This window comes from Zalophus californianus, chromosome 5, assembly GCF_009762305.2.
Source record: "Zalophus californianus isolate mZalCal1 chromosome 5, mZalCal1.pri.v2, whole genome shotgun sequence".
Classification (NCBI taxonomy): domain Eukaryota; kingdom Metazoa; phylum Chordata; class Mammalia; order Carnivora; family Otariidae; genus Zalophus; species Zalophus californianus.
In genome coordinates, this window is record NC_045599.1 from 63564617 (window position 1) to 63636705 (window position 72089).

General features: G+C 37.4%; 1 protein-coding gene and 1 pseudogene across 1 annotated transcript; one reads left to right on the forward strand and one right to left on the reverse strand.

Moving 5' to 3' along the window:
- The first annotated feature begins 1458 nt into the window (after positions 1-1458).
- Positions 1459-1660, forward strand: LOC113930111 (annotated as a pseudogene).
- A 17925-nt stretch (positions 1661-19585) lies between these two features.
- LOC113928380 (40S ribosomal protein S14-like) lies at positions 19586-20131 on the reverse strand. The gene has a single exon (XM_035727442.1). It carries the CDS (start codon positions 20091-20093, stop codon positions 19638-19640), a length of 456 nt encoding a protein of 151 aa, XP_035583335.1. The 5' UTR covers positions 20094-20131; the 3' UTR covers positions 19586-19637.
- Positions 20132-72089: the final 51958 nt, after the last annotated feature.

Genomic DNA, 72089 nt, shown 5'->3' on the forward strand with positions numbered 1-72089 from the left:
GTGGTGGGAGTGCAGCTGGGACCTTTGAGTGGGTGTGAATAATCTTTCTGTGGGTTGAGTTGCACCCAAGAATAAAGTAAGACCTGAGCTTCAGAATGCAGCCTCTGTACTCTCTTCTAAAGACTTTCATTTATCTTTAGGTTAAATAACATTCTAGAATATGTAAGCAAAGTCCCCAAGGTACATGGTGTAGTAGTTAGAACAGATTGCATAAAAGCAAAGCTTGTATGAGGTATGTTGTATGCCCGGTGTTCTATGGACATTCCGGTATCATGTGCATTTTCAAAAAAAAAAAAAATTGGGTGTTCCAGCCATAAGCTCATTTTTTTAGGGGCCATAAATGTTATGCATCTGGAAGTATAAAGGCAAATTCATATCAAACATAGCTGGTCTGTTAAAAGGTCAAGAGAATTACTATTCCTCCGGCTCCCCACCCACAACCCCTTTGGCCTTATAATCAAAGCTCACTGTGTATTGACATTTCAAAAATGAATGTGACAAAAATTTATTTCTTTACTCTCCTGAGTTTCTATTCTACAGGGAAAACTCATTGTCTAGGGTTTCTATCTTTTGATTCATGATACAACATTCACATTACAATCGTGTGTGCATTTTTTTCTATTTATTCAGTCAGTGAGGAAATTGAGATATATAACCTCAGAAATAGCAGATTCAGTATAAAATGCACTCAATCAAGGTTAAACTATTTCATTGTTATTTGTGGAGAACAAGGCACATGGTATCAAATTTCAAAATATGTGTATAAAATTGAAAATATAATGCGTTTTTTTCATTAAACTGAAAATATATGGCTTTTCAGTTCTAGGTTATAATATTTTTGGAAATCACTTAAGATATTTTAAGAGCTTTAACAAAACCAAGCCTGACATAGTTGCCAGAATAAGCATAGTTTAAGTCTTACATATGATAAGTTTTGTTACTGACTTCCTTAGGAAAAATAGTTTTAAAATCAAACGCATTGTTTTTATGGTGTGAGAGAAAGAATCCTAAGGAGAGAAGAAGGTACTGAGGAGATAAGGGAGGACGACAGAAACAGAATTTCCAAGGTGCTGTATCCAGCATTTGTTCATTTCCTATTGTCAATTGTCAATACTTTTCAGGGAGCCTCTTCCCTTTTTATTTGTCCCCTTTTGGGGTTGCAACTTTCTTTCTGGCCTGACAAATTAACAAACCCATACCTGAAACAAACTTCTCTATATTTATTCCTCCCCTATTTCATTTCAAGTATTTAAATATTTAGTGCAAGACACTGCATTAGGCCTTGTGGGGATAGCAGATATGTGGGCCATGTACTTGTTCCAAAGAGAACTCAGCACATCTGCAAAACTGGCTGACTAGCAATTAGAAAGGAGCTAAAAGATAGATCTCCCTTACAATCCCATCTTCACCAGCACACTGCCCTCTCTTTTTAGCTTGACTTTATATTTCCACCATGAGATTGCTTCTCGGCCTTTTGGCTAAGATCAAGTGTAGTATATTTCCACTATGAGAATCCCTATTATTCAGGGTTGCAAATTTCCCGAAGCCTAGATAGCTGTTTAGCAAATGTCAGGTGTTTTTTGGTACATGTCAGAGAGTTAGGGGTAGGTACTGATTTTCTGCTACCATCTCTATGAACTAATGACCAGATGGCTAGTTACAATAAAAACAAATCTGAAGCCAAAGTCTGCCAAAGTTACCTGCATTTATTCATGAGCTGTCGCTAAAACTGTCAGACTGTTCTTGTAGCTGGGGGAATGTCAGACTTATCCTTAAACCCTCTGACTAGCATGATACATGGAAAGTTCAGGGGTGTCTGCATGGTTTAGTTGGTTAAGCATCTCCCTTTGGCTCAGGTCATGATCCTGAGGTCCTGGGATTGAGCCCTGTGTCGGGCTCCCTGCTCAGCAGGGAACCTGCTTCTCCTTCTGTCTCTAACCCCTGTTCATGCTCTCTCTCTCTCTCTCTCTCTCTCTCTCAAATAAATCTCTCAAAAAAAGGAAAGTTCACTTTGAGGAGGATGCAATGATACTTTTTTTTTATTGTTAAGATATAGTGAAAATATAATCATGTTAGTTTGTTGAGTTTTGATGGTCTTATATACCCATGTAACCACTATCCCAAATAAGATGCAGGATATTTTCATTCCCTGTTTCCCAGAAAATAACCTGATGGTGTTTTGCAATCAAATCCCCACCCCCCAACAACTGCCTGGTTTCTATCTCCATAAATTAGTTTGCCTGAATTTAGATTTCATGGATGCAACTATATTCTTTATTTTCATTTAAATTCTATTAACCAACATATAGAACATCATTAGTTTCAGATGTAGAGTTCAGTAATTCATCAGTTGCATATATAACATATCACGTGCCCTCCATTATGTCCATCACCCAGTTACCCTATCCCCTGACCCGCCTCCCTTCCAGCAACTCTCAGAGTTAAAAGTCTCTTATGGTTTGTCTCCCTCTCTGATTTCTTCCCATTCCCTCTTTCCCTCCCTTCCTCTATGCAGCTGTATTCTAAAGCAAGTTTGTAGTTGAATCTGGACAGACTCCCTGTGAAGTAAAGGGATGCATGGCTGGATGGGGCTGGGTTCTTAATCTTCTTCCATCATGTCAGGGAAGTGGGTCTGTAAAGTCCTTCTAACCAACTACATATCTTAATTATCTTAAACATCATGAAAGAAGAATTATTTCTTACATTCATTATGCTACTTAACAAACCCTCTGGCACTGATTTCAATAACAATATCTGAGGCAGCTATCTTGGGGAGTGCATTAAATTTGTCAAACCCACCTCACATATTGACAGAGAAAATTGTCTTCTGAAGATCTTGCTCCCTTAAATGTACAGCTCAATAGACTTGGCTCATCACCATAGCAGGGTTTATTGGTTCTTCTATTTCCTATGATTCTTTGTAGTATTAACCTTCATCATGGCACATATAAACTGAATTTACCACAGAATGTGCTATATCTTTCCTGGCATGTAGATTTTTTCCTCAGAGATTGGATCTTAGACATCTCTGTGTTTTCCATGTAAATCACTGTACCCTCCAGCACAGAGTGCTAAATAAATATTTGTTGCTATGATATATAGATGTATGGATGGATAGATGAATAGTTAAAATACTTATATATTATCTGAGGCTTTTTCAAAGAGTAGTTTATCAAGAATTCACGACATCATCTAGTTGTTATCTAGCTGAAATTCCATGGATAGATGAATAGTTAAAATACTCATATATTATCTGCGGCTTTTTCAAAGAGTAGTTTATCAAGAATTCACGACATCATCTAGTTGTTATCTAGCTGAAATTCCACGTTCAGTGAAAAGAGGGGATTTCAACTACAAATGCTCTCTGGCTGGGTGGGCCAGAACGATGCCATCCGCTTAGGAAATATACCTCCCTAGGGAGCTAAGAAGGGATGGATGATGGTGAAGTCTATGAAAGGAGATTTGTCTTCCCTGATTTTACCCAGGGTAAAAAGACATTGCTTCCTTGCTATGATCATTTTCCTTATTTCCTCCCTTAATTTTTATATGAGGTTTATTATATTATAAGGAGGATGTAGGAGGTTAATTAACTCAGTGAATCACCTAGAATTCATTGCCAAATTTGAGATGACTGGCTTAGAAAGAAAATATTCCTAGAAAGTAGTGATTTGGATAGCCATGACCATCTTTTTCCTAGCCATGACTTTCACTTTCTGAAATGATAGCTAAAGCCTTCCTCTGAATAAAAGGGCTTCTGTATTGCCATAGTTTACTAAAAAACAAAACACACACAAAAAAACCTGTGTCAATTTTATTTGCTTCATGCTGCATCAGAAAACATTAAAATCCTCAGTATCTATTTCAAGTTATCAATTAATTGATTCTAACTTGGTGAAATAAAAATTAATTTTTTCGTAGTTTCACATGTAGGACATGTGCTCTGTAACTAGAGAGGGAATTTTTATTGCCTAATGGATTCTTAGCACTAATTAGGGTTATACAATTATAGTTCAATGAACTAAAAAGCCTCATGAGAAAAATAGTACACTAATTGGGGTTTTAGATATGAAAAGGATAAATGCCTTTATCCAAAGAACACCAGTCTTTTGCCTCTCCTTCTAACTCAGGAACACTCCATTTCTAGCTATATACTCCTTCTGTGCCTCATCTTTCAATCTCATGACTCCCTCCTTCTGCCCTGGTCTCCTCTGAGCTATTTTCAACCCAGAAGCCAGAGTGATTCTATTAAACTGCAAATCAAATTATGTCATTCCCTTGCTGAAAACCTCCTAGTGACTTTCCATCTCACCCAGCCCTAAAGCCTATCACTATCACTATCGTTATATCCACGGCTGTAAGAAAACCTGACCTTGCTCTAGAACAAGAGACTATATTTTTCAAGTTTCTTCACTGTATAAACATCCTTGAGAAAATAGCCCAGAACAAAGGCAGTCAGTACCTCTGATCACAATATAGGTGGAAGTGTGAGAGACCCATGGAGAATTGTTTCTCAGCAGTTATGTACTTTGTCTTGTTTGTTGTCTCTCTCTCCCATTACCTTTTAAACTCCATGAAATAGGGATGAATGTTTGTCTTCTCTGCCCTCCACCAGTCTATCTCCAGCACCTAGAAGAATACCTAATAATAGATATGTAACATATACTTGCTAACCTCCTTCAGAGGTTACAAAGGAAGGGGGCTGATAGAACCATCCCTAGCTCAATGATATGAGCATAAGGCAGGCTTCTACTTCAGCTAAAGATATTTGGCTACCAATTCTGTCTCCTGCTTAGGGCACTGTCAGACTCAATGGTAGGTACTTAGCAATTATCTGTTGAATGAATATATGTAAGACTTACTATAAAGAATTGGTGTATGTGATTACAGAGGCTGAGAAGTCCAAGATCTCCAGTCAGCAAGCTGGAGAGCCAGGAGGGCTTATGATGTAAGTTCTAGTGCAAGTTCAAGGGCCTAAGAACCACAGGAGCTGGTAGTATAAGTTTCTTCTTGAGTCTGAAGGCCGGAAAAGACCAATGTCCCAACTCAAACACAGAAAGAATTCTCTTACTCAGCCTTTTATTCTATTCAAGGCTTCAACAGATTATCCTTCCCAGTGTGGGTGGGCCTCAGCCAATCTGTGCTCAGGTTGCTTAGAGCAGAAAGTGAGGGGCAAAGGTCAGGAGATGGGGTAGTTAGTAGGATTGTAAGTGTGGCCAAGAAGAAATAGGGTGAAGAGAGACTGGAATGGGCAGGGAAAATACTGTGGGGGTCCCCTTCCTGGCCTGAAAGATATGGAAGACTACTGTGGTATCTATTGGAAACTTTTGTATTCTTTCCTTCTCCTAACCTGGGGAGAGCCCTGAGAGGCGTGAGACTTCCTCTCTTAGTTTGTTCTTAACTTATCCTGGGAGATTTAGACTTGAGCCCCATCTCTCTAACCAGCTACCACTTTCTTTGTGACCAAGTTCCTTAAGCTAGGTGGGGAAGGGGGACCAGGGTTACTGTACAGGTGAGGGTGCAAACTAAATTAGCCCAAGGGTATAATTAGGATTCTCTCTTAAGTACTTGGTCCTAAATATATCATACAAAAGGACAAAGTTTTAGGTTTAGAAGTTAAAACCATATTTGGAAAAAAAACCCTCATCTTATCCAGAAATACCCAAAAACAGTGTTTAACCAAATACCTGGTTTTGGAGCACTGTGGGGAGCATGTTCAACTGAGTGTGAAGAAGAATGGACAAAACCCCAGGCCCAGTCAAGTTGACAGATAAAATGAACCATCACAATCACCTTAGTCCCACCAATTCTTAATGGGTACTAAAAAGTAAATGACACTGTTCTAAGGATCTGATGTGTTCAGACCACTCTGTTCAGGGTGTCTTTTCCATACACAAAGATTAGATGATCAAAGGTGACAGAGGATTAGTCCTCCTTGGCAGATGATGGTTGTTGATGAACAAGGTCATGCTAAACTAACTAAAAATAAAGAATTTAGAAACCCTATTGGAAACAAAACAATTATCTTTTTTTTTTTTTTTTTTTTTTTTTTAGTAATCTCTACATCTCTACAATCTCTACAAAACGGTGGGCTCAAACTCACAACCCCAAGATCAAGAGTCACATGCTCCTCAGACTGAGCCAGCCAGGCATGCCAGAATGATTATCTTTAAAAGGGGCTATAAAGATAATTTTGATGTTTCATCACCCATGGATTTGACATAGTGACAGGAACCGCACTGTACACTGAAAAACAAAATCTCCTTTATTGGAAAGTTTGAGGTAATGAGATGCCAAAACAGGTAAGTTCTGTTAAGTTGGGAGAGAAATAAAGGAGATTGCACAGAATAGAAGCATTGTGGAATGCGTGTCTGAGTGTGGAGAAGTAAGGACAAAGGCAGTAGAGACCACATATGTGGCAAGTAACACTGCTTAGGCATTATCCAGCTGTCTCCTATCTAGTCATATAACAAGTTATGAAATATCCTTTCTTTCCAACATCTTTTGTATCATGGTTGAATGAAAAATTTAAATTTCCAGTTATCTCAATCATGGAACTGAATCTTATTTTACTACTGTTGGACTTAACAAATGTAGACTATTAGGTTTAAGATCCTCATAACTAGTTATTTTGAAGAAAGTGCTATTTAATATCTGATTCTTGGGGCACCTAGGTGGTTCAGTTGGTTACATGTCTGCCTTTGATGCAAGTCATGATCCTGGGTCCTGGGACTGAGTCCTGCTTCCGGATCCCTGCTTGGTGGGGAGCCTGCTTTTCCCTCTCTCCCTTCCCCATTCCTTATTCATGCTCTCTCAAATAGATGAATGAAATCTTTAAAAAAACAAATTTATTGATTTACTTCCCATAAGGTAGTGCCAAATAAGAGTGAAGCTCTAAGCAAATTATTTGACCTATTTAATTTTTAGTGTTTTACAGATAAATTTATGGCTTTATGTATATATGTATTTTTAAAAATAACTTTAAGAATTACAGTCATTATCCAGGTTTCTTCTAATATGAAGTTTTAAAAAGTTTGTTGCTTTTTCATTCTGAAAGAATCAGAATTTCACATGTTGAAAATTGACCGAGGTTATTTTTCTTTTTGGAAAAAAAAAATGGCTTTGATTCATGGAAATCTCACAAGTCTTCAATTCATTCAAAGCTTTAGCTTCCCTTTCGGTAACTTACTCATTACTTCCTGAGAGTGGCCAGTCTCTTAGGCAGAAATGACTAGATTTCTAGAAATGGTGTCTCAGTGAGTCATCATTTTGGCCTGAAAATCCCATTTCCAGGGTATAACGTCTTGGATAGTGGCACACCCACTATGAGACATGTGTTAGCAGAACTGAAGCATTTATACATTAAAAATGTTTTTTTTCCCCTTAAGTTCTTGGACATAAAACAGAAATTTATGTTTGGGGTCATTCAGTGAATGTGGTCATGTACTGTGAGAGAAAGAGAACTACACAACTACAAACCAGCAGCGTTACAGGGCTTGGTTCTCTGGGGGGGAATGATCTAAGCTTGGAGGGAAGACCAGAGTTCAGGACTCACCATACTAGGGATCAGAAAATCCCAAGAGCCAGCTGGGCGGATTACAAATCTCTGTTTTTTTCTTAGGTTTATTTCTGGTTTCATTGTGGTTTTATTGTTGCTGTTGTTTCTATAATGGACATTATTTTTTTCATTTCTTCTAATTGATACTGTTGTATAGGAACCTTAATAATTTTGATGTTGACCTTGTATCCTGCACACCTTGCGAAATCTTCTATTTGTGAAAATCCCACAACACGTAGGTAGGCAATACATAGAATTTTGTTTCTTCATTTCCAATATGTTGCGTTGGCTAAAATTTACAATCCACTAGAGGAATTATCTACATTTGTTTTCTAAGTGTGGTTTTTTTTTCAAATCACAATGTTGAATTTTATGAAATTTTTTTCTGCATTTATTATTATGATCAAGTCTTTTTCCCTGATAGCTACTTAATACTTTTCTATTATTTAACTCTTCCTATATTCCCAGGATAGATGGAATTAGATCATGATGTGTTATTTTACATACCATTTTATTCCTAAATAATACTTCATTATCTAATATTTTGGCACTGATATTTATGTTAGATTGCTGCCTAAATTTGATTTGGTTTTAAAATGTGCTTTATATCTGTAGGTGTCTTTTTTCATTTTGAATAGTGTTTGTGTTTTGTTTTATTGATTAGTCTTCTCTTTTACCTTTTTTCAGGAAATCAGGTTTTGATTTCATTGGTTATTTTTTTGTTTCTTTGTTTTCTACTTACACCTGCTCCTAACTTTATTTTCGTGCTTCAACTTTCTTCAGATTTATTTGTTTTTTTATTTTTCCTGGTTTCTTCAGTTAAAAGCTTAACTCATTTAGCTTTGTTTTTTAAAACTGTTTTTAAAAAGTAAAGTAAATTTATTTTATTTCCATTCTTAGAACACCAATGCCTCTGTTCTATAAATTTTGCTCCATAGTACTTTCAATTGTCATTTGCTTCTAAGAGTTTCATCATTTCCATCATAGCTTCCTTTAGTAATCCCATGAATGAGCTACCTAGGAGCACATTTTAAGGTTTTAGTGCATGTGTGTGTTTTCATACATGTTTACTCTTTCCTAGTTAATATGCTTGCATTGTGGGTTAAAAGCAAAGTCTGTATGATGTTAATTATTTCAGATATTTTGCGACATCCTCTGTTCAAGTTTCTGTCTCTGTTGTTTCTACTTAGTCTCAAAATCCAGAAGGAGGTCTTATAATTATGGTTTTACTGGAGGACATAGAAAATCTGGCTACTAATCCTACAGGTCTCTCAATTTACCTGATCTAACAGTATCTATATTCATTGCCTTCATAAATCTGCGACTCTATAGAGACAGTAGCCCTAAGAAATGTTGAGAGCAGTTTGTGTTGTTGTTTTTTAGTGTGTTTCATGAGAGGGCAACTCCCTTCCTGGCTATAGTTTTAAGCAGTGGCCCCTGACTCACCTGGACTGCTTTTGGCTCCCTGCTCACAGGGACTTAGCTCTTGGCCCCTGCTTCCAGACTCACAGCTCAGATGACCAGTGGGTTTGGGACCCATTCAGCGTCTTGAGTTTTCTTTCTGTTTCTGATTCAAGAGAAGTTTTATTTCATCTTTGATCCTGTTATGCCATTTTGGTTTTTCTTTCCTATATTTTATTCCTATGTGTTGAGATCAGAGTGCATCCAAGCATAAACTTTTTGGACTCTATTGACTTAAATGCTTTTATCTTTAAAAAATTTGGAATTTTTTTGTACATGGCATGAGATGAATATCAAACTATTTTTTCTCTCACCAAGATGGAATAAAAGTATCTCATTTATGCAGCGATAAATCAGGCTGTCCTACGGGATTTAAAATACCACTAATTGGTGGACTCTGGTTGACACTGATTTGGAACTCAGAAGTATTTTACTTTTGGAATTAAAATAATTTTGAAAGGGGCACAGTCTTTTTCCTATCATCTTAAAACCTGTTTCACTCACTTGTGTAACTTGCCAGGCCTGAAAAGCATCAGGTATGCAAATTACAATGTAAAATCCAAGTCCTTCAAGTTTCAAGCTCATGGATGCCTTTAGTTTTGACTCATTAGAAGGATTTTTCAAAAATGTACTTTGCAAAATATCTTTTCTTCTGATTTTGCTTGTGTATAGCATAACTCTCTTCAGATAGCAAATGGAATATCTGCAGAGGAAATGGTTAATGTCTAGTCTAAGATTTGGCAGTAAATATTTAGAGCAATAGGTGGTTTTTTTCAAGATCACTGAACCTTTCTTGGCCTTAACTTCCCCATCAGTTATAATGAAAGAAATGGATTATCTGACCTTTGAGATTCATGTGGGAACATGGCTGTGTCTGTATCCTGGATCTGAATAAATAAAGTAATAAGCGGCACTTGGAGAAACTACCATATGATGTGTAACTAGGTGTGATGCTGTGTCTAATCCTGTTTGTTTAAAATTCATAAAAAACCATTAGTGAGTTGGAAGACAGAGTGAAGAACCCATTAATTGCATGGGCAAATGATGCTATAGAAGGAGGTGTTACAAATGTGGGGAGAATAGAAATGATAGGTGTGGTATCCATGCCCAAGAGAGAGTAAAGCACTTGCTGAATGATGTGCACATTATGTTTGTTATTCTAGCAAGAATTTTTCTTAATGAGCCAGAGTCTCCCATTGTTTAAATTGTCCCCTTAAGTCTTTCAAGCACTGGAGTAACAAAACTGCTTTTGATGTTACCCTGATATCCCAAATGTTACACTTCTCAAAGTGTAGTTTAGGCAGTTGAGAAGATCTGACTCAATTTAATGTTCAGTTTTATGTACCAGGGATCTTTTGCATGATATCTTGTTTTCTCCCTGGAGGGTTATATTAATTGCAATAGGAACACCGAAGTAGTACTACACATTTAGCATTATTTATCTCAGCATTAGGCACACTAAGGACCTATTTAGCTGGTGGGAGCTTCAGACACATTTTCAGTTTCTAAAGAAATCAAGTTTTATACCCAATCCTTTGCATTTCTTAGCAAGCCTCTCTGTAGCCTTAATGAGCTATTCACTTTCTCACAGGAACACTGAGTATTAATAACAAACTATCCATATTGCCCAAAGAGACCAATGTTTTGTCGACTTCGAGTCTTCTAATTTTTCAGATTCGCTGACTGGGGCATAATTTTGGTTACTTATTCTTTCATATGTTTTGTTGCTGCTGCTACGGTTGTTGACCATCAAAGCAATTTCATAACTTTGACATGGATACTACTTTCCTGTACCCTGAAATGTTTATTTCAGTACATATACTCACAGTTGCTGTAGCTCAAGTTCAAGACTAATATATTGTAATGTTATCAAATATTTGTCCTTCCCGTTTCTTTCTCTTTCCCAGGTTTTGTTCTAAGTTTGACTGACTCAAACTCAAGTCACCCCCTGGGACTCTTTGTGTAATCTTGTCCTTTGCCCCCACTGAAAGAAAAGAAGACCGTTTATTTTCATTTTAAAGTTTTACAGCTGCTCACTACATAGGGGAAGTGAAAGGAAACACTGAAGATAACAAATTAAAGCATGTTTAGACTTTCACACATTTTTATCTGTATTCTTTTCAAGGGTAGAAGAGCAGATCTTTTGCATTTTTTTTCTTACTTTCATCCTTGACTGGTCATCACCAAACATCATTTTGTCCATTTTCATACATTAAACTGGTATTTACTTTAAAAACCTTATTTTCCTTAATTTTTCAGAATACAAGTAATGCATACTGTGTGTATGTATATGTGTATATATATATATATATATATATTCCTCAGTTATATAAATTCCTAAAAGTACAAAATCTTTTTGTGTATGCACAGTGCTTTTGATCAACTTTGCTATTATCTTTGGAGAACAGTGATAGTTGTCCAACAAGGCATGTCTACTGCTATGAATTTTAAATGTCTGAATTTCATTTAAAAAACAAACTGATCCATGACAACATTATTTGTTGGGAAAATTCAACCAAGGCCAGTGTGATCAGGATCAGGTTTCTGAGAACTGGAAGCTGCAAGTGAGAAGTTGCCCGTAACCACTTTGTACTTAGAGGTGGGCAGTCAGAGGGATAACTGCATATGGACAGGGCCATGGCTCAGCCTTCTCCAGCAAAGCAAAACATTTGAAAGAAAAATAACCTCTTGACAGTAAAAATTAATGAAATAGCATTTCATTTCTTTGGCATCAAATAGTGCATTTAATTGACCATTATAAATAGCTATATAATTTATAATTCTAAAAATGACAGAATGTAATCAAGTCATGTCTGGAAAACATACTCTTAAATTGGTTAATCTTGTGATTTCTCTCCCAAATATTTCTGGACTTAGTTGCTGGCATTTCTTTACACCTAAAATATATTTCACTGTACAAATGTTTCAGACTTTCATGAATTCAATCTTCTATATCTTCTGCTTCAAATCCTGTTTTACAGGACTAATACTCTTTGTTTTATTCTGTCGCCAAAGTGCTAGCATTCTCCTGGGAGCACAGGATTGGAGGAGATTAAAGGACACCAATTAAGAAAGCAATGGACCAGGTCTGGATCATAGTTATCTTCTATTAGGACTGAATTTTTTTTAAAAAATATTTTAAAAGCAGTTGCTGACATTTAAAAATTGGTAGAATGCACATAAAGACATGCTTTTTTTTTTTTTTTTTTAATAAATCGAGAGACCAGACAATCCTGTGGCTATATTCGAGTATGACAGCAATTGGTCTGGACCAAGGAATGCTGCTCCCTTAAACATGGAGCTAGCACTCTCACTTGTCATCATCCCTACTATTTCCAAGTCTCTTCATCTAGAATGCTCTATTTTGTTGCTGGTCTTTGTTTGAAAAGGTCCTTTCCCTGTCTATTTTCATAGTCACCTCTTGTCATATTTTTATAGTCCACATAAGTCATTTGCAATTTTTTAAAGTTTCATATGGTCTTAAACCTCAGAGACTTCCTGCAGCCTCTATAGTTTCCTCTTCCTGTCATCTTCCCTTGGACATCACATAGGTGTCCTCTAAGCATCAGTACCAATGCTCTAATTTCCTGACATAGCCTATCCTTCCACCAGCTAAGTTAGGGGTCCCTCCTTTTGTCTGAAACTGAAGCCTTGGCTATACTTCTATTAAAACATTTGTCCCATTAATGACCCTAGAGTGCATTTTTGATTTATCTGTAGCCCTTAAGTTTCTCTATCCCTGACTTGGTCCTTGAGGCCAGGGACCATATATCATGCAGACTTAATATGTTCACTATCAGTGACTTGCTCAGCACAAAGAAGCTGAATAAGCTCTGGTCTGGTCGAATAAATGAATAAAAAGTGAAGTATGTGTTTAAAGATATATTTCATTAAAGTGTTTTATTTGACAACTTTCACTAACTCTTAACATTTGATGGTATAAGGCTTCTCCCATCTTCTTCCTTTCCCTTCCTCTTTCTTTACTTGCCCCCCTCCCATAAGCTGTGGGTACGTGTGCATGCATGCACGTGCACACCCACACTACCATCACCTAGAGTAATAATGCTTAATAAGTATCCATTAGTTTGGAAGGTTTCAGTAGTATGGAAATACGGATTTAGAATTTGCAATGTAAATAGCACTTATTCTATGCCACTGGATGCACTGGATGCACTTATTCTATGCCAAAAATGAAATTTTTGATTGGTCTAAAAGTAAATAATAAAAATAAGATTAACTTCATGCAGAGACAGAATTAAAAGAAAAGGAAATTCTAAAGTCTCGACAGGCTCTGCTAGTTAGTATGGATCATGTAGATGTGGCTGTTTTCAGAAAGGAAGCTAGGAACTATTAGATAAGCTCTAAAGGAGTTGACTACAGAAAACTTCTTCATGATGACAGTATCACGTCTCCTTGCAAATGTGGGCCATGAATACCCTCATCTGTGTGCCTACCGCTGAGCTGTTTGTCTTTATGGAACTTTGCACAGCTGACAGCTAATGCAGGCATTTAAATGCAAAATCTGACACTGATGTTTTCCCCCAAATGACACTTCGATTCATAAATTATATGAATGTGGGTAGCACTATTCATTTATGAAATAATGCAGCTCCCACTTAGTAATGCAATTCAAAACATCTTTCACTTTATTTAGCCATTTCCAACCCCATTACATGTGACTCTGAAAAGAATAAAAATTGATTAGACAAGGAGTGAAAAGTGGGCAAAAGCATTTCCCAGCATGGGGCCCGCCTTGTGGCAAAATGATGGAACCATAACATTTTACTTCCTATTGAGGAGACGTTTCTTGCTTACGTGGCCTGTTTCTGATTAAAAGCATCTTTGTAATATTGCATTCACTTCCATAAAAAGAAAAATATGCTCTGTGCCAGGAAAGAGTCTAGTACTAAGTGCAAAAAAGATGTTACTGGGGCAAGACAGGATATTCCTGGTTCCAAAGTGTGTGGGATGGTGGGTTTTGAAAATGTAACAAATTAGGTCTCTTACCTTCTGATTCTTCAAGTTGGAAATGACAAAAGTGGAAATAATATAGCCATTACCAGCAGCTAAGTTAATAACAATAGGCATAATTTTTGAGCACCTTTTGAATGCCGTTTCCTTCAAATATATTATCGGTAGTTGTCAAAACAACCTGGAAATATAGAGTCACGGTCCTATTTTACAGATGTGGACTCAGCCAGGTTAAGTAATCCGCCAGAGGTGGGCAGTGAGTGTGCTGGTCAAGACTGCAGCTGTTAACTCCTTAGCTCTCGTCTCGTAGCTATCTCATGGAGGGTCTCCAGGGCCTCACTGTGAAAAGAGAAGGAGGTTGTGGTTGACCATCTTCCTTCATGTGATCTATGGGTCTGTGTGGTGGGGGGTACTATCTGCTTGCTTTCCTAAACTTTTTAGACTTCTAACAAAAGTCTATTTTGCTATTTAGGATTTTCCTTTTGAATTTTGGGGAACTGGTCTGGATGCACATCTGCTCTATTTCAGGAGTGACAGGGAGAATGCACATTCGCCTCTCTGGTGGCACTTGGGGTGTGTCATCCTGGTAAGTTGTGCATCGTCAGTGAGCTCAGGACACAGTCACGGGTGTACTCATCCACAGATGCTCAGTGAAAAGCAGCTCAAATTAGAGTCTGATAAAGAATAGCTTGTCAGAGGACAAGGGAAATATTTCACATATACTTTTCCATCACATTGTATTAGTTATGGGGATCTCGCGTTTTGAGCAGAAGGCTGCTAATTTCTCACGTGATCTTGATCAAAAAGTACAAAATCAGTGAGCAGCATACAGCTACAGGAACATGTCTCAGGTGGGTTGTGAATTATACAGCCAGATGGCCTCACCTCCCCAAAGACTGTTACAAAGTCATATATATTCTTTATTCATTAATTTCAAATTTTGCCTAACATTTTTATAGGTATTAGGCTTTTCTGCAAGGGAAAAAAATCCATTTTAATGAAGAGGAAAAGAGTAAATTTGGATATTATTATTCATTTTGCAGAAAAATTACAATCCTATACTTAAAAAAAAGTAAATGCTAAGATAATATTTGTGATCAAAATGTATTCACAAAGTGTCTTCTGCTTCCTTTATCACAACTATGGAAGTCTATTTCCCTCCTACTAAAGTCACGTGCCTTATTAGTGGCAGACAGAGCTTTATGCACTAAACATATCTATGTTTTATTTTGTTTTCTAAGTTCTGTTTTAAATATAACATAAGCTTATTGCACAGAACTGTTTTCCTTTTCTTCTTTTCGTTTCTTTTTCTAAATCCTATATAAGCCTGATATTGTATTTTTAGTTATATAGGAATAGGTGTTGGGTTGGAATCTCAGGCTAAAAATTCAATAGTTGGAAGTGAAGGAAAAGACTTAAGTGATCATGGTCAAGGAGATCATAAAGTAACTAGTATAATTAAAAAATGTTTCTTTCTTTCAAAGTCTGCATCCTCAGCTTGATGCACATAACTATAGTCCAATTTCTGAGGCCACTGTCAGGGATAGATGATCGAAGTGCAAAGCACAATGGATCCTATCTCTTTTGCTTTTACATATATATTTTCATTAGATCCACATATTTTCCCCATTTTGCATAATATGAAAGTGGTACTTTTGAAATTATTAACACAGGGCAGATGGTCTGCTCTCGTCAGTCTGACCTCTTCACAGCCCCTGAACAGAGCTTGTTTCTCCACCTCCAGGAGGGAGGCTCATTCTGTTTCTTTCTCTCCACCTGTCCTCACTCCTTCCCTGCAGAGTCTAGTACCTGACCCTCTCACTCAGTCTTCCCTGGAGGACCCAGTCTTCCCTTGCCTCAGAAAACATGTAGCTCTTAATTACACATTGTTCAGTCCTCTGCTCTGCTGCTCTTGGGTGTGAGTCTCCCTGCACAACTGGATTGTGGGCCCCCTGAAGATAGGAAAGCTGTTGTCAGCACCCCTCCGCACAAAGCAGAGCTTGAGCTCTCAGCGGGAACTCACTGATTGAGAGCCTGCTTTCTGCAACTTTATTTTTATTATTTAATTGAGTGAGATTCTGCAGGACATAAACAGCGCCCTTGAAACCAAGGCACCCTTGGGAGCTATATTAACTTAGGGCACATGGGCCCTATTTATTTACTGTTGCAATATACCGAGTTTGCTGTACTATCAATCACACAATCTGACAGTCTTAAAAAATGCAGTGCTTCTTCTGCCTCTCTTGGCTTTGCTCCTTCCCTGACGACCTTTTGGAAGCAGTGGAGTGGGACTAGGGAAAGAGGAGCACTTGTCATGCTCTGTCAACTTCTAGAACCTGAACTAGAAAACTGAAGAACAAGAATCCCTATATCATTTTTTAGAAGAATAAAATAGTACCCTTCCTACAGGTACAGAAAAGCACGGTATTTCTATTCACTCTTAGAATTTTAGACCTGGAATGAGGTGAGTGTCTCCTGTAGGGTGGCATTTGTCAAGGTAGAACTTACATTCCTGTTCTCTCTTTTCTTTTCTAGAGATTCCAGTGTGTCTGAGATGGCATGGATGAGTGTTTGGGGGCCTGTTTAGAGCTAAGCCCCAGACACATCTCAGCCAGGGTATATTTCCAATAAAGTATTCCAAAGAATGCTCCCCTGGTTATCAGGTTTTCTGGGAGCTCTGAGTTAGGAGGATAGATCTAGTGGTGATGAGCTTGAAGAAAGCATAGGAGGGACAGATTCATCCCAGGCCCAAACCACTGCCTCAACAGTCAAGCTAGAGAGGTATAAACATTTTAAATGTATCCAGGTTAGTATTGAAATGCATATTGTTTGAAGGGTATCTGAGCAGAGCATGGGAAAAAAAAAAAACTCAAACCTTTCTTACCTAAGGAATGCAGAAAGCCTGGTCCAGCCCAGGAGAAAGGGGCTGCTAGGAAGTTTATGAAGAAAGTAGGATAGTGGCCACTTTGGTTGGACTAGACTCGATCCTGGTCCTAGCAGACATTTTGATGAGAACAGAAGACTTCGGTAAAAGATTCATTCGGTAGATTGGACATCCATGAAGGGAATCTAAAGGCTGATGGTCTCCCAAGTACTTTGAAAGCAGAAGGGATTCCTGACATTCCTTGCTGGGGTGTGGGAGTCCTTAAGCTACTACCCGACCTGGCTCCCACGTCCTCAGGGGTCCTATACTTAGCAAACCTTTATTGCCCTTAGAGCAGGGCAAGTATTGGTGGGGACTGTCCTGATGACTCCTGAGAAATCAGGTCATTTATTGGCTTTGACTTGAAATGGTGTTAGGGTGGCCTAAGACCAGTGGGCCAAACCTTGTCCCTGATTGTGCCCTAGAGTGAACCCAAACCCTCAATTTCTGAATTATTCTGATGGGTCTTCAGGCGTTCAAGACCACAAGGGCGCTCTCTGGGCAAGAGCAGACTCCAGGATTAGCCTCAAGCAAAATGTATTTCTCTGGATTCCACGTAGCATGGAATTAGCCTTCCTTTGGTCGACAGCCCCTGTGTGGTAGAGCATTGCTCAACAGTACATTCTTCCCAGTGTCTGACTTCGGAGGGAAGGTGGGGCTAAGCACAGAGGGTTGAGGGTAGAGGTTTCTCAGAAATGTCTGTGTCACAAAGCAACTATTTTTCTCAGTTGAACAACTTTGAGCTTATTGCTTTCATTTTCCTCAAATATCTATCAAGGCTTTGTAACTTATGAGCAAACAAACTGAAACAGAAAGCCATTTTTTAAGTTAATTTTATATTTGGTCCAGGATCAGAAACTGCTCTGTCCCCACACCGGCCGTAGCCTGTAGCACAGAAACCATGCCTGCTTTTCCAACACATCGCTGTGCTCTTTGGTTAGAAGGGGATTAAGGAGACAAAAAAGAAAAAAAAGGTCAGGTTCTATTTGGGGGTAATTCTCAATGTCCCGTCTCAGCATCTCAATTACTTCTCTTCTTATTTTCTTTTCCATGTGTGTCAGGGCTTTAACACTCGCTGGAAACACTAACGTCCCACATTCTCATCAGCAGCCATGGATCCTGGTGCCACTCACTCACATTTTATTACAGTGTCCTGAGCTGCCCAGGCACTTCATGCTAAATTTAGGTTTAAATAAATACAGCATCTTAGTTGCAGCGCTACTAGAAAGCAGCTGGGACAAGAATAAATAGATCTCTTGCTTTCGCACTGCTGTGATGTGACAGATAACTTTGAGAGTCTTTTTTTTTTTTTTTTTAGCAAATATATAGGCATGATGATCCTTTTCCTGAGTCAAAATGTACATGCGGATCTAGTTTCCAATTCAAAAGTCCCAAGTTGAAATAGCTGTCTGCCTCTTAGCCTTGTTAGAACCCTGGTTTGTTCAACTGCACATTTTGGTTTATTCTCTAATGACTGCATCAATGCATCCTGCCTGCCCAAGTACCTCGAGGGGAAGGACTAATGTGAGGCTTTCTCAAACACTCATATAAGCTGCCACGGACTTGGGCCTATGGTGAAGCTCTCAAGAAGTATTTCCTGAAGCGATGTGCCCCTAATATGAAATTGACATTGTAAAATCAAGACTTAAAACATTTTTGGACATATACACAATACGAAGTATAAAAGCTGCCACAGAACGTAAATTTAAAAAGCAATGGTGCTCTTACCCCTATCTCCTACTCACTCAGTTTTCCTCTGAGAAGCAGAGTTTCCTGTGTGACTTTCCAAAAATACTATATTCATTTACAAATACAGAGAGAAATATATATATGTACATATCAAATGCCAGCTAAGTATGTATTGTGTCCTGCATTTGATTTTTTTCTTTAACCTAACAATATATCCTGGAGAATTTTCTATCAACATTAGGAAGCTAATGCATTCTTTTCTTTTTTTTTTTTTTTTAAAGATTTTTATTTATTTATTTATTTGAGACAGAGAGAATGAGAGAGAGAGAGCACCTGAGAGGGGGGAGAGAGCTCAGAGGGAGAAGCAGATTCTCTGCCGAGCAGGGAGCCCGATGTGGGACTCGATCCAAGGACTCCTGGATCATGACCTGAGCTGAAGGCAGTCGCTTAACCAACTGAGCCACCCAGGCGCCCTAATGCATTCTTTTCAAGAGCTGCATAGGATATATTCTATGGATATATGTTTTTCCAAACTTTTTACCATTATCAATTATATAGCAAGAATATTTTTGTATAGATGTCATTTCATAAATGGGCAAGTATAGCTAAAGGATAAATACCTAGAAATAGAATTGCTCTGTAAAGCCATTGACAAATTGCTCTCCACCAACTTCCTCTGTAACCGACTTACAATGCATGTGGTGACTATTTCTTTGACATACCTTGTGAGACCCAAGGGAAGAGAGTGACATTATTAATGGCAAACACTTACGTGGCACTTAGTCTGCACCAGGCGCTGGTCTATGTGCTTTACATATATTATCTCAAATAAGACTCGCAACAACCTCAGGAGGGAGGTAACTTTCATCTCCAGTTTACAGCTGGGATAAGACATTTTGCTTCAGGTCACCTAGCTAGTAAATAGCACATGACATCTGAGCCCAGGCTGTCTGGCTCTAGAACTCAGTTCTTTTTTTTTTTTTTTTGCTCACACAAAGCCAATTTATTAACAGAAAACAGTAATTTGAGGAATCCTGTTCACAGACGGCGACCACGGCGACCCCCCTTCCTGCGGGTGCTATCGGAGGGGATGGGGGTGACATCCTCAATCCGCCCGATCTTTATTCTTGAGCGGGCAAGGGCTCTGAGGGCTGACTGGGCCCCAGGTCCAGGGGTCTTGGTTCTATTTCCTCCTGTGGCTCGTAGTTTGATGTGGAGGGCAGTGATGCCCAGTTCCTTGCACTTCTGGGCTACATCCTGGGCAGCCAACATGGCAGCATAGGGAGAAGACTCATCTCGGTCAGCCTTCACCTTCATTCCACCAGTCACGCGACAGATGGTTTCCTTGCCAGAAAGATCGGTAACATGGACAAAAGTGTCATTGAAGGATGCAAAGATGTGGCAGACACCAAACACATTCTCTCCTTCAGCTACCTGAGGTCCAAGGCTGATGACCTGTTCTTCCTTCTTTTCCTTCCCCTTGCGAGGTGCCATTTCTGCGTGTCTTCTCCAGACTCCGCTACCGGAAAAAAAAAAAGTAGAACTCGGTTCTTAAAAGCATGACCCTAAAGTGCGCTAATCATGACACTTTTTCTTGAATATTCTCTGGTTTAGAAGAATTCCTCAATTCCTAGGTAGATTGCGTCAGACTCTACCGTCATACCCTGTTTGTTGCAGCCCTCCACAGCACTAGAAGCCTCTCCCCATCAGCCTTGAAAGTATTAGCTCCCAGCTTACTAACACATTCTCAAACCTCACTCTGGCCATAATTTGTTGAAATATCAATGTTCCTATAGATGAACCTTGCACTCCCCTGGCCTATCAGTTCCTCAATCTCTCCCTCAATGACCTTATCCTCCACTTTGTCTCACCTTCCTTTTCTGCTATCAGAACCAAGGTTCTAGATCTGGTCATCATTGTAACTGCATCTCTTTTATCATGTCAGTTTCATGCATCTTAACTTCAGACCAGCAACTCCTATTTTCTCACTCATTCCCTTTAATACCTGTACTCTACCAGCTCTTTGACCCCACTGGGGTCTACGATCCACTGATCCTATCAGGTGTTCACTCTCCATCCCTCCAGTCAATCTTACTTAGATTACTGTATAGCTGACCTCCGGACAAGTCACTCTGCTTCCCTTGCCCCCCTTCAATGTATTCTCAAAGTAGCAGGTAACTCTATTAAAATGTAAGTTAGATTAAGTCACTTGTCAGTTTAAAACCCTCCAATGTCTTCCCACTTCTCTCTGGACAAGGCAAAGTACTTTGAAGAGTTTATAGGACCTACACAGCCTATTTCATACTACTCCCTCTCTTCCTCACTCTACTTAAGCCACCTGTTTCCATTCCAAAGTCTTTGTTTTTGCCTTGTGCCTCTGCCTGGAACATCCTAAGAAAAATAGTATTGCAAGTAGGATAATTTCAGTTGCAAGTCAAGTGTGCACATGTTAACCTTATTCCTTTTTATTACTGCGCTCAACATAGTATGTTTCCCATGGACTTCTCTTCATAGATAAGTAAACCTCCAATCTCCAAAACCAGGAATTTATATGAAGAGATCTGATGTGGGAATGCAGATACCTTTGTTCCAGAGCAGTAGGCTGTCAAGACTGATTTTGCTTAAAATGTATACTTCCTATTTGTTGTTATAAACAAAACTATGAACAACTTGAAATAGCTTCAATATCCATAAATGGAAGATAGTGCTTGGCAAATTTATACAATGAAATACTACATAGTCATTAAAAAGTAATAAAATATGGCCAAAAATGCTGATAAAGATCATCAAATTAAGAAATAAATATGTGAGGGAAAAAAATAGAACAGTATATACACTGCTTCCTATATATTTTATCTACACATAGGTGAATTAGAGTTCTAGTTTGATGTAAATAAGTAGAAACATTTCTTTTACATATATATAAGGAACCACCAAGAGAGTTTACATTGGGAAAAGGGAGGCTATCGTTTTTACAATTTTATTTTAAAACCATGCACATATTTTTTTTACTTTTGTATTTAAATTTTAAGTTACATTAAATTATTGAGCTGAGTCATCTAGCATAAACTTAGTTATTCATTGAACAGCAAATCTTAGACTCTTACTGTTAGCATAACAGCATGCCAGGTGTGGGGGAGACCATAAAGGAAGAAACAATCACTGACCTAACCAAAGTTACAAGATGATAGAGGAAAGAGGAATCACAGAAAAAAACTGAGAGAAAATCACAAAGTACATATAATTTAGGTTAATGTCCTTCAAGTGGATGATAGATATTATGTGAATGGAGACAAGGAAAAGACAAGTTGCCAGGTGTCATCAGGTAGAGAAGATACTATCTGCATTTAGCACTGAAATAAATGTAAAGATTTGATTAAGGGAAAGAAATGGCAAAGACCATCCAAAAAGGAATAATCTACATTAGGCAGTTCTAGTAAGGCCACAAGTAACCAACCAACAAGATCAAAATGTTTTATGAAAGTGGATTAGCACCTGCATGACGATTGATAGAACTAGATAGAGAGTGGGTAGGAAGTAAGTTTGAAGGTTAACATAGAACTCAAAGCCTGCATATTTCAGTCTAGAGTAGAAGAAAAAAACTTGGATGGAGAGAAAAGGATGAACACAAAATATGCTGGGAAAGAAAAAGCCATCTTATAAAGAGCCTGATTGAATGTTAGCACTGCACAATGATTTTTAGAAAATAAATATTTCAGAAAAAGAAATATTTCTATTTTTCTTACTTTGAGCTGGTGTAGATATAATATCATGTCTCTCCAATTAAGAACTAAAGAATCAAAAAATAGTTTTATAAATGGTCTCTCAGTAGAATTACTGATCGAATTTCTGATAGTTACACAAATAACTATAAGTCTATTTAGTAAAATTGAATATAAAACTCAATAGATAAAATGAAAACAATGTACTAAGAATAATTTAGATGCAAAATTTAAATATAACAGAAAATATTGAAGAGCTAGGTAGATGAAATGAGAAAAATAAAATACATTACAAACTCATTGTCTCTAGAGGGAAGGGAATGGTTTTATGTAACTCTTAATATAATGTTTCAACCTTGACTCCAAACATTGAGAACTAGTCTCCCTGCTACTTCCCCTGGATTGGCCCAACCCTCCAGGATGATGTTAAGAGAAGGGGATAGAATCCAAGGTCTAGACTGATTAGATTGTTTTACCCCCTACATAAGGCACCAGAAGACTGATCACCTGCTTTGCTCAGGGAACATTTCTTAATAAATAAGAGCCTTGTTTTTTAAAGCAGCAATGCCACACTAACTAGATGAGGCAACTTGGATGTAAAATTACATGATTTATTATGTAACATCTACTCCAGTCTGGGTCACAAAGAATAGCAATAAGTCTGCAATGCCCAGAAGATCTCTCCTAAACTACTTTTGCAGGTGTCACGTTCTTCCTCTTCCTTGACACCATTCTTGATCTCTATCAGAAATCCTGTTCAAGGGGCACCTGGGTGGCTCAGTCGTTAAGTGTCTGCCTTCAGCTCAGGTCATGATCCCAGGGTCCTGGGATCGAGCCCCGCATCGGGCTCCCTGCTCCATGGGAAGCCTGCTTCTCCCTCTCCCACTCCCCCTGCCTGTGTTGCCTCTCTCACTGTGTCTCTCTCTGTCAAATAAATAAATAAAATCTTTAAAAAAAAAAAAAAAGAAATCATGTTCAAACTCCTCCTAGACCCTCCCCATAGTGAGACATTCCAGCCCACATGTGTCCCACCCCTAATTATTATTCATTTCATTTGCATATGGTTTTTGTTAATATAATTCATTTGCACAAAGTAGGACCCTACTGCCAGGTCAGTACAATGAAGCTTTGACCAGAACTCCTACTGCTGCCGAGTTTGATTTCTAATAGGTTCTTGTCAACCCTTCTGCTGTAGGATCAATAAGCACCCCTCAAAAATGTCTACTCCCTAATCTCTGGAACCTGTAAATATGTCATCACATAGCAAAAAGACTATTCAGATGTGATGAAGTTTGGGGATCTTGAAATGGAAAGATGATTCGTTTGAGCCAAATTTAATCACACCAGCCTATAAAAAGAGGAGAAACACTTTCAAGGAAGGAAGGAACCTAGCTGGTTGTCCTAAGTGATATTTTAGAAAAAATTGGCAGCTTCATGAAAAGTTGACTAAATCAGACAAACACTGGATTCAGACTGCTTATGTGTTATTGTAATATTGCAAAACAAAACAAAAAATAAAAGAGGAGACCGTTTCCCAGCTGGAGTCAGAGAGATGCAGTGTAAGGATTCGACCCACCATACTGACTTTGAAGATGGAAGAAGGGAACTATGAGCCAAGGAATGCAGGTGGCATCTAGAACAGTCCTCAGCCAATAGCTAGCAAGGAAACAGAACCTTGGTGCTACAACTGTAAGGAATTGAATTTTACCAACAGTCTGAATAAAGAAGGAAGAAGATTCTTACCCAGAAACTCCAGAAAGGAACACAACACTGCTGACACCTTGATTTCAGTCATTTGAGACCTAAGCAGAGACCTGAGCCCACTGGACTTCTGAGCTATAGTAACTAAATTATAAAATTTGGGTTGTATTAAGCTAGTCAGTTTCTGGTAATCTGTTACAACAGTAATAGAAAACTATGCAAGTCATCCCATGGGTTCTTCATTTCTCTGTTCCTATTCTCCTTTCCTTTCCCCTCAATGTCTAGCTGATAGATGTAATTCTTCTTCATTCTATAATTTAACTCCTTTGATTGCTTCTGGTAAACTCTGATGCTTATCCATGTTTAGTGTACATTGGATTTCTTTCTGATCAATGCATCCCACTCAACACAGAAATTAAGTGATTTTTAAATGTAAAAAAACAAACAGGACTAGAATTTAAAATAGGATTCCTATGGTTTAAAACAACAGAAAAATAAGAAAACAAATGAGTACATACGGCAGAAATTAGAAAATAATAAGACAGCATTTAAGAAGATATAGAAATCATTTAACAAACAGAAGACCAAATACTTGCATTATAATAATAAATGTAAATGGGAGGTTAGACTGTAAAACAAAATCCAAATGACAAACAAAAGGATTAACTATTAATGTAGTCACAAAAGCATACAACATTGATTTGAACTGCACTGCACAGGTCCACTTATACAAAGATTTTTTGTTTCGATAAAAACAGTACTGTAAATGTATTTTCCTTATGATTTTTATAACTTTTTCTCTGTAGCTTACTTTATTCTAAGAATATACTATATAATACATATACAAAACATCTGTTAATCAACTGTTTATCAGTAAGGCTTCTGATCAACAGTAGGCCATTAGTAGATATATTTTTGGGGAATGGAAAGTCATACATGATTTCTGATGTGGGGAGAATGCTGGGGCCCCAAATGCCTGCATTGTTCAAGGGTCAACTATATATTCAAGTTATAAGAAGGCATTGGTTACAATAATAACATCAGGCAATGAATTAAAAACAAAAAGCACAAAATAGGGTAATAGTGTTCTTTTTATATTTTTAAGCTATATAATTTATGCAAAGGATTTAAGGGGTAGGAGTCATCTATTAAATGAAGTTTTATTAGACTTTATAAAGCAAAAAAAGTATATTTTAAAATAACTAACATTTGACAAAGGGGTAAAATATAAATAATGATGTATATACTCTGAATTAATAAGATTTAATTAAATATATTCAAACATACACCTTAAAACAGAAATGTAACTTCTTTACCAGTACCCATTATTTAGCATACCAACAAATTCCTGAAAAGATACACTTATGGGTTTTATTCCCTATGCAAACTGATTTAATTAACATTAGAAATTTACAGTAATAGATTAACCTTCAAAATATCATTTAGAAATTTAAAAATAATTTACTTAGTATTTATTGGTTCAAAGTAGAAATACCACTACAATGTAGAATATTTAAAAATCAACAACCACAATGAAGCTATATGGAATCTGGCCAAGGGAGTACTCAGAGGAAAATTCATAGATAATAAATATATAGGATTAAATAAAATAGAAAATAGTACCACTAATAAGGACTATTAAATAAGCAAATGGGAGAGAGGGTAGGTATGTATGCTGTTCTGGGGAAATATAAATTGCCAAAATTAATTGGAAGAAGATAGGACTAAATAAAAAAGATGAAAGCAACTCTTATCAAAAAATTACCTTTATGGAAAGTCTTTTGACCCCTTCTAAAAAAACAAAGTTTTTCTATTATTGCCATAAGTCACAATGCCATTTCAACAAAAGGACAAGAGGGTGGGTGGCTCAGTCGGATAAGCATCTGGCTCTTTATTTTGGCTTTGGTCATGGTCTCAGTGTTGTGAGATCAAGACCCACGTCAGGCTCTGGGCTGGGCATGGAGCCTGCTTAAGATTTTCTCTCTCCCACGCCCAACCTCTCTCAAAAAATAAAAAATGGTGAAATACATATGTAGCTGCAGTAGGTGGTTTCCATCCATAATTAGTTCCAGTCTTTCTTTAAAAAAGTTCAGCCACTCATAAAAGGTGTGCACCGTCCAAGTCCTTATGCTTAGATGAATTTTTCAGATTCCTTTGTTCCACAATGACAAGAGAAAGGAGTCAAAATGGACCATTAATATGGTTTTGGGAACACCTCTTTGAGAACACACCTTTAAATTAGCTTTCACTCCTCTCATGTTTTAGTTCTTCTGCCCTCATTCCTACTCCCTGGGTGACTTCCCAAAGTATCTACCTACACCAAAGTTTCTGTTATAGACTGATTTCTGGAGGACCTGAGCTAAAATATGAGAGAAAGATGGTGATATCCTAAAAAGAAAGATGAGGTTGTGCTTTAGCTTTTTCTATGGATGCTAGAAATCACTGAAGAGTAAAAATTTAAGGACCTGAAATTTATATCATGCAGAATCCTACCTACTTGGGGTCGATGTAGTGGGGCATACAATGGAAAGAATAGTCTTCACTTATTTCACTTCTTTTGCTATCACTTGTTACTATTAAGTAACAAGACTATTTTGAAAACCCCTTTGCACACCCATAAGATTTTTTTCCCTGTGAGAAAATACTCCCCTCCAAAATTTAAGAATAAATCCTGTCGGAGTACTAAGATGATGGCATAGTAGGAGGACCTTAAGCTCACCTGGTCCCTGGAACATAACTAGATAACTATTAAATCATTCTAAATACCCCAGAAACCATCCTGAGGACTCGGAGAACAAACTGGAGGGAGAGAAGAGGCCACATCAAGGAAGGTAGGAAGTGCAGAAACATAGTTTGGGGGAGAAACAGATGGAGGGTGCTGCAGAGGGGAGGGTGCCCTGGTTATGTAGAAAAGTGAAAGAGAGGAGCACACAGGGGAACACACAAGGAGAACACTTCCCCAAAGCCATTGTCTGGGAAAATGAGAGAGGCTGATTTTTGTGAGTTCTTACAATAAGCAGGGCTTAAAGACTGCAATTTTAAATAAAGGCCAGCAGGCTTGGCTGGCATAGAGCCTTGAGGGCACCACACTACCCCTAGAGAGAAGGCCCGCAAGTAGCCCAGGGGGCAGATGCCTTTGAAACATCCATTTGAAGAATGCTGGGGAACTCAAAGGGCAGATGCCTGCCCACACCACCTCTCCTGACCGGAGAGTTCTGTAGGCCTTCCATTCTAGTGGAATTAGTATCAGGTCTCATTTAACAAGCAGACCAGAGCACACCTAGTTAAAACTTGCCATATTCTGGACAAAAACAAAACACTGTCCACTTCAGGCAAGGAGAGCCTCTGCCCATGACTGACCTCAAGAATAGAGCAGCCAAAACACAACAGCAGAGTACAAGCAGCACACACCAGAGAAACTCTCTGAAACACCAGGCCTTGGACACTCTATGACCTCTTCTTTGTAAAGCCATTACTCTCAGGAACAGGGAACGTAATAGGTTTTTCTAACACGCAGGAGAAGACAGAGACTTAGACCAAGTGCCAAGATGAAGAAATCCATCCCAAATTAAAGAACAAGATAAGGTCACAGCCAGAGATCCAAGTGAAACAGATATAAGTAACATGCCTGATGGACATTTTAAAGCAACAATCATAAGGATACTTATTGGGCTTGAGAAGAGAATGGGAGACTTCAGGGAGGCCATTACTGCAGAGATAAAAGAGTTAAAAATGAATCAGAAATGAAAAATAAAACAACAGACTGAAAGCAGGCTTGATGCAATGAGCACAAGGCTGGAAGAAGCTGGGGAATGAATAAGATATAGAAGACAAAATAATGGAAAGTAACAAAGTTGAACAAAAGAATTATGGAACATGAGAATAAACTTAGGGAACTCAGTGACTCCATCAAATGTAGTAACATTCATATTATAGGAGTCCCAGAAGAAGAGCTAGAAAAGGGGGCAGAAAATTTATTTGAGGAAATAATAGCTGAAAAATTCCCCTGATCTGGGGAAGGAAACAGACTTCCAGATCCAGGAGGCACAGAGAACTCCCATCAAAATCAACAAAAGCAGGCTGATACCAAGACATATTGTAATTAAACTGGCAAAATATAGTGATAAAAAAAATCTTAAAAGCAGCAACAAAAGAAATTCTTAACTTATAAGGGAAGACCCATAAGGCTAGCTGCAGATTTATCAACAGAAACTTAGCAAACCAGAAGGGAGTGGCATGATATAGTCAACATGCTGAATGGGGAAAATATGCAGCCAAGAATATACACAGCAAGGTTATCATTCAGAATATTAGGAGAGATAAAGAGTTTCCCAGACAAAAATTAAATGAGTTCGTGACTGCTAAAGCAGCCCTGCAAGAAATATTAAACAGGACTCTTTGAGTACAAACAAAAGTCTGAAAATGATGGAGACAATCTCCAGAAACAATGACAAAACAAGTAATAAAATGGCACTAAATATACATCAACAATTATTACTCTGAATGCAAAAGTACTAAATGCTCCAATCAAAGGACACAAGGTGTTAGAATGGATTAAAAAAAAAAAAAAAAAAAAAAAAAAAAACAAGACCCATCGATATGCCACCTACAGGAGACTCATCTTATTTTTTTATTATCTATTTATTAATTTTTTTGGGGGGAAGGGGCAGTGGGAGAGAGAGAATCTTAAGCAGACTCCATGCTCAGCACAGAGTCCAATGCGAGGCTTGATCCCCCGACCCCAAGATCATGAGCTGAGCTGAAATCAAGAGTCAAACACTTAACTGACTGAGCCACCCACATGCCCCAACAGACTCATTTTAGACCTAAAGACACCAGCAGATTGAAAGTGTGGGAATCGAGAAACATTTACCATGCTAATGGACATCAAAAGAAAGCCAGACTAGCCATACTGATATTGGAGAAAGTAGACTTTAAATCAAAGACTGAACAAGGGATGAAGAAGGGCACTATGTCACAAAGGGGTCTGTCCAACAAGAAGTCCTAGCAATTGTAAATATTTATTCCCCTAACTTGGGAGCACCCAAATATAGAAAACAATAACAAACATCAAGGAACTGATTGATAATAATACAATAATAGGAGGGGATGTTAACACCCCACTTACAGCAATGGACAGATCATCTAAGCAGAAAATCAACAAGGAAACAATGGCTTTGAATGACACACTAGACCAGATGGACTTAACAGATATATTCAAAACATGCCATCCTAAATTAGCAGCAGAATACACATCCTTTTCAACTATATATGGGACGTTCTCCAGAATAGATCACACACTAGGTCACAAATTAGGTCTCAAGTACAAAAAGATTGAGATCATACCACGCATAATTTCTTTTTTTAATTATTTTTTATTATGTTCAATTAGCTACTAAACAATGAATGGGTCAACAAGGAAATCAAAGAAGAAATAAACTACATGGAAACAAATGAAATTGAAAACACAATGGTCCAAAACCTTTGGGATGCAGCAAAAGCAGTTGTCCTAAGAGGGAAATTTACAGCAATACAGGCCTACCTCAAGAAGAAAGAAAAATCTCAAATGGCCTAAACTTACACCCAAAGGAGCTAGAAAAAGAGCAACAAATGAAGCCTAAAGCCAGCAGAAGGAAGGAAATAATAAAGATCAAAGCAGAAAAAAAATGCTACAGCAACTAAAAAACAAACAAACCAAAAAAAAAAAAAAAACAATAGAACAGATCAATGAAACCGGAAACTTGTTCTTTAAAAAAAAATTAATAAAAGTGATAAACCCCTAACCGAACTTATCAAAAAGAGAAAGGACCCAAATAAATAAAATCACAAATTAGAGAGGAGAAATAACAACCAACATCACAGAAATACAATTATAAGAGAATATCATGAAAAAGTGTACACAAACAAATTGGACAACCTGGAAGCAATGAATATATTATTAAATTACCAAAACTGAAGCAGGAAGAAATAGAAAACTTGAACAGACAGATAACCAGCAAAGAAACTGAAATAATCAGAAATCTCCCAAGAAGGGTGCTTGGCTGTCTCAGTCAGTTAAGCACCCCAGTCTTGATTTTTGGCTCAGGTCATGATCTCAGGGTTGTGAGAACAAGCCCCACATTAGGCTCTGCACTGGGCATGGAGCCTGTTTAAAATTCTCTCTCTCCCTCTCCCCTCTGCCTCTGCCCCTCCCACCCCACACTCTTCCTCTCTTAAAAAAAAAAAAAAATAAATTCCCAAGAAGCAAAAGTCCAGGGCCAGATGGCTTCACAGGTGGTTCTACCAAACACTTAAAGAAGAGTTAATACCTATTCTTCTCAAACTATTAAAAAAACAAACAAACAGAAGAAAAAGGAAGAATTCCAAATTCATACTATGAAGCCACCATTACCTTGATATCAAAATCAGGTAAATACCCCACCAAGAAGGAGAATTACAGGCCAATATCCATAATGAACATAGATGCGAAAATTCTCAATAAAATACCAATAAACCAAATCCAACACTACATCAAAAGTATCATTTATCATGATCAATTGGATTTATTCCTGGGCTGTAAGTGTGGTTCAGTATTTGTAAATCAATTGATGTGATACACCACATTAATAAAAAAAGGATAAAAACCATATGATCCTTTCAATTGATGCAGAAGAAGCATTTGACAAAGTACAACATCCATCCATGATAAAAACCCTCAACAAAGTAGGTTTGTAGGGAACATATGTCAACATAATAAAGGCCATATATGATAAACCCACAGCTAATATCATCCTCAATGGGGAAAAATTGAGAGCTTTTCCTCTATGGTAAGGAACAAAAGAGGGATGTCCAAACTCATCACTGTTACTTGACATAGTACTGGAAGTCTTAGCCACAGCAATCATACAAGGAAAAAAAAAAAGACATCCAAATTGGCAAGGAAGAAATCAAACATTTACTATTTGCAGATGACATGATACTTTATATAGAAAACGCCAGAAGACTCTACCAAAAAAACTGATAGAACTGATACATGAATTAAGTCAGAGAATACAAAACAATGTACAGAAATCTGTTGGATTTCTATACACCAATAATGAAGCAGTAGAAAGAGAAATCAAGGAATTGATTCCATTTACAACTTCACCAAAACCCCTAAGATACCTAGGGAAAAAAACCTAATGAAAAAGGAAAAAGATCTGTACTCTGCAAACTATACAACACTGGGGAAAGAAATGGGAGATGACACAAAGAAATGGACAAATATTCCATGCTCATGGATTGGAAAAACAAGTATTTTTAAAATGTCTTCACTACCCGAAGCAATCTACACATTTAATGCAATCCCTATCAAAATAACACCAGCATTTTTCACAGAGCTAGAACAAACAATCTTAAATTTTGCATGGAACCACAAAAGACCCTGAATAGCCAAAACAACTTTGAAGAAGAAAAAGCAAAGCTGGAGGCATCACAATTCCGAATTTCAAGTTATATTATAAAGTTGTAGTTAACAAAACAGTATGGTACTGACACAAAAACAGACACATAGACCCATGGAACAGAACAAAAAGCCCAGAAATGAACCCATAGATATATGGCCAATTAATCTTTGACAAAGCAGGAAAGAATATCTAATGGGACAAAGACATTCTTTTTAACAAATGGTGTTGGGAAAATGGACAGCAAAATGCAAAAGAATGAAAGTGGATCACTTTCTTACACCATACACAAAAATAAATTCAAAATGGATGAAAGACCTAAATGTGAGACTTGAAACCATTAAAATCCTACGGGACAACATAGGCATAACTTCTTTGACACTGGCCATTGCAACTTCTTACTAGATATATCTCCCAAGGCAGGGAAAACAAAGGCAAAAATAAAATATTGGGACTTCATCAAAATAAAGACTTCTGCACAGTGAAGGAAACAATTACCAAAACTAAAAGGCAACCTACAAATGGGAGAAGATATTTGCAAATGACGTATCTGCTAATGGGTTAGTATCCAAAATGCATAAAGAACTTATAAAACTCAACACCCAAAAAACAATCTAATTGAAAAATGGGGAGAAGACATGAATAGACATTTATCCAAGGAAGACATCCAGAGGGTCAACAGACACATGAAAAGATGCTCAACATCACTCATCATCAGGGAAATACAAATCAAAACTATAATGAAATATCAACTGACACCTTTCAGAATGGCTAAACTCAACACAGGAACCAAGAAGTGTTGGCAAGGATGCCGAGAATGGGGAACCTTCTTACATTGCCGGCGGGAGTGCAAGCTGGTGCAGCCACTCTGTTAAACATAAGTATGGAGTTTCCTCAGAAAATTAAAGTTAGAATTGCCCTATACTCCAACAATTGTACTACTAGGTATTTACCCAAAAATACAAAAATACCAATTTGAAGGCATATATGCATCCTAATGTTTAAAGCACCATTATCTACAATAGCCAAATTATGGAAAGAGCCTAAATTGTCCAATGTCCATCAACTGATGAATGGATAAAGAAGTGGTATCTATGAATATCTATAATATTCATATTCAATGGAATATTAGCCATAAAAAAAGAATGAAATCTTTCCATTTGCAAGGACATGGATGGAACCAGAGTGTATTATGCTAAGTGAAATAAGTCAGTCAGAGAGAGACAAATACCATATGATTTCACTTATATGTAGAATTTAAGAAAAAAAATGACCAAAGGGGAAAGAAAGGGGGGGAGGCAAATCAAGCAACAGACTATAGAGAACAAACTCACAGTTACCAGAAAGGAGGAAAGTGGGGAGATGGGTTAAATAGGTGATGGGGATTAAGGAGTGCACTGGGTGTTGCATGGAATTGTTAAACCACTATATTGTACACCAGAATCTAATATTACACTATGTTAACTGGAATTAAAATAAAAACAAAAAGGAAAAGAAAAAAAGATTAAATTATGTCTGATGTCAATCAGACAAAACTTGTCATTAAATATATATGTAATTTTGAGGAACCTCCATACTGTTTTCCAGAATGGCTGCACCAGTTTGCATTCCCACCAACAGCGTAAGATGGTTCCCCTTTCTCCACATCCTTGCCACCACCTGTTGTTTCCTGTGTTTTTGATTTTAACCATTCTGAGAAGTGTGAGTTGATATCTCATTGTAGTTTTGATTTGCATTTCCCTGATGATGAGTGATGTTGAACATCTTTTCATGTGTCTGTTGGCCATCATGATGTCTTAAAGTGTATTCAGACATATAAATTCTCCTACAAATTTTTACCATATTTCCATCAACCCTTATGTTCCTCGCTGTAGCTTCTGTTAGGACTTTATCAATAGGTTATGGTTTTACAGTAGGGTAAGGGAGGTGTTCTCAGCCAGGCTTAATATCCATTCCCATAAAACATTCAGTTAAACTTACCAGGATTTCTTTAGAGAATATCAGATTAAACATTACAACTTTCATAATCCTATCAACCTTATGTTTTGACATTCTCTCAATTTTATTGTAATAGGCATAGGGCTTCACCAATGGGTTTTGGTACCATAGACTCTTAACTATAGAGAACAAACTGATGGTTACCAGAGGGAGCATAGGTGGGAGTATGGGTTAAATGGGTGATGGGGATTAAGGAGTGCATTTGTGATGAGCACTGGGTGTTGTATATAAATGCTGAATCATGAAATTGTATACCTGAAACTAATATTACACTGTATTTAAATAAAAACTTGAAAAAATAATTTTTTTGGAAGCCTTAGATTTTAGAATAAAAGATTTAAAAAGCAAATTTCAGGAAAGCAGGGATACAATGACACAATCTTTACATGAAAACCCTTTGGCATTCTTTCAACAATTTTAAAACTTATCATTCAGTAAGAGAAAGTCTCTGTTAATACAGACTCTGTGCTTTCAGAGAAATTAACACTTCAGCAGATGTCAATGATGCTTTTTTTTTTTCCCTTCTAGTGATGGCCTTGCTCAAATTCAGGCTTTAGAGCAAATTTTCTAAATGCACATGCATAAAACATTTATGGACTCTAATGAAGATGTATTGTAGGAAATGTCTGAATTATCCAGTTTGGGGGGGAAAAAGAGAAAGCAAAAATTTAATGCAAGGGGATGAAACAGATCAATGCCTGTGGTTGACGTTATTGTTCACTTTTTTTTTTTTCAGTCCTTGGATTAGAGCTTTCTTTATAGCATGCCATAAATACATATTTCTATTTTATAACGTATGTGCTACTGCACCATGGGTGACCAAAGGGAGTTTTTCTTGTTGACTGCTAACTGTCCATCTTACTGACAGTGCTGGGAATGAATAGGGATGCAAACCTGAAATAGGTTTTCAATCCTAGGGAGATTAATCTGCTCAGAACTGAGGGTCTCCATTGCTCTGAGACTGGTCTGGATCAGTACAATTATAAGGTCAATCCTGAGAGAGAGGATCCAGAACCTGGGGGAGGGAGAATGAGCACAAAGATGGAGACAAATTCAGACAGTCCCAAATAGTGGTACACTCTGACCTGGAATGGTATTTTAAATAACTGCTTCATTCTTCCTTTCTTTAGATGTAAGAGACATTGTAATTGGATAGCATAAATTTTCAAGTCTCCGTTTTGGCTATGGGGAAAAGTGTACAACATCTGATTAGATTTTACACTCAGCTTTAGCCTTTTTGTTTGTTTGTTTGTTTCCCCTCTGTGAGTCGAGGGAATTATATATGAACACTAACTAATTGTCTAGGGGTTAGAGATATCTATTATTAATCACCAATGAGTTCAGAAATACAACCTATTTTAGGATCCATACTCTAATTTTCTCATTTTCCTTTGGGTAAGGAGAGAGCAAACCAATGGCACAAATTAAAATTCTTGTTCCACAAGGGAAAACAATGTCCAAGAATCAAACTGTTTTTCTTTGATCACCAAAAATAATCCAAGCTCCAGCTGTTCAGTTTCCATTATGGATTTCCCTCCTAGTGCAAAAGCTGAGGAGAGGAAGGTATGAAACATAGCCCTTGGATAGAGACATTACCCTGCAGTCTACTACATTCGTAGGCTAGCTCATGCATGCCAGAGAGGACTCTATGGGAAGGATCTGATGGCACATTTTAAATTCCCTAAAATCTACAATGCATGGGACTTCTTACTGCTTTGTATTTACAGACCAAAGCCCTAAATAGGCTGGCAGTTTTCTAGTTAATCTATTTTGGGCAGCCAGATGAAATAATTCAGTTCCCAGATGGAATGCGATGGAACCGAATGACCTGGTTTGGTGGCTTGCAATCATCCACTTGGTATACACAGAGCCAAATCTCGAAGTCATGGCAGTCCTACAACTTCTGGAACCACCACTTCGAGTGTCAGTTCCATGGGACCTAGGCTGGCTCCCACTGTGAATGAGTTTATTTGCACACGTGTTGCTTGCTCACATCTCCTTGACTGCCAAAAATCCAGTTAGAGGAGATGAAAGACCGTGGGATTGGTAGAGATGGGATTTTGAAGGGTTGTCCAGAGTCACGCTTTTCTAGCGAAGGAGGAACAGGAATATCTCAGGAATTAGCAAAAACTGATCATTTCTATGTTTTCCCTCAGCCTCACTGGGGACTTGAGTTAAAGTAGCCAAAGGATGAACGTGGCATCGGCACTCTGGTTGGCTCTAGTGTTTCTCAGGAATCCTATTAGAGTTTTCAGTTGCAGAGTCCTGGGGAGCGAGCAAGGCTGCCCCAAAGCCACACCTCCCCGGCCTGTTCTGGTTGGCAGAGCTGCCAGAGTGGCCCCGAGCCCGGGGTTAATGGCCAAAGCCGCCGCAGCTTGGCTGTGGAGACAGGCCCAGTCTGCAGCTCAGCACGACCCTGGTTCCAGGCATTTTTGGCTGTGGAGATTTAATTTCTGTTTTCAAAAATATCCCTGAAGCAAGCAGTGAGCAGTCCCTAAGAAATCTTCTGTATATTTTTCCCTCTTCTTCTATAGTATCCATATCTAAATAAGAGGGTTGTTTTTGTTTTGTTTTCCACAGTCAGTTTCAAGAATAACACTCAACTCCGAGTAAAGTTGACACTCAATTGTTGTGAAAACTAGAATTGGAGGAATCAAGTCACAAATTGAGCTTTTGACTCAACAATTTTTGTCATCACTGCCCTTGGAACTGCAAACTGCCCAGGTATAAAGCACCGTATAAAGCAGCATGTTTATGAAGATTGAATTTGTCACTATAGCCTGAACATAAAAAATGAATGTGCAGCCCTAAGCAATTTGACTCTACCAAGGTAAAAAACTATCTAACTTTTAAAAACCTTTATTTAAAATATAACAGAAGGTATGTATAAGAGAATCAGTATGAAATATAGTGAAACAAGACAGAAAAACACTGTCTTAAATTGAAGCCAAATTTGTATTACATATAACAAACTTTAATTCTAATTGAAAATATTTGATTGAGGAAAAGCAATGCTATATGGTTGTCAGAGGATTGTTTTAGTTAAGGGTTAATCTATATATTTAAAGATTTTCAGATGCCTGAGTGGCTCAGTCGGTTAAATGTCTGCCTTCGGCTCAGGTCATGATCCCAGGGTCCTGGGATCGAGCCCTGCACGGGGCTCCCTGCTCTGCGGGAAGCCTGTTCTCCCTCTGCCGCTCCCTCTGCTTGTGTGCACTCTCTTGCTGTCTGACAGACAGACAGACAGACAGATAAATAAATAAATAAATAAATAAATAAATAAATAATCTTTAAAAAATAAAAATCCCATTTAAAAAAAATAAAGATTTTCAAAATGCCTTGTTTAGGTAGATACAGAAATGGGAACTAAATGATCTTGGAGGGGGGTTGTCTGTAAACCTATAATTTGATAGTCTCTTTAAAAAAAAAGATTTTATTTATTTATTTGAGAGAGAGAGCAAGCATGAGTGGGGTGAAGGGTAGCAAGAGAAGCAGAATCCCCACTGATAAGGAAGCCCGACCCGGGGCTGGAGCCCAAAACTCTGGGATCATGACCTGAGCCGAAGGCAGACGCTTAAGTGACTGAGCCACCCCGGTGCCCTGACAGTCTCTTTCTTGATAGTCTACATGCCTTGTATAGCTGGGAGACTAAAATATTGGAAATTATATTAGTCTCTTACTATTTTTTATTTACTCTTTAATTTAAAAATATCCTTCTTGGACTATTCAAGAGAGTTCAGTAGAAAGTACTTAAGTTCAGAGCAATGCCGAGAATCAGCAATTATGAACACACTGGAGCCGTGTGCTTGGATTTACAGATCCTGTATTTCACTATGATTATCTTTCTCTTTCTTGATCTTTTTCTTCCTACATCTAGTCTTATATAATATCTCAACCTCATCATGATTAAGATTTTTTTTAAGATTTTTATTTTTAAGCAATCTCTACACCCAACATGGGGCTTGAACTCACAACCCTGAGATCAAGAGTCCCATTCTCCACCAAATGAGCCCGCCAGGTGCCCCTAGGATAGTTATTCTTGACAGTAGTTTGGATTGCAAAATCTTGAAAGGATTCTTGAATTGTTAAACCAGGCTACAAAGAATGTTGTTTGGTGCCGGAGAAGAGGGAATTCTCAACACCTGAAGGTGTCAGAAGACCAGCATTGTCTTCAAGATACCCGTTGTGAAAGCCATTGAGGGTGGGACTTTCTAGAAAATGACACTCAAATGAAAGGCTTTTGGAGAGATGACCAAAGCAATCCTGGACACAGTCCTCTTTCTGACTCGAATACTTGTATCTTTGGTCCCAAGTAGGCTTTGTCCCTCCTGTCAGATTGCTGGCTCTCTCTACAATGTCAGTAACTACCTATTTTTTTTTAAATTCTTTTTACCTATCTCTGTTTTCTCCACACATTCGGACTCTGGGTCAACATGATACCACTTATAGACACTCACAGAGACTCAGCAGCTTCCTGACCTTCATTTTCAACCTATCCTTTCTTGATGATTGTGGCAAAAGGCAAAGAAAATGAAAGTTCATGAAAACAAGGAAACACTGGGAAGGGTATTGAGGACAGATATCCTGGGAACTAATATTAGATACAGAACAAGACACTATTATTTAATGTTCAATCTAGAATATGCCAGAATATTCCAGAATACTCAAAACACAGAAACTCCTTTCATTGAATTGTTATTTTATCAAAATCAGACTAAATGAGCCTGTCAGAAAGGCTGCATCCTCCTAGTAATTTCATATGCCATCTGTACTGTGATCCTTAGCAACGGGGGTTGTTATTATTAAGTATGAGGCTTAGAGTGTCCTCCTATTCTATGGATATTTTAAAAAGATACACTTTCCATTCTGGCTACCAAATAAATAAGCAAACAAAAATTATATAAAAACAGTCAAAAACAAGCAAAAGTTACGACATTAACCTCCCTGAACTGTCACTGATTAAAACTTCATGTTTTAAACACTGGTGGTCCAGTATATTCCGTTTGCTACTGTACCATCAGATGGGCTCTCATAGGTGCAGTTCCTAGTGTTGGCTAGCACTGCTCAGAAATCTAAGTGTTCTCAGTGTGAATGGAGAGGTTCAACAAGGTACAACCCTCTAAGCTTATGTTCTCCTGGGGATGGAGGTGAGGTGTTTCCTACCAAAACTCAAAGTGTATGTAACTGTCCTCTCCAAGGTGCTCCCCAGGGCCAGTTCCAGGCGAAGATGTGAAGCAAGCGGAATGTGCTTTTGGTATTCTAAGTGTTCTTTTATTCTTCCCCATCTGTAAGCATTCACTTTCCTCGACTTCTTAGCCCTGTCAAAATTTACTCTTAGAAAAAGAGTTCCTTGAAATCTTTTTAAGTCATAGTATGAAATTCTATGTGTCACCTCTCCCATAGTGATTTGTATGTTAATTTCTAATGCTAATTATAGCATGAAATGCTCTGCCCCTTTTGAGGAATTCCATGCATCATTGGGCAGGTTAGGAAGAGATTTCTGAAGGAAACCAAAAAAAGCCTTCTCAGCACTCTGAAACACACCTTGAGTTCACAGGTACGCGCGCGCGTGCGCACACAGACACACACACACACACTCACATATACTAAGGTAAAAGGAAACATTAACATGGATCCCCTTCGGGGTATGTTAGGAAGCCTAATAACGATCATGTGTAGGTTTCTCATTAAATTCTGTTCTGTAGCGAGTCAGATTCAAGAGAGAGGTCAAGTTATTTCATCGATGTCACACAATTACTCAATATCAGATCCAGGATAACAAGCTCAGCCAGCATCCAGTCTCTTTTCTCCATGTATTCTAATTTTTTGTTGATTTGAGTTTGTACTGGAAGTGTTAATATGCCTGAAATCCACACAAAAATAAGGCAGAGATCAAGTGAGAAAACTTAAATGTAAAATCCTCTCAGAAATCCCAGAGGGAAACCAGACTGATTTCAATGTCTGAAGTCTTCATTCATTTTTTTCCATTTCTGAAGGGACACTTCATTTATCATCCCTGTGTCATCTCTTGCTTTGGTTAACGGATGGTGTTACTCTTGATTACTGATGGATCTCTCATAACTTCTGGGCTATGAGGCATGAAACATTTCATATCAAAAAACATGACCTTCTCACCATGGAGTAACGAAATATTTATTTCCTTAGAAATGTTCAGCAGGGTCCGGGTGCTTTGATTCATTTCATTATTACTATCAACATTTTCTTATAAAACTGTTTTCTTGAAGATCATTGGCATAACTATTCTAGAGTCTTTTCATGAACGCTACTGAATTCTCTACTCCCTATTGAAGTGAGTGTCCTAACACTAGATGGACTTAGAGGCACAGGTTAAGAAGCCCCTGAGGTTGATACCTCTCAGCGTTTCACCTTCCTTCTTCATTTACTGCTCTTTAACTATTTATGTTCACAGCAACAAGGAAAGGCTGTAAACATCATTTCATACCTCAATTATTGCTGTATTAAGCTAAGAGTATTTTAAAACTACTTAAATAGTTGACTTCCATCAGCAAGGCAAGTTACACAGTTCGAAAATTGTCTGCTTTCATCTATGTAGCAAGTATTAGTGACCTCCTATTAACATATGTCATGCACTGTTCTTGAGCTAGGGAAGCAACGGTGAACACAAGATGTGTCTCTGCTCCCCAAGAGAGGAGTTAGGAGACAGGCATCAGTCAAATGAGAGTGCAAAAGATGTATGATCACAACTGGAGGTGTGTGGAGGTAGGAAAGGAGGGAGAAAGGGAGGAAAGGAAGGACTATCTATGGGAGCTTATGATGAAAGACCCTGGCCTGGAATGAGAACTTGAGGAAGAGAAAGCTGCCAGAGAAAGAGGGACCTCAGAGCTGGGATCTGAAGGATGATTAGTGTTGATATGGGGGAGTGGGATGGAGAAAAGCCTTTCGGACAAAACAGCACAGAGGCCTGACATTTGGAAAAAGAATGGGGAATTTAGCAATTGAGAGAAGGCAGTTTGGCCTGAGCCCACAGACCAAATGAGAGAGTGATGATTAACGAGACTGGGGAGATAAGCAAGGGCCAGACCAGGTGGACATGACAGCAGAGTTGAGAATGTTCTTCACTTCAAGAGCAATGAAAAGCTACTGCAGGGCTTTAAGCATGGGGGTAACGTGATTGATTGGCTTTGCGTTTTGAAAAAAATTCCTTTATGTTCCTGGCAGAATTTGTGCTTGGTTGAAAGGGAACTCAATTACCAATTTTGTTCTCTAATGTCCAATTATTGTTAGGGTTTGATGGGAGAGCAAAAATGAGGAATGTGGTCTATATAATGCTATTAGGAAGTTAATTCCTTCCTACTGTCCTTCTGTCCTTGAACTGATACTACTAAAGCTGGATTATTCAAATAGATAAAAGCTACTTGGAAAAGCATTCACTGTTTCACTTATAAAGATGTACAGAAAACTTCAAATCCTCAAACTGAGTGTGAATAAAGAGTGATAAATAATAACCAATGGCCAAATAGAGATTTATAAGCTAGAAGCAAATTTCTTTCTCAAGTGAATGTAATGCTATAAAGAGAAGACATGACCTACTTCTATATTTACAAAGATATTCTAATTATATGTGGAATGTTTTCCTAAGATATATGGATGTTTCATAGAAGTATAGGATCAAAAGGAGCCTCTTTACCCAGGCAGAGATACACCAAAACGTACTGGATAAATGTTTGTATTTCTCTCAGTGCTAAGAAGAGGCTCATATTTAGTGATTTTTTTTCATTTATTAAGCACATTTTTATGGATGTCAGCTCTGTGTCAGGTGCTGGTTATAGAGCTCTAGCAGGGAACTGAGAATAGTTTTTGTTCTTATGAGCCTTTTATTTTGGGTGGGTTAGATAATTGAGATAATCAAGGCGATATAAGATATATTCAACGGTGCAAACAAAGGGGGGTGGGGTTTCAAATTTATAAATAAAATTTGTGACATCACCACCAGGAAGGCTTTCTCTCACTATACATCTACGTACACCCATACATATGTATGTACATGTCATGTATATGTATATGTACGTATGTATTTGGAGAGAAAGCTTCACTGATGAGGCGGCATTTGAGCAGATCAAAATGCTGACACCCTAAGTCAAAGAAAATTTAAAAAATTCCTGTCAAAATTTTCTCTCCACTCATTGGGGAAAGACACACAAGGTCACTTTAATTGTTCATTTTTTTTAACATATGTTTTCTTGGTACTTGATATTGGAAAATCACACCCCTGCTAACTCACCCCCAGCTGCCACCCCCTCTTCGGCTTTATTCGTAATTGCTTGTGGCTGATCTACTTCTGGCTCTGCCTGGAGTGCCTGCTATTTGATGATTATGGATGCTATGAACAGCATGTTTGGGCAAAGATCCACTTCATTTGCAACACACTTTAATTATAAAAGAACTTTTAAAACTAATGTTTCCTTCCTAATTCCTTTCTCAAACTTGGTTTCTCTTTTTTGTTTAGCAGATGTGTTTTCATTACACACCCATTTGGCAATTTTGAAACAAGTTCACAACAGAGCCTTTTCTAAACAAATCTGCACAAATATGCAAACTGTGATCTTGACATTCAGCTCTACAGCTGCAACAGCCAAAGAATAAATAGTTTTAAGAATTACCATCATGAGATTGAAAATTAAAATTCATTCTCAGGGCAGCATCATCAAATACTAGTACCTGTCTTGATTCCCAGAAACAGAATGATAACATATTTATTTGTAATAGCAGTGATTTCAAAGTATTTATTTAAAAATGTACTTCAATTCAAGAGTATGAAATGTGAAAATATGTCAAGTCAAATATAAGCACATTAAAAATTGCTTTCATTGCTTTTAAAGTTACAAGTCTATCGCTGGTTATTCTATAGAATTCTCTTTAATGGACTGAATTATTCAAAGTACACATGAGAATTTGTATTACAAGCCATATCTACTGTGTTAATAAATGAATTCATTGATGAAAGTGATGTGAGTGACATACTAATCTGCAGTTAATTTATACAAGGCATTGGAATAAGGAAGCAAAAATACAAAAAAAGAATATGGCAAGGCACACTCACTCAAAACTGGCATTCAAGAGGTGACTATTTCTTGAGTACAAACAAGTACTGAAGAGATCCTGATATCACAGCGTCCTCAATTGTCCTCATAGATCCTCAAGATTCAAAAACACATACAAATAAACAGTCTACCTTCAGGTTTGCATAGCTTTCAATAATGTTTGCTATATTAAGCAATAAGTTAAGGAAAATCAATAAAGAAGGCATTTTACTGTGACAGTGATGTTTATGACATGAAATTCAACTTTCATTTAAAAGGAGTATATGTAAGTTTTACTTTTTTTTTAAGATTTTATTTATTTATTTGACAGAGAGAGACACAGTGAGAGAGGGAACACAAGCAGGGGGAGAAGCAGGCTTCCTGCTGAGCAGGGAGCCTGATGTGGGGCTCGATCCCAGAACCCTGGGATCATGACCTGAGCTGAAGGCAGACACTTAACAACTGAGCCACTCAGGTGCCCCAAGTTTTACATTTTTTAAAATTTATTTTTGGACTAGCATCAAACTATCCAAGGGGCAATTCAGGAACCTACTGCAAATTACTGATGTGATCTAAATACTTCCCCCCACCCCCCTTCTGTGGACTTCGGGATGGCATGATGCAGAAAGTTTGATTCAAAAACAGTTAAATATGGTATGAGTTGGATTCATGACTAAAACAAGTTTAATTCCCTGGAGGAGTTATGAAAGATAAATTATGAAAGAGAGTCACACATAGGAAGATAATTCACACATATAATTTTCCTGTCCTTTTATAACCCATGTCAGTGAAAGGTAAGGCCACATTTGAAATATTGCTGTTACCCAGAGATTAAGAATATGGGAGGGAGGTACTGAATTTAGTTCCAAGGTTATATTTAGAATTAAATAGGTACTGACTCTTGGAAAGTCACTTTCCTCCTCATTCATAGGGTCCACAATAATGTTATAACTTGCCCTTATTTGTCGGCCGAATAGCAGTTAATGATTAATTATAGGTTTTCCAAATTTTTAAATAACTAACTATAGGAGATAGTAAATGCTAACTTAGCCCTTGGTCATTGTTTTCTTTTAATATTAAGTTCCATCAAGGTTTAATTCTACTTAAGCTGAAAGGAACCACGCACTTGAGCGTGATATGTCAGTGACAAGTGTCTGACAATTAGGTGATAGCTGGATACTCATACTACTTTTGCATTTCACCTGTTGCCGTATGTTGCTTTGGTTGAAGTAAATTAAAAAAAAAAAAAAACTGGCTTCACCACTCTGGAAAACAGTATGGAGTTTCCTCAAAAAGTTGAAAATAGAGCTACCCTACGACCCAGCAATTGCACTACTGGGTATTTACTCCAAAGATACAAATGTAGTGATCCGAAGGGGCACATGCACCCCAATGTTTATGGCAGCAGTGTCCACAATAGCCAAACTATGGAAAGAGCCAAGATGTCCATCAACAGATGAATGGATAAAGAAGATGTGGTATGTGTACATATATATATATATAATGGAATATTATGCAGCCATCAAAAAATGAAATCTTGCCATTTGCAACAACATGGATGGAACTAGAGGGTATTATGCTAAATGAAATAAGTCAATCAGAGAAAGACAAGTATCATATGATCTCACTGATATGAGGAATTTGAGAAACAAGACAGAGGATCATAGGGGAAGGGAAGGGAAAATGAAACAAATGAAACCAGAGAGGGAGACAAACCATAAGAGACTCTTAATCTCCGGAAACAAACTGAGGGTTGCTGGAGTGGTGGGGGGTGGGAGGGATGGGGTGGCTGGGTGGTGGACATTGGGGAGGGTATGTGCTGTGGTGAGCGCTGTGAATTGTGCAAGACTGATGAATCACAGACCTGTAGCCCTGAAACAAATAATCATTATATGTTAATAAAAAAAATAAAGATAAGTAATTGAGATTCCTAAGGATTAAAAAAAAAAAAACAAAAAAAAAATCTGGCTTCACATATATGTGTAGTTGGAAAAGGAAGGAATATTTTAGTAGCCCTTCCAGATAATTGTGGGTATTCTTTTCTGTTACCATACCAAAACTTGACATGTGATAGTTCTTTAAAGATTGCAACATAGAATCTGAAATTATATCAATGAGGTTTTCAAGATATTTTGTTATAGTAAAATCCCTATGTCTGTCTTATATTCCAAATAGATCTTTTACAGATGTGTGGTTGGTTTTGTAGTACCATATATAGTTTGCTTGTAAAGTATCACTTCGCTGGGTTATGGATATTTTTCAAATGCTAAGATATTTCACTTTACAATGTCAAAAATCACATTAATATTCCCACAAATCCCATCAGAAATATCTTTAGGTATGGGGACACATTCAAGTTCACAGTGGTGAATACCATTTTTCAAAACTAATTTTTACTTAGAAATCATATTTCATCACTTTTAGCAAATATTGGGGGTTGTTTTTCTAAACGGACACTATTGACTGTTTACTTCATTTTTGAAAAAAAAAAAAAAACTTGTGCCAAATACTCAGGTGTGTGGCCATAATTTGTTTTTAGCTATTTTGTTTTGAATAAAAATGGTGTTCCACAAAAACTTGTGTAAGTGCTTTTCCTGGAGACCACCATCATACTTCCAACATTCAGTAGGAATGCTTTGTAAGTACTTCCTGTTCAGTTGCACAAAATGTTAAAAAGACATGTTAAGGGTAAAACCTTAGTAAATACAATTCATTTTATTCATCAAGGACCTTAAGTAAAGCAGTTGTTCTTTAAACAAGTATACAGTGACAACTAGGACAGTTTGGTGCTGCCCCCGATCTGTACCAAGACAACAGCAAGTTTATTTATAATTGCTTTTGCAACATCAGTGCAAAGCAAATGCCAACACAGTGAAAAAAATTACATTGTAGTATTATTATAGAAATAGCTTATACCTCTTAGATACCCTGAAATGATCTTGAGGACTAAGGGCTCCATAGACTACAGTTTGAGAACTATTGTTCTAGATCAATGGTTTTTTTTTAACCTCTGTGATTGTTTTTGAATAATGGATTATTTTGGCAACTTGATTAAAAAAAAAACCCCTACAGTATATTGATAATAACTGCCATGTATTTAGAGAAAACTGTATCTATTATTTTAAGTATATGCTAAGTATCTTGGACACATTATCATATATAACTTATACTGGAAAACAACGCAAGATATCTTATTGTACCTATTTTGGAAACTGATGAACCTAAAAGGCTAAGTTTTCCAAGATCATATAACTTGTTATATGTAGAGCTGAGAATAGGGTCCTCACACTTCTGATATAAAATCCTAATGACTCGTAGCCACTAGGTTATTTTGTAATAGAGATACATACTTGAATACAAATTTAGGTGATTTAGGGACCCTGAAAAGTGAATTTATATAACTAATTATTGTTCTGGGATCTACATCACTTGTAAATATTCCAAGGAAGATTTCCTACAGTGATTTCCATGTAGCATCATCTTTTTATACTTTTTCCTAGAGAAAACCAATTTTTGTCTTAACCATTGATTCCTATTTCTTTATCACCTTCCACTTAGTCTCCCATCCAATGGAGGAAATACTTCTAAATTTTAGCAGAGAAGGTTGGCAATGTCCTTTTTAAAATCTAGGCACCAAAAAAATAAATCTAGATACATTTTTGAAATGGGTAGAATTTCAGTCCATTTTATACACATGCTCACTTGAGACCCTCCTATCAGTCTAGATTAATCAGGCATAACTTCCTTTTCCAGCAGGGTGTTATTTTCTTTCAGCTGTTAAGTCTTTGGGAACAGGAACTTGGCTCATCTCTGTATTGTCTCCTGCATGACATCATTGGTGCTACTCCTGATAAAGAAGACGTGGAGATGAGAGGGTTTCCCCTGCCAGGGGTTGATAACCTAACAAAGTCTATTCATTTCCTAGTTGAGTTGATTCTTTCCTCTCAGATAACAAGATCTTGGAATCTGTGGAAATGAGGAGTCTAGTGAATCACTGACATCTAGGCTGAGGGAATTTGGCTAGCCCCTCAATGTAGCATATGCTAGTTGTGTGAATGCTCCATTTTCCTTGGAGGGAAGAGGGACATGGTGCCTAGCTCTGCATGGCTCCCATTCAAACCCACTCCTGGACTTGAACTTGCAAAAGAGAAGTATACATTACTCCTGAAAACACGTGTAACCCAACACTCTTACATATTCTAAGCATCCATACTTTTCAACAAATAGTTCCCAGGCACTTATTGCAGGCACAGGAATTAGGAGCTGGGAAGCAACAGTAAATAAGACAGCAGGTTCCTGCCCTCAGAAGGCTTGCCATCTATATGAGAAGTTAACTAGCAAATACATAATTATACATATGATTATTGTCTATAAGCAAACATTTTAGTGGGGCTCTTCTTACCCTTGATTGGTTTTAGGAAAAAAAAAAAACCCCTCAGCAAAGAGGAAAACCCTCCTTTTGAGTCAGGACCTGTTAAAAGCACCTGTCTTCTGTCATCTCAGGATGCCGCTCTGGGCTAACTAACCAAGCTGCAGCCGTACACAACCTCTTCCTGAAGTGCGATTGTATTTCCTCGGTTTGGATGACGTTGTGCCTATTCTCTTCCAGGCAAACGACTCATTCTTCTCATCTATTTCAATCATTACTTTCTTTATGGACTCTGCTTCAACCTTCCAGAGAGAACAAATCAGTCCCTCTGTCGTATTGCCCTGAGCATTGGAGAAGCCAGAAAGCACAAGCTTCCCTTGTAAGGAGTCCGAATTCAGAATGCTTAGGTTTGAAAGCCAGCTCTGCTACACTTTGCTGTCTGGTAACGGATTAGTTGTATAAACTCTCCAGGATTCAGTTTCCTCAACTGAATCATAGAATTGGTGTCCTGTGCACATTTGTGAAATAACCTACTTACCACATAGTAAGCACTTGGGTCATTAACTAAAAATATATTAGTGATTGCCTTCATTCTTTGATAGTGTAATTATTTGTTATATATCAGTTTCTCTGTGACTCTGGGACTGAACATTTAAAAACCTAAGTTAGAACATTTCTCACCTCTGCTCAAACTCCTACAGTGGCTCCCTTCTCAATCAGAGTAAAAGTGAAAAGTCATTACAATGACCCATATAATAAGACACTAGGTAATCTGTCCCCTTTTCCCTCTCTGTCTCATCTCCTGCTCCTCTCTCTCTCCCATATTCTACTCCAGCCACACTGGCCTCTGTGCTGTTCTTACACCTCAGCAATCTCCTGCCTCTGAGCCTTTGTGTTCATCCCCTTTCCCCGGGATGATCTTCCTGCAGACATCCTCCTTGATTCCTCCTTCACTTTCTTTACCATCTTTCCAGTGAAGAACCATTGTTCCCAGTCACTTGTAATTGCTCTACTCCTCCTGACATCACTTCTTAGTCCATTTTCTTGCTTTATTTTTCTTTACAGCACTTGTTATTGCTGTGTATCTTACTTATTGTCTATTCCTTCCTCCAGAATACACATTGTAACATAGACATTTGTATCTTTTTCATTCACCACCAATATCCTGAGCACCTAGAACAGTGCCTGGCATCTAGTAGATACTCAACAACTATTGTTGATAAAAAAAAAGAAAGAAAGAAGTGGTCTTCCTCTCTACCCCCAGAGACCCTCCATAGTTTCATTTACAGGAGATATTCTGTAGGTAAGTAATTTGTCTTAAGCAGATACCTTGCAGTAGGTTAACAGAATTAATAGTTAACCTAATCAGTTTTTATCTTTTACAGTGACTATAAAAGATGATTTCCTGTGTGAACAAGTCTTTCTACTCTATGGGACTACAGATTTTCACTGCTCATATTAGAATCACTTCAGAAACCCCTCATGAAAGTGTTTATTATTTAATGATTGCCCCCTATAACTCTCTTCAGTTAGACAATGTAGAAAATGTTATCTGACATTCAGGTGTATGTATGTTTTTTTTCCTTGAGTCTAGAAGCACGAAAGAAAGTAGAATTTACTTTTGCAGTTTGGAAAATTGTATTTGGACTTCCAAATCCTAAGAACTTTTCAAGAGGTTTAGATTGCCCATGACTAGTTTCCACCCAAGAAGCAGTGTCATATTTATAAGGGCTTAAAACAAATAATTCTAGTGCAGTGTCAGATTGCAGCCCACATTTATAGTTGTCTTTCCCATTACTCCATTGCTGTTACCATTCAAGAATTACATCTAGAGGGATGTCTGGGTGGCTCAGTTGGTTAAGCGTCTGCCTTCAGCTCAGGTCATGATCCCAAGGTCCTGGGATTGAGTCCCGCATCAGGCTCCTTGCTCAGTGGGGAGCCTGCTTCTCCCTCTCCCTTTGCCTGCCAGTCTCCCTCTTTGTTCTCTCTCTCTCTCTCTCTCTGACAAATAACATCTTATTATTTTTTTTTTAAAGATTTTATCTATTTATTTGAGAGAGAGAGAATGAGAGATAGAGAGCACGAGAGGGAAGAGGGTCAGAGGGAGAAGCAGACTCCCTGCCGAGCAGGGAGCCCGATATGGGACTCGATCCCGGGACTCCAGGATCATGACCTGAGCCGAAGGCAGTCGCTTAACCAACTGAGCCACCCAGGCGCCCTCTGACAAATAACATCTTAAAAAAAAGAATTAGATTTATAGCCAGTTCCTGTTTCATTCATTCTCATTTGCTATTTTTAAATGCAAATTGCGTAATTGTATTTTTAAAAGTATTGACTCTCTTATTTGTATTCTTTTGGAAACTCTTTCAATCTTAGAAGTCAATTTTCAAGTGTATTACTGAAAGTTTTTTGCTAAGAAATACTGGTGATGTGCATTTACACTGTACAAACCCCCAAAACACAAATACACTGCTATAAAAGATGAATGCATACTGGTGTAGTATTAGACTTCTTTGATGGCAGGGGAGGTGAATCAACAGAAGTTTAGTGATACTTAGACAAGTTACTCCAAGAAATACATGTTATAGGTTTCAATAATTAATTGTTAAAGTGGCCCCAGAGACTAGTGGTAAGGAAACTTGTGAGGAAACCAGGTTAATTTTCTATTATGTTTTGTTGTTATTATGAATTTTTTTGTTTAATCCCTGAAAAGGGGGAAAAATCTTTTAGTGATTTAGTAGTATAACACCAAATGCAAAACATGTTACTAAATATAAAGTGTGAGGATGGGAAATTGCAAAATTTAAATGATTATGATTTCAAAGGAAGAAGCAGGAAATACAAAAATGAGCTTCTCTTTGGTTTGGGAATTTGCAGATGTGAGTTTTCTGTGAGCCCTTGTAGGTCTCTCTATGATGTGCTCTCCTTTCTACTGACCCTTTGGTGGCAGAAACAGCTCAAGACTTTCTGAGAAGCACACTCTCCACCCAGGGTCTGTCTGCTCAGCCTGAAAGTGAACCTTCAAGGTGATATATGAAGGCTGACTTTCTCATCAGTGCTGAGGATAGGTCTGTGGGCTCAGAACTACTTGAGCATGTCAGGAAAGATTATATATATATCTTGCATATGACAGGTATAGTTTTGTTTATCTGGTTTGTTCTGTAGTTACTGTCATTAGTGTTACCTAATTACACTTGAGCAATTGTAAAAAGGACTGTTTCGTATTAAAAACCAGAGTAGCAATTATGAACCTTATATATACATATTTTTTTCTAATATTATCACTTAGAGACAAGAAAATATATTCCAAGGAATATGGCCACCCACTTTACTAGCTGTGGAACTGTGTATAAATTATTCCCTCTGGTCTCAGCTTCCGCATTTGTAAAATGGGAAATGTTAAGGTGGTTGTGAAAATTAAATGACATAAATGAAAAACGCTTAGAAGCAAACGCCTGGCTAATAGTGTATGCCTAACGAGCAATAGTTATTTTACTATTGGGGTGGTTGTGATTTTCTGTTCAATGGGCTTGCTCTATAATTCAAAATCACAGGTAATGACATTGAGATTGGCCAAACACTGCACACGAACAATTTTTTGGAAATAAAATAATGTTTCTGGTTCCATACAAATTTTAGGATTGTTTGTTTCAGCTCTATGAAAAATGCTGATGATATTTTGATAGGGATTGCACTGAATGCATAGACTGCTTTGGGTAGCATAGACATTTTAACAATACTTGTTCTTCTAATCTACAGCATGGAATATTTTCCATTTCTTTGTGTCTTCCTCAATTTCTTTCATAAGGGTTCCATAGTTTTCAGAGTACAGATCCTTTACCTCTTTGATTAGGTTTGTTCCTTGGTACCTTATAGTTTTTGGTGCAATTGTAGGTGGGATCAATTGCTTAATTTCCTTCTTCTGCCTCACTGTTAGTGTGCAGAAATGCAACTGACTTCTATGCATCGATTTTATAGCCTGCGACTTTGCTGAATTTCTGTACCAGTTCTAGCAATTTTGGGGTGGATTCTTTTGTGTTTTCTACAGACAGTATCACACCATACACAAAAATAAACTCAAAATGGATGAAAGACCTAAATTTGAGACAGGAATCCATCAAAATCGTAGAGGAGAACACAGGCAGCAACCTCTTCAACCTCAGCCACAGCAACTTCTTGCTATACATGTCTCCAAAGGCAAAAGAAACAAAAGCAAAAATGAACTAATGGGACTTCGTCAAGATAAAAAGCTTTTTCACAGCAAAGGAAACCATCAACAAAACTAATAAAAGGCAACCTATGAAATGGGAGAGGATATGTGCAAATGTCTTATCAGATAAAGGGCTAGTATCCAAAATCTATAAAGAACTTATCAAACTCAACACCCAAAGAATAACTAATCCAATCAAGAAATGGGCAGAAGACATGAACAGACATTTCTGCAAAGAAAACATCCAAATGGCCAACAGACACATGAAAGAGTGTTCAACATCACTTGGCATCAGGGAAATCCAAATCAAAACCTCAGTGAGATACCACCTCATACCAGTCAGAATGGCTAAAATTAACAAGTCAGGAAACAACAGATGTTGGCAAGGAAGCAGAGAAAGGGGAACCCTCCTACGCTGTTGGGAATGCAAACCGGTGCAGCCTCTCTGAAAAACAGTATGGAGATTCCTCAAAAAGTTGAAAATAGAGCACACTATGACCCAGCAATTGCACTACTGAGTATTTACCCCAAAGATACAAATGTAGTGATCCGAAGGGGGTACCTGCACCCCAATGTTTATAGCAGCAATGTCCAAAATGGCCAAACTATGAAAAGAGCCCAGACGTCCATCGACAGATGAATGGATAAAGAAGATGTGGTGTATATATATATACAATGTAATATTACTCAGCCATCAAAAAGAATGTAATCTTGCCATTTGCAACGACATGGATGGAACTAGAGGCTATTATGCTAAGCGAAGTAAGTCAGAGAAAGACAAATACCATATGATTTCACTCATATGTGGAATTTAAGAAACAAAACAGATGAACATAGGGGAAGGGAAGGAAAAATAAAATAAGATAAAAACAGAGAGGGAGACAAATCATAAGAGACTCTTAACTCTAGGAAACAAACTGAGGGTTGCTGCAGGGGAGATGGGTGGAAGGATGGAGTAACTGGGTGATGGGCATGAAGGAGGGCACTTGAAGTAATGAGCACTGGGTGTTGTATGCAACTGATGAATCTCTAAATTCTACCTCTGAAACTAATAATACAGTATATGTTAAAAAAAAAAAAAGTATCTCTGCTACTCCTACCAAATCCAGTTCTCTAGGTTTATCTCTTGTCACTACTGTCACATTTTATTGAGCACATCTAAGATCTAGGGAAGATTTCAATATTCAATGGAAAAACTTCAAATATTTCCTATAGATAAATGGTTTTCAGACTTCAGCATGCATCATGACTACCTGGAATACTTGTTAAAACACTGATCCTGATTGTTGAGCCCTATCCCCAAGTTGCTGATTTACTTATCTAGGGTAATGCCCAGGGATTTGCCTTCCTAGCAATTCCCTTCATAATAAGATTATACTGTTGATATATGGACCACGATTTGAGAACCAAAATGAAATGGTACATTTGTTTAGGTACCTGATCATTCCATTTGCATTTCTTCCTGATCTGTGTGTTTGTCTTTACTTGTTTACATCTAGAGCTCTTGGTTTTAGGTTTTAGATTGGAAACTAGTGAAGTCTAGGCCCTAGGAAACATTCAAAGGGGAGCTATGATAGCAGACCATAAAAGACAATAGAAAATTTGACAAAAATGGCATTCTTTACATGTTCAATATTGTATTTTAAAAAACGATATTAAATTTACTTTCCATTTTATAGCTGCTTTGAAAATCTTATAGATTTTCTTTTATACCGATTTTTGTGGGTTCCACGGCCATTTTGTGGGTCATATGGCCCTATGGAACTATACAAAATATTAGTAATAAGAATGAATAACTCTGAGTATTTCCTTCTAAAAAGAGATTAAATGTTTGCTTCGTTAATCTTTCTCTTGCTTTCATAGAATTTGAGAACCACACATTGCCTAACAAGTCAGATTAGAAGTATAATGTGATGTAGCATGTACTACACTCAATATATGAATGGCAATTCTGTTTTTAATAGCTATTTTGTAAGCTGCTTTGGCATATAAGAACATTATTAAGATGAATGACAATATCTCAGTTCTAATAGTATATTAAAAAAAAAAAAAAATCAGCCCTGGATGAGTACTTCCAAGGCTGAATATTGCAATCTCAAGATGAGTCATGATGTTCTTATTTTTTGAAAATTAAAAAAGCCCTCCACTTGTAGAAATTCAATAAACTTTGAGCCACCTGAAATGAGCAACTGATGGGTGACAGAAGGATCTATTCAGCTAATCTAGAGATGGTCTTGTCTTACAAGTCATTTGATATTTTGCAATCCTTTAAGAAGCAGCCATTAATACAAACTACAAACAAAGCCCTTTGAAGTCCAAGGATGAATTTACTCACTTAACATAGACCTTCCCAATTAGTGTTCATACAGTTTCCATCACGCTTGTAACTAAATTTGACCTTGTGTTGGAAACACTTCACCCTGTTGGGTATATGCATTTTAAAAATGCTCATTTTAATTTGAAACATCTAACTTATTATATTTAACCCAACTTTCATACATAATGACTCAGGAGTTACTCTCCAAATGCCTCAATCAGGAGGCCATTTGTAAGACATCCAAAGACAAGTGACCACAGGCATGAGGCCTGGGAAGGGGTTTCGAAATGGCAGCCAAAGAAAACTGTATTTTGTTAAATGGGCATGTTATTTAGAAACAAAGTTGCCCTTCTGAGAAGTGTATGTTTGTAATGTTTCCAACTCTGGGGTGACATTAAGCAAAATGAGAGTTAAAATGGAGTCCTTCAACCTTGTTCTCCAGTGATTTTGGAAGTTAGGCATCAGGCTCTCCACGGGAGGAGCCATTTTAGGACTGGGACAGAAAAGCAGCTGAAAGGAAAAGGCACTTTGCTTGGACAGGATGCGCCTATGTGCTTGCTCTCCACAGCTGCGTCTTCAAAGAGGCTAAATGAGGGTATATTCACTCATTAATCAACCAAGAGGGATCGCACACTCAGAGAAAAGCTCCAATCAAGTCGCTCAGATGTTTCGGTCCTTAGGCGCTATCACTAATTGCCTGGAAATGTGCCTGCAGTTCTCGGAGTTGGCCCTGGGCCTCTCTCACCAGGAGTCCAGGCAGGAGAGCAAGAGGCAACTAGCTCCCCCAATCCCGTCTGCAGCCAGAGCTTCAGAGCTGTGCGCACTCAGCCATCTCTTACTGCATTTGCCAGAAAGAAAGTAGCAACCGGATTTTAAGTGGCCGAAGAAGCAGGACTCAGAAGGCAGGGGTGGAATATCCTAACTCTTGCAGAGGAGTCTTAATTACTTAGGTTTCTCTGTGTTGGTGGTGGTGGTGGTTTGCATGTTGCAGGTAGCTTTCACGTCTCTGGGAGACACCCTGAGGACTCCGCATTTAAGGGATGTCAGTGAGGGGTGTGTGTCTGCACTCAGCTGAGTTCCCTATGAGCCTGTAAGAAGGGTGATCGCCAGCTTGGAGGGAGTTTCAAGACCCAGCTGTGCTGTGAGATCCAGACAGCGGTGCTTCCCAGCAAGACTTTATTATTTAAAGACAAGCTCAGAGATGCTTTGATTTGTTATGCTGTAAGGGGCCCTAGGTTCAGTCTCCCATCTCACTCTGTTTTCCCTAAGAGGCTGGAGAGGGGCAAGAACTTGTGCAGGTTACTCAGTCATATTAACGGGACCAGTTCCCGAGAGTTTTGGTTCTCAACTGCAGGGCTTCAGTTGGAAGTGGATTTCCAGATTATATTCAAATGTAGGAACCAAAGCACCTTCTGAAGTGAAAGGGAAAGGATTTTCCCCTTGGAATATTTACTTGCTTTGTCTCTATTAGGAACAGAGTCTTAATTATTTGCAATGTAGGTTTTAAAAAGGAGAGAGATGAATTAAGGCAAATGCATATCTATCCTGTAATTATAATGGAGAAATAGCACTACTTCAGAAAGAATTTTAAAAGAAATTCAGAATACACTAGTTATACCCTTAATTTTATGCCATGGTTAGGCAAGTTGTGGGAAGGGGGGGTTTGGTTGGGGACTGAGAAGAAACAAGACTTTATTATTAAGAGCCTCCTACCTTTTTGCATGTATTTGCTTCCCTTCAGATCCCTAAACCTGACAATGGTGTTTTTATGTCATCTAAGCCATATGGGCAAGTATGGGAGGTAGCATTGAGTCTCCTTCCTTTAGACAAACTGGGTAAAGCTCCATGGAGGCACGTGAGTTTTGCTGAGACTTACAAAGATCCTTTCCAGGATGAAGCAAGCTCCCCAAATTAAATTATGAGGTGGTAACAAACATAGAGATGTTAACAAACTTTAAAAAGAGGCACTGTGTATGTAACGGGAGAGACTCTGCCTTTGTAGATTCTTTGTAGATGCAGCAGGTAGGTTTTCCTGAATAGATTTTTGGCACAGTGCAGCAGAGTTTTAATGTTCATAAAATGTGGTTTGTTTTAGAAGTTTCTATAACTTTTATCTCCTTGGAGACCACAATTTTTCTTCAAAAATGTAATCTTTATAATTTGAGAACTTACTATAAAATAAACCCTGGTTTACTAGCACCTTGTAAGAAAGACAGCATGAACCATACAGCACACACAAATCAGCCCCAAGGCTATTCTCATCAGTGGAGAGGTAAAAGGGCTGATCAACAGATCAATACAGATCATTTTCAACTTATGATGGGGTCATGTCCTGATAAGCCCATTTTAAGTTGAAAGTACCTTAAGTTGAAAATGCTTTTAATACAACCCACCTACTGAACATCATAGCTTAGCCTATCCTAAATGTGCTCAGAAGAATTTCATTAGACTACAATTGGGTAAAATCATTTAACACAAAGCCTATAATTAGGGGTTATCTACCACGATCTATTGAATACTGTACAGAACATGAAAAACAGAACGGTCGTATGGATACAAATGGTTTTAAGTGTAAAGGTTGTTACCCTTGTAATTGGCTGACTGGGAGCTGCAACTTTCTCTCCCTTCCCAGTATCACTAAAGAGTATCGTACTCCATTATCACTAACCCTGGGAAAAGATCAAAATTCAAAGTATGGTGGATACTGAATATATATTGCTTTCACACCATGATTAAGTCAAAAAATCATGTCAGACTATTGCAGGTTAGGAACTGTGTGCAGTGGGATGAAGAGCCGAATGGCTGTCATTGGTAATTTCACACCATACCATGACACCTCTTCTTCACACCTCCCTCGCCTTTGGTGTCAGCCATATTTGCTTTGCAAAGATAGGCTTTTGAGATTTTAGGATGGCATTACTGGTGGTAAAAGGTAGAGTTAAGAAATAAGAATGTTAGCCAGTTTTAACAGGAAGTACGAAAGTTCTGGGCTGTGCTACAGTGGAGCAGGAATATACTATTGGGAAGGGGGAAAAGTGGGCAGGCTGGGCTAGGGCTGATTCTCAGAAAGTACCATTCAACTCAGCAAGCAGATCTTGTGCCAAACTCTGAAGTTCTTCCTTTTTATGTATCTCCATAATCAAAACTTACTAGTAATAACTTCTGACTATATGAAAAAATTAAAATTTGCTTAAAAATAAACACATGTTCATTGTAAAACAGTTACATTTTTTAATTAATTTTTTTTAAGTAGGCTCCACACCCAGCGTGGAACCCAACACGGGACTTGAACTCACAACCCTGAGGTCAAGACCTGAGTGGAGATCAAGAATCAGATGTTTAACCCACTGAGCCACCCAGGCACCCCGACAATGTTACACTTTAAAGGCTTCTTTCCTGCCCATTCATCACAGAATACATTTCCAGAGCCATGCCTAGGTGGGGACTGAGGCAAAGAATGCCCGGGGTTTAGGCTAACAGGGATTGATTATGGAGAATTTATTTTTTATGCTTTTATTTATTATTATTTTTAGAGACAGAAAGAGAGAGGGAACATGAGTGGGAGGGGAGGGGCAGAGGGAGAGGGAGAGAGGGAATCTTAAGCAGGATCCACACTCAGTATGGAGCCCAACAGGGGGCTCAATCCCATGACCCTGAGATGAAATCTAGAGTCCGAGGTTTAACCGACAGAGCCATCCAGGTGCCCCATCTATGGGAATTTAAAAACAGCAATAAAACCTTCAGTGAATCTGCTTTTTATGAACTATTTGCCTACAATTTTAAATAATGTCAGTGATAAAATTCTCCTCCTCTCCAAAGAGGCCCATTCCCACTGTCTGGCCCTTGGTACACCACTTTGACAAAATTGGATTATTCCATAAATATTTTTTCAATGTAAAATTAATCCTGAACATTTTCTTTCATCACTAATCAATACCCTTTTATATTATAAATTTTGTATTTGCCTATCATGTCATAGTTTGTTTACAGACTCCCGTTTTTGGTTAATTTTAAACTGTCCAATTTTTCTCTTTTAAATTTAATTACTTGTATTTTACTTGAGTCAAACCATATGGACAAAATTTAAGGCTTTTAATAAAGAAAATTTCACCATAGACAGATATTACTACTGATAATCCCACCAGTCATGTAAGAGAGCAGACATTTCTCAATGGCTGTGTCAACACCGGCATTTATCTTAAAACAACACAAAAATATAAATAAAAAAACTTGATCAGTTTGATAGACTGCCTGTTGTATTTAATTTTTATTATAATTTACATTACTGTGACTAGTGGGGCTGATCATTTTGGTGTGATTATTTTTAATTTGGCTCTTATAGTTAGACTCTTAGTGTCCTTTAAGGATTTCTCCCTTCTTTTTAACTGAAGTGTGTGTATATGTATATATATTCATAAAAATCTTTGCATGTTAAGAGTGTTATCTTCTGTTTTTATTATGTATTGCAGATATTTCTACAAAGTTTATTATCTGACTACTGATTTTGCTTCTGAAACTTTGGGTTAACCATTAATTTTTAAATTTATACTATTCTATCCTATCTTTAATATTTTCCAAAATCGACAAGGAATCATATTCCCTCACATTTTCTTCTATCATTTTTTCTTCTTTAAATTTACTGTTATACTTTATTGGGAATATATTTTGTAATATATAATAGTGAATCGGTTAAGATGCTCTGTTGAATAATCATTCCATCCTCTCTTTTCTGAAAGGAAATGACTTATTCTCTCTCTCTCATATATATATATGAGATATATAACATGACTTCTGTATATGACTATATGTGCAATTTATATATACAGTTGAATTTGAACATTTTATAATCTCTATGTTCTACGCCTAAGACAGTGTCACTCTATTTTAATTATTATTCTTTTCTAGTATATTTCTATATCAAGTATGGTATATTCCCCTCAGTAATATTTTTGTAATTTTTTGAGTTTTTTCCAGTAAAATATACTGGAAAATCATACCTACAAATAAGAAGAAAATAAACCTCCTGCTAGGATTTGTATTAGAATTACACTAATTTTAATACATATTTTTATATAATTTTAATGTAATTAATATAATTTTTATATTATATTACAACTTTATGATATTGAATGACCTGTATTTTTTCATTTAGTGAGGTTTCCCCACTAAGTACCTCATGAACACTTAAAAGAATATGGTTTTTCTTTGTAGAATTATTCTGCTTTCCAAATTTCTTTTTCCTATGCTTTACCCTACCACTTCTTAGTTTATTAACAATCACTTTTTGCTTGTTTTTTTGACTCCTATTTGTTTGTGAGTTGGAACACTGTCAAATAATTTTTCTATTTTTTAAAAAGCCAGGGAAATGCAACAAAGATATATTGTTTTTTCCATAATTGTGTTTTGTAAATTTCTTGTATTTCTGTCAGCTTAACTCTAGTTGACATTTTAAGTGACATATAAAGGTCAATGACTATTTATTGAGACGTGTACCTATTAGCAATATAAAATGAATTTTTATCTCGTTCAGTAATATTTTCCTTGAATTTATTTCTTTTGTAGCCTGTGTACTATGTTTATTTTTGTATTTTAGTAAGTCTTTATTCACCCTTTTTTATCTTTTACCTAATTTTAGACACTTATGTAAATAGCATTTTTTTAATAGAGGAAAATAGTTTAATATCCAAAGAGACCGAAACAGCCTTGTCTTGAGGAACTGAGGTAGAGTATGGGAACAAGTGATGGCATAATTTATATTTGGGAAACTAAAATCTCTAGCTCCCTTGCATTCACATAGGCTTATAGAAGAAGGAAAATGAAGAAGGAAATTTCAAAGCCCCTTCTTCTGGGTTGTGAAAAGGTGAGACCCAGAGGAGAGGGCTATTTGAGTCCTGATATTAATAAGACTTTGGCAAAGCATAGGCAGGGTAGAAGACTATTTGTGGCTCAAAGTTAGATAAACTGCTCTGCTTAATAAAGGGGGCGGTTACTGAGTTTTCTGCAAGCACAGTGATGAGGAGTTCATGGAGATCTGAGAGGCCTGCAGACGTGCACCGAGCCTTAAGGACTAAAGAAAGACACACAATAGGGTGAAAGCACCTGTCCATGGTCCCAGAACTTCAGTGATGTCTGTAACCCCCAGCGTCGCCTGTCTAAGGAGTTGGGGAAACCCAAGAGAGGGGCAAGAGGATATTCATTGCAAGCAAGATTTAGAGTCCATTGCAAGCAAGATTTAGAGTTCAGAAATTAAAGGAGGTCCATTGCAAGCAAGATTTAGAGTTCAGAAATTAAAGGAGGTCCATTGCAAGCAAGATTTAGAGTTCAGAAATTAAAAGACCTTGAGTCCAGCAATAACTTTAAGAATATACCACCACAGAGAACTGATCTTGTAAAATGTGACAACACAATGTTTTACTCTCATAGAAAAATGGGATCTCATTTGATATCTGGATTATGTATTTAGAATTTGTTTAACCTAGCCTGACAATCTTTGCCTTTTAATAAGAAGCATAATATACTCATATCTGCTGTATTTGGGCTTATTATCATCACATCATTTTATGTGTAATTTTGTTATTTCTTACTCCGTCCTGACTTTCCGTTCATATTTATTAGGCTGATTTTTGTTTAATCTGAAGTGTGTTCTCTTGCTTCCATGATTTGTAAGTTATATGTGCTTTTTGAAACTAAGTAGTTAAACTTGAGGATTTAAAACTATGTGAACTTTAATGTTCAATGAGACGAGTGAAGCAGTAGTTAGAAGTGTGTTAGATTAAAATTTAGCCTCTATCTTCAATCACCTCTCCTCTACCGCTTTTCAGATTATTAATACTTACTACCCATTCTTACTCTGTTTTGAACCCTGTTTATCCCTTTGTGATTTAGAGCACAATGCCAAATAGTTTTCAGAAAGGGTACACTGGGATATATATTTTTTTTACCACTTGAATACCTGAAAATGTCTTTCTGTAGCTTTATCACAAGAACAAAACCAAAGATGGATAAATTTGGAGTTTAATTTTCAGTTGTAGCTTACTTATTTTTATTCAAGATTTTATTTATTTATTTGAGAGAGAGAGAGAAAGCATGAGAGGGGGGAGGGTCAGAGGGAGAAGCAGACTCCTCGCTGAGCAGAGAGCCTGATGTGGGACTCAATCCTGGGATTCTGGAATCATGACCTGAGCTGAAGGCAGACACTTAACCAACTGAGCCACCCAGGTGCCCGTGGTTTACTTTTTAAAACTCCATAAATATTGCCTGATGATCTTCCAGTAGTAATGTTGAAAAGGAGATGTCTAGATGCAATTTGAATTGTGTTCCTTTATAGGTTATCTGCTTTCCTATATGGGAGTTTGAAGGGCTCCCACACCTCTATTTTGTGAAATATGAGAGTCATAACTGGATATAATGTTACCCCTTTTCATTATTTACATCTTGTATTTGTCAAATTTGATAAAAATTCAGGTCTTTCTTCAGCTTAAACATTAAAATAATTTTCATTTAGTATTGATTTTGTGATTTCCTAAAAATGATTTTCCTTTTTCCTGGGTTATTTATTGTAGGTTGGATTTTCTGACTTTTTCCTCTACATCTAACATATTTCATTACATTATTCTCACCTTTTTGTCTTTCTTTTCTGAATTCTGGGTGGATTTCTTGAGTTCATCTTCTATTACACTAAAAAAATGATGCAGAATCCAATCTACTGTTCACTCTCAGTATAGGGCTCAGAGTGTAGGTAAGTAGGAGATACATGATCTGTAGAGACTTTAAAAACAATAATAAAACCAACTAAAATCAGTTTGCTTTTTAATTATCACTATTTACTAACAAATATAATAATGCTGGTTTAGGGTACAGATTGTATCTCCAGTCCTGGTAGGGATATACTTTTCTGCATTAAAACAGTGAGTATAAAAATTAACAGACAGACCTATAGTTATTTCAAGTGTGTCTTTCTCTGTGGTCACTGGAGTTTTTATTTGTGCTTAAAATTTAAAGCAGTGAACAAAGTATGAACTATAAGTGCAATGTTTTTGATTGGTAAATTCAAATTTTACTTTATACATAAAATATCTTATTGCATTTAAATAGCATTTTGAAAACAATTTTTAAGTGATAATTGTTTTAAAATTAAAAAATTAGTAAAATTATGATTAGTATTGATTACTACATAATTGTTATTCTTGTCATATAGAAGAAGGAGATTAAAAAGTAATCTCTGGTTATCAGATATGCTGGTCACATCACTACGAACCACGATGATAGCTTTTTGTAGCTCACTCCATGGGAAAGTTTGATTAGTTGGGTTTTCTCTTTGGGATAACAATCTATTCTTCAAGGAAGTACCTATTTGTTGATATTTCTCCCTTCTGGCTATGTGCTTTGGAATATAAACCCTATTAACACTGACCTTCTGCTTTGTGTGGCCATCTGGTCTACCCTGATTTCCTTTCTCTTCTTGTACCCCCAATCCTGCATAAATGGATCCATGTGAGTTATTTTTATATTCTCCCACCCTTATTTCCTAGACACACTTTTTGCAGGTCTCTAGGCCTCTTTTAGGTTAGTCTTGTCTGCACTTTATCTTGAAGAAATTCATCACAGCTTTTGATTTTTGATGGCACCCTTTCCAGTTTCCAGGTTGGTAGACGTTTTCCATTTTATTGTTTTATTTCCATAGACATCCATGAGGGTGGTGGGGAGACACCTATGCTCATGTCATTATCTTTTTGCAAATTATCTCCCTCTTGTTGATTTAAATTCCCTCAACTCTCACTGTCATTATTACATTTCTGGAAGAGGTGTTAATAAGCAAGGAATGTATGTGTGCATATGCAAGTGTGTGCAGTGGTGTGCATATATGTGTGTGGATCAATTTCAAAGACTTGCAGCTGTTAGAAAGAAGCTCTTACAACAAAAAGCAGCTCTTGAGTAATCCTATAATTATAGTGTACTGAATAGTTTTTATGAATCCATGTAGCTTTATTTTTCTTTCTTTGAAGTCATGTAAGAGTCTGAATAGGTTACTGTTATGACACATTCTTGACCTAGAATTTTTAAAATTTATACATGCTTCTATTTGTAGAAGAGGAGATCCAGAAAAATGCTTTGATCAATTCAGGAAATAAAGCTTTTATGATCCCAAAGAGAACACCCACAATAGCTTGTAGAGGTAGTAGAACAGGTTAAGAATGACTGTTTTGAAGCTGAAAGCTCAGGATCAGTTTAGGGAGTTGTGGTATACCTAGGACTGTAAAATTCTTTATTCCTATCATATATTTCAGAGCTGATGTTTTTCTTCTCTTAGATTTATCCAGTGTAATGTACTTTTGATAAAACTGATTCTACAGAATATAACCAAATCCCTGGCTTCTGAGGGAGTACTAGCAAGTCCATAATATTGACTGCAGGTACAGCAAGCATGTAAAACTCCTGGAAAACACCAGAGGGATTTACACAATTCAGTACTGAACTGGGAGCCTGGGATAAATAGAATCCTATTACTGAGAGTAATATTTGCTGAGATTAATAATTGAATGACTTGAAAGTTAATATTCATTATGTTTAAGAGCTAAGTCTGTGAGGAAGGGAGAAGGAAGGCTATTTAATAATGGCATTTTTTTTTTTTTCCATGAGAAGAGCAGCCTAGGGGGACAAAAATCATTTGTGTGGGTGGGGGCAAAGGCAACATTTCAAATTCTGGCATCCTGTGAGGTCTCCCTGGTTCACCCTTTGAGATGAAGTCTCTCATTCCCACTCTACCACGTCATATGCACATGGTATGGTCTATCTCCAATGAACTATGGATCATTTCCTGAACACCGGTTTCTTTTCATAGCACCATTCCTTATGCTAATTCTTCTCCTTGGAATGCCTTTTCCCTTCTTGCTCGCACCAAAGAAAACCCTCCTCATGTATCAAGGCCCAGTTCACATGTTCCCTCTTCTGGGAAACAAACCGTGGAAGTTGTTACAGTCCCTGTGCCCACAACACCCCATCACCTTCCTCACCCCAGCATTTTGTTTTCATCAACACCTACCACATTGTTTGTAATGTTTGTCCTTTTCATGTCTCTCCCCACTGGACTGCAAGCTCCTTGAGGACTGAACCGTGTCCTGTTCCTCTTCGCATTTCCAGTACCTTCAACAGGTCGGCTCCTTAGTAGAAGCCAAATATGCTAAGTGCATGAAGGAGTGGAGGAAACAATCCTATCATGTTAAATTTACCCCAAAACATTTAAATTAACTTGTCTAAGAAGAGTGGACATACAACTGCATTTATTTAACATAGAAATAAACTTTAAGAGTGCTATAATTCCTGTGGGAGATGGGCTTTATACAACATTGGAAAATTACAGATACAGATATTGTTCAAGGGCACCGGGACACTTGAGAGTGCTTTTATCTTGTAGGTGAGAAAGTTCCTGTTTATGCTAAATTTGTATCAGGAACAACAATATCTGTAATGGTCCCTTCAAAAGAAGAATATATATAATTGGCGTAACTTTTTCTGGATTGGTGATGAAAGACCGAGTGTAAAAAGCACAGCGGGCCTAACACATAGTTCGCTTCTTTCTTAACACTTACAGGAACCTCAGAGAGTAATCTGGGAGCTCGGCAGGCAGGCAGAAAAGCCACATTCCATTTTACTGCTCTGGCAGCATATTCTAAAATGCCACTTACCAGAGCTTCATAGAGTAGGCATTCATAGCAGTGTACATGTATGATCTTCCTCAGCCATCTGTGCTCTACCTGCAATACTGCAGATTATTTATACTGGATTGCACTCATCAGCTCATCAACACTGTACTTATCAAAGCTTGTCTATACAGTGTGGAATGTCTTTGATTTCACAGAATAATTCTTCAAGTCCCCAGTTAAGTATTAATGGAAATGAACAAAATATGGACTTACTGTGTTTTTGTAAGTGCCCACTTTCCTGGTCTTCACAAACATGTCTGTGAGTTGCCTAAGAGGCTAGTCCGAGTCAAAATAACATAAGTAACCCATGACTTAATTGAACTTCTCTGCACAGGAACTCTTCGTGTTTCCACCCTTCCTTCTTTGTATGCTACCTCCTAATTCTAAAATGAGTAGCAATCTAAGTGGAGCATTTCAGAATCTGCTTCTGCCTTGGATCTATAGTAGCTGGTTACAGAGAATTATATCAGAGCTTCTCAACCGTTGGGCTAAGGCATGTTTGCATGGCTAACACACCATACTATTGTGCTGACATAGTGATTCTTTCGATCCCCAGGGTGCCCAGTAGAAAGGTTCTTCTGGCCACAAGTAACCTCACACTTTCATTCCAGTCTGCTGGCCAAATGTTGTAATTTGTTGTGCGTGCCACGATATGTCAATCAATTCTGAAAGCACTGAATTGTAGCATGTTGATATAAAAGCCCATGAGGTGTATCTGCAAGAGAACTGCAAGGACGGTGAGAGGGTCACAGTATAGTGTCCAGGAGCCTAGACTTGACAACGTGTTTCCTGAATTTGAATCCCTAGTCTGTTCTTTACTACTTGTACAGCATTAGCTTCTCCATGTGTCCCTTTTCTTATCTGTAAAATGGGGATAACAATAAAACCTAGCCTTTAGGATCAAGAAGATAATTTAGCCAGAGTGCTTAGAACATGCCTGATATACAGCAAAGGCAATGGAAGTGTTCACTATTACGATTAATTTTCTTGGTGAGGAATAAGTTCAATTATCATATAATTGATGAGCAAATTCTTCTGCAGCATTTACAATGCTATCATTAAGCTGCATTCATCTCCAATATACCACAAACAAGTACAATATATTTATATTTATTTGTATAAAATCTATAGCATTAAGGACTGCCCTTAAAATTCTTATTGTCTCATGACATCACTCTACAAGCAGATAGTGCTTATTCTAGATGAGTTTTATAAAAACTCAAATGATTTTTTTTTCTTGGACTAGACTTAATGACTTCATGATTAGATAAATGGGAGAGAGAGAGAACATAAACCCAAATTGGTGAATCGCGGTAGTTCATTAACCAGATAATTCGCTCAACAGAATATTTCATTAGGTAAAGTCGGAAGAGCAAACAAGACAATGGAAGCTCCATCATTTCTGTAAGGGTAGTCGGGTTGATGGATCAGGGCATCTGCTTAGGAAAGGAACATGGAAATGGATTCTAGAGCTACAGTAAGTCTAACATGCGGCTCTACTTGAAAACCCAGGGCATGCCTCTGATAGGCAATTTTTCCTCTCATCTAACCATTCTCCTATACCAGCCAACTTTTTTTTAGGACTTGTTTTTGAGAGGTCCTCAGTGGGTCTGAATGTGTGATTCAATTGATTTAAACCATAAAGTTTCATACTTAAACATAGGCAAACTGTGATAATTACAAGATTCATTTTTGAACTCCAGATGGCACATGTGTAATCTTTTTGATTTGTGGTAAAAATCGATGAAGGATTTAGTATTTCAATAACATCTTTATTAGTGGTACCCAAAGAATTGCTGTATGCGTTGATACAGTTCAGGGATATGCTGAACTACACATGCTATTATGTTTGAGAAATACTAAAAAAGATGTTTTATTTCATTCCATACTGTCAACTCAATCCTTGAGTTCATTTCAATCCCACGTATCTGATAACTACTCCCTCTCTGAAAATTAAGTCTACCCTTAACTAACATTGTGATCAAGCCATAAATTAATCATGCAGTTTATTCACCCCACTACTGCAGTCATTCCCCAGTAGCAACTTGGATGCCTCAGAGAGTAAGTTGACTATGGAAGTGCACAAAATGGCATCTTAATGACCTGAAAGAGCTAATACACTTCTGTAAGTGCCTAGCTAAATATCACAGAGTGACTTGGACACTGGGGAAAGCTTGGCTCATTATTCCACTCTGCTGAGCTAAATCACTTGGGTTCTCTTTATTTGCTGTTGGCCTTTCTCTTTTCCTTTCTCTGCTCATGCATAAAGGATATTGATTTAAATAAAAGATACTGTAAACATGCACTTTGTTAGGGAAATCTGACTATGCAACTATAATTTCAAAGGTCAGAGTTCTAGCAACGCTTGATTTACATTAATTTGTGCTTGAGGAAATGCCTACTTGACTAAATTAAAGAAAAAAATTTGATTCACATATTGCTCTGTGCTCTTCTATCATGTTCTCCCAGGGCTGATCAACGTGGAAAATCATATTTTCTAGAAAATCTCATACTTGGAATCACCCAATGTAGGACAACAGATTAAACCTCTAGGGAAAATATATATATAGCCTGCATTTAAGTTTGAAAGAATTTGCACCTCCATCCTAAAATGTTTTGCCATAGTGAAATCGTTTTATTTTTAAAGATTACTTAACAGCTGTTTCTAGGACACTTTCTTAATTACATAAGGAACTTTTAATGGTGTGTTTTTACTGACATGGAAAAAATGACAATTTTTTTAAAAGATGATTATATGCTTCATGTATTGTAAAAATTGCAAATAACTCTTTTGATTAGTAAAAAATCTGCCTTTAAATGCCCTTATTTTTGCACATAAATTCACTTTTCAGTGCTGATTTGCTTATATTAAAATGTACTTCTATTAATAAGGTTGATAAACATTTTCTTAGAGTGCTTTTCCTCCAAAATACTTTCAAAATTGTGTATTTGCCACTTTGTTACTTTACTCTGTAGAGTGAAAAGACAAATCAAAACTTTGTAAGTTAATGACCAAATGCAATTGACAGTGTCATAAGCAGAAAACCTTTTAATTATGTAGTATCATGTTTTTTTTTTTAACTTGGTGTTTGTGGGTTTGCCAAACTTTGTTCCAATTTCCAGATGTACCTCTTACTAGCTAAACTGTAAAATGGAGATGATAATTACTATCTTATAAATTGTTGAGAAAATTACTGATAATAAAAGTGACCATTTAGGAATCCTTTTAGCATGTTCATTCTCCTTGCAGTGTGTTAAGGACCACATTGTTCCATTTCATCCTTATGACAAACCTTTAACGTAGGCAATGAACTTGTTTTATTTATAAATGAAAAACTGAAGTTATGAGAGGTTATGCAATCTAGATCACATACCTATCAAATTGGAGAAACAGGACTGGAATTTTGGCAGTCTAACTCACCAAAAAGAAGACCCAAACAAATAAACAAAAACAACAAAAACTCAGCCACTGAATTATTGTTTCGTTTTAAACGATGTAAACTATTGCCTGGAATCTGACAGGAGCTTAGTAATTGATTGCTATAATTAAATATTGTAATTGCTTTGATACTCAATAAAAGGCATCTGAGTGATCAGAATTCCAGATTAATACTGGGTTAATGAGTCCTCACTTGCCTTGGTTGTTGAAATTCTAGACCCACCACTGGCTTAATTTATTGTTACATTAAGTATTTTTGGTGGCATGTATTTTCCTGTGCTTGAATTCTGATGTTAAGCCCAGTACCTCACATACAGCATACAGAATCAATTCTATTTCTGTCTTAGGTGTATCTGGGTCATTTACCATTCTATGCCCATAAGATTTCCTTAGATTTCCTGTGCCCAGTTCATAAAACCTTTCATTCATTTCAATTATTCCCCAAACCCCAATTTACATCTCTAACTTCTGCTGCTTTTTTCATTGACTCCATACTCATTTTCCCCCATAAAACTCTTAGAGTACAGAACATACATAATTTTTATGTCATCGTACATATTACTTTACTATTTGCCTCGGTCTCCACATGTTGCTAAAATCCTCAATAACATTTCCCAAGAGGAGAATCTTAGAGTCCAAATAGTTCACATAAGAGTATCCTGCACGTTTTTCATCATTAGTCAGATATTTGTAGCAAATTTGTTTCAAGGTGAGCATAGCCCTTTGTTGTCTCATGGTGTGGGTCACTTTTTCTTTATAAATGTCCAGAGTATTGTGCACAGATAAGGAATCATGATGAGGTTTTGTAAACTTGAGGTGTAATTGATGTTTTCAAGTGAATGAAAGGGGGATTCTATTCCAGGGACAGGCTTGGTCATCCCTGAAAAAGTGAAATGAATAGTTATTACATTATTGCTAGTTCTGGTGCTTTTAAAGCTATTATGTATTGAATTTTGGGGAGAAATAGAAGGCTAGGAATGAAGATCAAAACGCTAATATCTGCAGTGGCATTGTACCATTGGTACCTACTATACACCATTCATTAAAACATATGCATGCCTAAGAAACAAATTTGAAAAAAATACGTGTGTGTGTGTGTGTGTGTGTAAATATATATTGCATATATACATACACATACATTATGTATAGATCATGTGCACATATGTATATACACACAATCACAAATTCTAGAGGAATTATATTACTATGTATACTATATATGATAGAATACATGTTAGACACAATTCAGTTGAATTGTCCCTTTTATTTAAAAAACTAGATGATTTATTTTTATGAGGCCTCAATTATGTGGCTAATAACTCTAGTTTTCCATTTCCCTTTGTGCTTTTCTGTATGTGTGTATGTGTGGGCTCAATTTGTTCAATGCAATGAAACTTTATCATGAAGAGTTTTGCTATAGCATCTTTTCAGTTATATCAGTGCAAGAGAATGTACTTTGAATGTTCATTACAATGTCAAGTAGTTCTCCCTCATTTTACAAGTGAAAACCTGAAAAATGGATCCAGGTCCCTTAGTATCCCATATATTTATTACTTACTTATACTGAACATTTGCGTTTAACTTTCTCATTTTCTCCTTTTTTTTTTTTTTTAAGTGTAATGAGGGCCCAAACAGAATCATCAAAATCTAGAGTTGCAGTGAATATTTTAGGTCATAAAGTCCAGATTCTTCATTTTATGTAGTATTAAAATGAGGTTTGTATGTTTATGTATTTTTTTCATAAATAAAAAATTAAATGTTTGACAACACAGTGTTGGATTTTTTTTTTTAACCTTCAGACTTTTCTGTGACATTTTAATGAGAAAGAAAAAACATCCATTACTTGGTTTTCAAGTTCCTCTTTAACATTTTGTAACAGCATCACTTCCTGGGAAAGTATCTTCTAAAACGGCCTGAGGTAACCTCTACGGGATGATGGTTTATAAATACATTTTAGTTAGTTCAGTGGTAATTAGTGACACATGAGTGAAGAACCATATTTTAAGTTCATGGATACTGAGCTTAGTGAATGATGTTTTTGCTTTATAAGAGTCTGTTGGGGGCTATTATGAATAATAATGAGGCAAGAACATGTATTTGCATCTTCAGTGAATGTCCTGAGGCAGCAAGGCCTTGAGGACCCTCATGTTGGGGGTTCCACTGCCTGAGTGATATCCCAGACTGTCCTCCCCAGCAGAACAAAGTGGCAATCGGCAGGTTGTGGCAAGGATCATTACCTTTTTGACACCACTTTCATTGCTTCTTTCATCCTAAATGTCTCTGAGAATGAGTTTTATTCATTCTATAACTATAATACATCTAGTTTTGACACTTTTCATCAGTAATTACAAAAGAATCAGTGGACTGCAATTTGGAGTAATTCAGATATTGTCTAACTCAACTGTGACTCTTGCTTTTGTAGAGCTTCTGATATGAAATACGACGAGTAAATGTTCGTGCTTTGTGCAGTAAGGATCAGAGAAAGAGTATCTGGTCAAAATCCCCTCATTAGACATAACCTTTGGACACACTTCCTAAACCAACACCATTCCCATCCTTATGTGTTTCCTTTCCCTGCGTTAACGTTTGTTCAAGCACTCATCACTTTCTAACATTATAATATTTATTTATTAATTCACTCCCGTCTCGCCAGTGGAATGTAAGCTTTTTTTTTTCCACGCAGTACGTGCCCTCTTTAATACCCATCACCAGGCTAACCCATCCCCCCACCCTCTCCCCTCTAGAACCCTCAGTTTGTTTTTCAGAGTCCATCATCTCTCATGGTTCTTCTCCCCCTCCAATTTACTCCCCTTCATTCTTCCCCTCCTGCTATCTTCTTTTTTTTTTTTGTCTTAACATATATTGCATTATTTGTTTCAGAGGTACAGATCTGTGATTCAACAGTCTTGCACAATTCACAGCGCTCACCATAGCACATACCCTCCCCAATGTCTATCACCCAGCCACCCCATCCCTCCCACCCCCACCACTCTAGCAACCCTCAGTTTGTTTCCTGAGATTAAGAATTCCTCATATCAGTGAGGTCATATGATACATGTCTTTCTCAGCATAACACCCTCCAGTTCTATCCACGTCATTGCAAATGGCAAGATCTCATTCCTTTTGATGGCTGCATAATATTCCATTGTGTATATATGGACCTCATCTTCTTTATCCATTCATCTGTCGATGGACATCTTAGCTCTTTCCACAGTTTGGCTATTGTGGACATTGCTGCTACAAACATTGGGGTGCATGTACCCCTTCGGATCCCTACATTTGTATCTTTGGGGTAAATACCCAGTAGTGCAATTGCTGGGTCATACGGTAGCTCTATTTTCAACTTTTTGAGGAACCTCCATACTGTTTTCCAGAGTGGTTGCACCAGCTTGCATTCCCAACAACAGTGTAGGAGGGTTCCCCTTTCTCCGCATCCCCGCCAACATCTGTCATTTCCTGATTTGTTAATTTTAGCCATTCTGACTGGTGTGAGGTGGTATCTCATTGAGGTTTTGATTTGGATTTGCCTGATGCTGAGTGATGCTGAGCACTTTTTCATGTGTCTGTTGGCCACTTGGATGTCTTCTTTGGAAAAATGTCCGTTCATGTATTCTGCCCATTTCTTGACTGGATTATTTGTTCTTTGGGTGTTGAGTTTGAGAAGTTCTTTATAGATTTTGGATACTAGCCCTTTATCTGATATGTCATTTGCAAATATCTCCTCCCATTCTGTCGGTTGTCTTTTGGTTTTGTGGACTGCTTCTTTTGCTGTGCAAAAGCTTTTTATCTTGATGAAATCCCAATAGTTCATTTTTCCCCTTGCTGCCCTTGCCTTTGGTGATGTTTCTAAGAAGAAGTCGCTGTGGCTGAGGTCGAAGAGGTTGCTGCCTGTGTTCTCCTCAAGGATTTTGATGGACTCCTGTCTCACATTTAGGTCTTTCAACCATTTGGAGTCTATTTTTGTGTGTGGTGTAAGGAAATAGTCCAGTTTCATTCTTTTGCATGTGGCTGTCCAATTTTCCCAACACCATTTGTTGAAGAGACTGTCTTTTTTCCATTGGACATTCTTTCCTGCTTTGTCAAAGATGAGTTGACCATAGAGTTGAGGGTCCATTTCTGGGCTCTCGATTCTGTTCCATTGATCTATGTGTCTGTTTTTGTGCCAGTACCATACTGTCTTGATGATGACAGCTTTGTAATAGAGCTGGAAGTCCGGAATTGTGATGCCACCAGCTTTGCTTTTCTTTGTCAACATTCCTCTGGCTCCTCGGGGTCTCTTCTGGTTCCATACAAATTTTAGGATTATTTGTTCCATTTCTTTGAAAAAAGTGGATGGTATTTTGATGGGGATTGCATTGAATGTGTAGATTGCTCTGGGTAGCATTGACATCTTCACAAAGTTTGTTCTTCCAATCCATGAGCATGGAACGTTTTTCCATTTCTTTGTGTCTTCCTCAATTTCTTTCATGAGTACTTTATAGTTTTCTGAGTACAGATCCTTTGCCTCTTTGGTTAGATTTATTCCTAGGTATCTTATGGTTTTGGGTG

Bases quoted from the DNA above. Each gene is read 5' to 3' on its own strand.
- LOC113928380 (XM_035727442.1), bottom strand. From the start codon at position 20,093: ATGGCACCTCGCAAGGGGAAGGAAAAGAAGGAAGAACAGGTCATCAGC.